Below are 62,287 nucleotides of genomic sequence, written 5' to 3'. Positions count from 1 at the left end.
TGTCGGCAATTAATACCGATTTCTTTCATTTCCCCAAATATAATTTTAGTATTAAGTTGTCCTTCACCTGCACTCAGAAATTGATGACACTTGATAAATATCCCCCAGTACTTAGCGGGTCACATGCAGATGTAACCGATGTTAATCGTGCTCTCCTTGAGGAGTTTATTAGTTCAAAGAAATCACCCCAGCCAGTGGCCCCAGTTGAGCGCTATTTATTATCTGTGATTAAATAGGAAACAGCACGTTAGTTGTGCAGGGCTTAATGATGTTGATGGCTGTCGATGGTCAAATCTGTGGCATGATAACAACCGTGTTAGCAGTGAGTTTATGTGACTATTACATCGGTGCATGCTAGCTAACACTTATTTATATACAGCAATCATATACCACATCCCAGAAAGCCCCTCAGTCCCTAACAGGTACATATACCCACATGTATAAATCAGGAATGTACAGGAAACGTGTACACATTGTACAATTATTCAAATAGAATACCGTTTTCAGAACGTGACTTACCCCTTGCACTTTTTTTTCCAGAAACTGAAAATATTTATTAGTATTCATCAATAAGTCGATACTGTTGCGCAAACATAGCACATTAATAATTTGTATACATTAATTTTCTTTTAAAACAGATTCTCAGGTACTTTTATAGCCAGTAGTTATGAAAGTAGCGCTCATGAGCCAAAAGTGGTACCCGAAAATGGTGTACTGCATCATACATGTGTACCATGTCATTGCCCCGCCTCTCGCTCTGCTGTGTGTGCAACCTTACTAGCTGTCACTCAAATGGAGAGGGCCCGAAGCTCAGAACTCTAATTTCTTGGGGGCTGGCCCATGTAGGGGGAAAAGGGTTAGAAAAACAGTCTTTCAAATGAGGGATTTCGTGGCTAATTGAGGTAAAAATAGTAATTCTGCTCATAGATTATCTCATGTTTTATAAACTGGATGGTCAGAGGCCTTGAATGCTGATTGGCTGACATCCATGGTATATCAGACCATATACCACAGGTATGAGAGAACATACATTTTTACTTCTCTAATTACATTGGTAACCAGTTTATAATAGCAATAAGGCATCTCAGGGAGGTTTGTGGTATATGACCAATATACCACGGCTAAGGGCTGTGTTCAGGCACTCCGCGTTGCGACGTGCCATATACCACACTCGTACCCCTTGCATTACATTTTCATACTGGTGAGACCTGACGTTCGCGATCTCCCCATGTCTGCAAGCGGGGCCAATTACAACCCCTTATGGTCATTGGAATTGAACAAACCAAAAAGAGTGCTTGAATATTAAAAACTGTTAGCAGAATTAAGTTCTCAGGGTTCATGAACTGAACTTCAATTAAAATACTCCGTCTGTACCCAGAGTTTGTAAGGTTCTGGGGGAAATGAAACCGACCAGTCAAAAATAGTCAGTGACGTTTATTCTCGAGAGCTCTCCTTATCATTTCCGGTACATTGGTCTATATACCTCACATTTCATCAGAAATGTCCCTCAGATACAATGGCAACATAGTTCACAAGTCTTCTCACACTGTCTGCCACCTGTTAAACAATCTACTACAAGCCCAAGGTCTCTCCCTCCCTGAGTGGGGATAGAATGTCCTGTAAGGAACACAGTATTCCAGCCAGTCTGATATGTCCATTTGTTTCTAACAAGGAACAGAAAATCCTTGTTCTAATTCTTGACTAAAACTACACACATATTTAGTCAAAGGTGTTTTGAGGTTCTTAAAGTACTTGAATTTGGCACTCTGAAATTCAAGTACTGGAATACCTTGAAAATCTGACATTTTCTGAAGTTGGTACTTGAAATTTGTTTTTCATCCCTGTTAGTGAGCATTTCTCCTTTGCCAAGATAATCCATCCACCTGACAGGTGTGGCATATCAAGAAACTGATTAAACAGCATGATCATTTATTTAAAAAATCTTTTCTCCTTTGCACCCCAGTATCTACTTGCACATTCATCTTCTGCACATCTATCACTCCAGTGTTTAATTGCTAAATTGTAATTAACTTGTGCTGGGGACAGTAAAAGTCCACACAATGCCACAGATGTCTCAAGCTTTGAAGGTTAGTGCAATTGTCATGCTGACTGCAGGAATGTCCACTAGAGCTGTTTCCAGAGGATTTAATCATAATTACGCTACCATAAACCTTCCCTAACCCGGACGACGCTAGGCTAATTGTGTGTCGCCCCATGGAATTCCCGGTCGCGGCCAGCTGCTACAGAGCCTGGGTTGAAACCCAGAGTCTCTGGTAGCACAGCTTGCACTGCAATGTAGTGCCTTAGAACACTGCGCCACCCGGGAGGCATAAAGCCATTTTGTGGGGAATAACCAATTCTGATTGGCTGGGCTCCCAAATGGGTGGGCCTATGCCCTCCCAGGCACTACCAAGTCATGTGAAATCCATAGATTTGGGCCTAATACATTTATTTCACTTGACTGATTTCCTTATGAACCATAACTCTGTCAAACCGTTAATTGTTCTGGTTGCGTTTATATTTTTGTAAAATATAGATTTAAGTCTGCCTGGCAGAATATTATTTGTACTTTTTTATTTATTTTATTTCATCTTTATTTAACCAGGTATGCTAGTTGAGAACAAGTTCTCATTTACAACTGCGACCTCGCCAAGATAAAGCAAAGCAGTGTGACACAACACAGTTACACATGGAATAATCAAACACACTCAATAACGCAATAGAAAAAAAGTCTATATACAGTGCGTGCAAATTATGTAAGATGAGGGAGGTAAGGCAATAAATAGGCCATAGTGGCTAAATAATTACAATTTAGCAATTAAACACTGGAGTGATAGATGTGCAGAAGATGAATGTGCAAGTAGAGATACTGGGGTGCAAAGGAGCAAACATTATTGAAATAAATAACAGTTTGGGGATGGGCTATTTACCGATGGGCTATGTGCAGTGAGCTGCTCTGACAGCTGGTGCTTAAAGTTAGTGAGGGATATAGGAGTCTCCAGCTTCTGTGATTTTTGCACTTCGTTCAGCAGATAACTGAAAGGAAAGGTGTTCAAAGAGGAATTGGCTTTGGGGGTGACCAGTGAAATTATACCTGCTGGAGCATGTGCTATGGGTGGGTGCTGCTATGGTGACCAGTGAGCTGAGATAAGACGGGGCTTTACCTAGCAACGACTTATAGATGACCAGGAGCCAGTGGGTTTGGTGACGAATATTAAGCGAGGGCCAGCCAACGAGGGCATACAGGTGACAGTGGTGGGTAGTATATGGGGCTTTGGTGACAACGTATGGCACTGTGATCCAATTTGCTGAGTAGAGTGTTGGAGGCTATTTTGTAAATGACAAAGTCAAGGATTGGTAGGATGGTCAGTTTTACAAGGGTGTGTTTGGCAGCATGTGTGAATGATGCTTTGTTGCGAAATAGGAAGCCGATTCTAGATTAAATTTTGGATTGGTGATGTTTAATATGAGTCTGGAAGGAGAGTTTAGTCTAACCAGACACCTAGGTATTTGTAGTTGTCCACATATTCTAAGTCAGAACCGTCCAGAGTAGTGATGCGGACAGGTGCGGGCAGCGATTGGTTGAAAAGCATGCATTTAGTTTTACTTGCATTTAAGAGCAGTAGGAGGCCACGGAAGGAGAGTTGTAATGGCATTGAAGCTCGTCTGGAGGTTAGTTATTAACAGTGTCCAAAGAAAGGCCAGAAGTAAACAGAATTGTGTCGTCTGCGTAGATGTGGATCAGAGAATCACTAGCAGCTAGAGCGAAATTGTTGTGTACAGAGAAAATAGTCTGTCTGAGAACTGAACTCTGTGGCACCCCATAGAGACTGCCAGAGGTCCAGACAACAGACCCTCCGATTTGACATACTGAACTCTGTCTGAGAAGTAGTCGGTGAACCAGGCGAGTCAGTCATTTGAGAAACAATGGCTGTTGAGTCTGCTGATAAGAATGTGGCTATTGACCGTCTCGAAAGCCTTGGCCAGGTCAATGAATACAGCTGCACAGTATTGTCTCTTATCGATGGCGGTTATATCGTTTAGGACTTTGAGCGTGGCTGAGGTGCACCCATGACCATGGTATTTGCCCGACTCAGCCAGTGATGTAGTAGAGGGTAAACGCCGTTTACACACCTTTTTTTTATTTGGTTAATTATCATTTACCCACTTATTGCGTTCCCAGCTTTGATCAACGCTCAGAAGCCTTCTTGATCTGACAAACACTGTATAGCTAGCTCTGCAAACGAGTGGAGCCATCTATGTTCGTTATGTAGGCCGTCATTGTAAATAAGAATGTGTTTTTAACTGACTTGCCTAAATAAAGGTTCACTTTTTTTTTTAAAGTAAGCCTGCTCCCCCGGATTTTCCTTGTTAGCGTCGCATTCATTCACTACTCTGCCCAACGGGAAATTCCGCCCACGACATAAACGGATGTTAAAAATAACTACCTTATTCCAGACCAGTGTGGGAAAGTAGCAGTGAGACGCCGCTGACAGTGGGAATGTTTTTAACCTCCCTCGACTCTTGCCGTGTCAACATACTTCCCCCAAATAAAAGCATTGACTCTCGGAAAATGAGTGTACAACACTCTAGTCCGTCTACCTAGTTAGGTAGCTCAAGGACTCTGGCTGTTACCTCGCTAGCTATGACTAGCTGGTTAGAAGGATGCAGTTGGAAGCTAACGTTGAACGGTGCCTGGCCTCAGCAGGAGCAGTTGACTGAAATTAAGTATGGAGGAAAATGAGACACAGAGGAAGCATTGAAGCAAGCAGGGAGAGAGGTTAGTTGTACTGTGGTTTTATTTAACTTGGCAAGTCAGTTAAGAACACATTTGTATTTACAATGACGGCCTACCAAAAGGCCTCTTGCGGGGACAGGGGCTGAGATTAAAAATACAGGACAAAACACACATCACGACAAGAGACAACACTACACGGAGACCTAAGACATTATTTGGCAGCGACAACAGCAAAGGGCAAGAAGGTAGAGACAATACATAACGCGAAGCCGCCACAATTGTCAGTGCCCATGGTTGAGTCGGAATGAAGAGATTGAGATCAAACTGTCCCGTTTTGAGTGTTTGTTCCAGTCGCTAGCTGCAGCGAACTGAAGACGAGTGACCCAGGAAAGTGTGCGCTTTGGGGACTTTTAACAGAATGGGTCCCATTTGGGGTCTCCTAAAATTTAAATAGAGTTCCCTGAGAGAATATTTTATTTTATCAAACACATGAACTTGTTTCTCTTCAAATGGGTATAGAATGCATCATTTTAGAGTCAATTAAGGGCCTTTTACGCTGTCGGGAAGTCACTTTCATGACATGTGTTGGGACAGCCTGTGGTACCTAAAATGTGTGAAATAAAGACAATTTCATTTGTACACTGAAAAAAATATAAACGCAACATGCAACCATTTCAAAGATTTTACTGTTACAGTTCATATAAGGAAATCAGTCAACATCATCAATACTGACTTACCATCATGTATGTAGTAAACAATTAGTGAAACACGCATTGTTGAGTAGAACTTGTAAGGTTGTGATGAATAGTAAAAATAAAATAAAAAAGAATCATGAGGTTGTGGCGATATAATGCCATCTGGTGGCGACTAGAAACTATTGCATGAGAGGAGCTATTACAACTTGATGATCCTTGAAAATAAATATTAGTACTTGAAAGTCCTTGAATTTGACTTGCAACTGTCTGTTCGAACCCAGGAATATTTACCCAAATACATTGCAAGATAATTTGGTCAAGAAAAATGTTATAATCAGAAATGGCATGCCCAAAAGCAACCGCATTTGCCACCTCGGTCAAGAAAAATGGATTTCATTTTTTGCCTAAAAGCTGCCGCTTTTGTAGAATTGCCCATATGTGCTTGCTATGTATTTTTCAATGATTCTTGGCTCTTGGATGGATTTTTGTGTTTTGTTTCTTTAGAGCCAACTGCTCTGAATATTTCCCGATCTTCATCATCATCCTATGGGTGTCTGGACTCTTCTTCAGCCAAGGTAGGCACCCAAAATAAATTCTCTGCTGCTTCAGTGCACCCACAGAGCCCCATGCCTTTTCTGACAATTTCACTGAATGTTTTTATAGTGACTTCCTCTTTGAGTCAAGTTGACTCCCATTGAGGAAATGAAAAGAAGATTTTATGTTTGACGACAGGCAGAGAGGCAAAAGATACACTGCTCAAAAATAAATAAAGGGAACACTAAAATAACACATCCTAGATCTGAATGAATGAAATATTCTTATTAAATACTTTTTTCTTTACATAGTTGAATGTGCTGACAACAAAATAACACATTATCAATGGAAATCAAATTATCAACCCATGGAGGTCTGGATTTGGAGTCACACTCAAAATTAAAGTGGAAAACCACACTACAGGCTGATCCAACTTTGATGTAATGTCCTTAAAACAAGTCAAAACTAGGCTCAGTAGTGTGTGTGGCCTCCACGTGCCTGTATGACCTCCCTACAACGCCTGGGCATGCTCCTGATGAGGCGCCGGATGGTCTCCTGAGGGATCTCCTCCCATACCTGGACTAAAGCATCCGCCAACTCCTGGACAGTCTGTGGTGCAACGTGGCGTTGGTGGATGGAGCGAGACATGATGTCCTAGATGTGCTCAATTGGATTCAGGTCTGGGGAACGGGCGGGTCAGTCCATAGCATCAATGCCTTCCTCTTGCAGGAATTGCTGACACACTCCAGTCACATGAGGTCTAGCATTGTCTTGCATTAGGAGGAACCCAGGGCCAACCGCACCAGCATATGGTCTCACAAGGGGTCTGAGGATGTCATCTCGGTACCTAATGGCAGTCAGGCTACCTCTGGCGAGCACGTGGAGGGCTGTGCGGCCCCCCAAAGAAATGCCACCCCACACCATGACTGACCCACCGCCAAACCGGTCATGCTGGAGGATGTTGCAGGCAGCAGAACGTTCTCCACGGCGTCTCGACTGTCACGTGCTCAGTGTGAACCTGCTTTCATCATGCTACCACTAGAGTGAAAGCACCGCCAGCATTCAAAAGTGACCAAAACATCAGCCAGGAAGCATAGGAACTGAGAAGTGGTCTGTGGTCTCCACCTGCAGAACCACTCCTTTATTGGGGGTGTCTTGCTAATTGCCTATAATTTCCACCTGTTGTCTATTCCATTTGCACAACAGCATGTGCAATTTATTGTCAATCAGTGTTGCTTCCTAAGTGGACAGTTTGATTTCACAAGTGTGATTGACTTGGAGTTTCATTGTGTTTACGTGTTCCCTTAATTATTTTGAGCAGTGTATATACATATATGTTTTTACAAGATACTCTAATACTCTAATGATACCAATGTATCAAAAATAAAAAGCTAAATAATTTTGTATTGGATCTAGATGAAATACAGGTATTTTGTATATTTGAGCATTTTCTAACATCCCTTCACTGCACAACATTCTCAGTAATGGGGGGGGGGAATGACTTGCTATAAATAACTGATGTGGTTGTTTATCAACCTTAGCTGACTAAGTCGCTCTGGATAAGAGTGTCTGCTAAATGAACAAACTGTACATGTAAAAATGAACAATTGCAAAGCACACTGGGTATTTATTATTGGCCTTTGTTTTGGGGGAGGAGCTAATGAGAGTAATACTGAACATGCTTTGCAGGTGTTCATTTTAACATTTACGTTTTGGTCATTTAGCAGACACCCTTATCACACCACAGTGCAATTAGACTTCTGATACCGATGCCAGGACGCCACAATTGTGAGCTGCTGTAAAAAATGGTTATAGAAAACCGCTTTGTTGTTTAATTCCCAGATTTCCCTTTTAATTGCTAAATTATGATCTTTTTCTCTTCATCACCTAGGTCTGTCAGCACTATGTGGACTCCTATACCTGTACGGGCGCTACCAGTACTTCAGGGGCTATGCTAAATCGGCACATGGACGGTAATGACCTATCGGTCTGTCCCTATAATTATGCCTCATTTCTTGGCATTGCAGATCATCGTTATGTTCCTTGCCATTACATGTCTGACGTATTAGATCATTGATTCTCAAGAGAGTAAGGAGTGATTTCATTTTAAAGTATAGGGTCAGAATCATTGTCCCATCATAATTAATAGCAGCAGGTGCCTTCTACATGTGGATACCAGAGCCATCTTTTTGCAGAGTTGTCAAAATGGGGTGGTCTTTTCTATTATCTGAACATTTTCTCAACTGTCACTTTCCCTGTATCTGTCCCATAGGATTTTTTTTATTTGTTAGAAAAGTTGAATCTTGTATTCTGTACAAATTAATTTGGTTGTGTTTAGTCAATATACTCCAAGCCAACGATATCAATAGTCATTGTTTCTTTATTATTATGCAATGCATTGCGGAGAATTTTATTTTCTCTTTCTTGCTCTTCCCAGACTAGCCCCTCTGTATTTCAGTGCCAAGGTTCTGTGGGTTTTGATCGGGTTATCCGCCCTGGGGATTCTGGGTTCTATGTGTCGGTTCTACCTGGATCTGGACCTGAAGCAGCTCGCCAGCTCTGTCCTCGACCTGACTGAGGAAGAGGGTGGGGGACTATAAGGGATGAGCAGGAGGAGAAGCGCTTAAATGAGAGATGATGGGATACACTAACAACTAGACAAGCTACCTTCATTGCCAAATCAAGACAACTAAATGGAATGGTTGATTGAAGTAGGGAAAGATGTGTTCCAACCTTGAGCTGCAGGTTTTGAAAAAAATTGAAGTGTCCGGTCTAGGCCTATGGTAGGCTATTTTACAAACTGCTTGTGTGCCATTTAGATTGAGGTTACAGTCCCCCTAAACCAAGGCATGTTTCAGACTGAAATATGGAACAAAAACATTGTTTTGATGAAAACAAACAGGGTAGGCCTATCCATTAATTAGTAAAGTTAGTTTCATCTTTTCCAAAAACCTGCATTCCAAGTGATAGCTCATATCAAACACAGCCACATTTGGCAGGTGTTCTCTTTTGGCTATCTAATGGTTAAGAAGGGAAACATCTAAGCTTTCTAATGCTGTTAACTGTATGTCTCATCTCATACTATTAAGCGAACAGTGATATTGATTTGAAAGAAGCACCTGTTTGGGTAGCGTGAGTCGCAGCTCAAATTGCGCTTGTAGTCCTTCATTTAGCAAACCACCTTGCATCTCCAGTAGGCCCAAGTGTTTTTCAATTTAGACAGAATATAGGCCTGAGCATTTTATTTAGTTGTCCAGTGTGCTGTCTGACTAGTGTGCTAGCTAGCCGGTGTGTCATTCATTTGCCATAAGAAAAATGCTTGTGGAAAAAGCAACTCCCTTGCAATCATTATTGCCAAATACACTTGTCTACTATTAGGCTACTGTAGAAGGTTAAAAGTATATAAATTATCCACATGTCCTTGTAAAATTAGCATGCAATTTTTTTAACTGAAAAAAACTGGTTAGACTGTTGTATGTGTGCTGATGCATCCAAACAATGTTAAAGCCCCATGCTTATTTTATTTTGAAATCATTGTATGTCCAAATCTGTTTATCTATTGAAAATAACTCAATATATTTATAATTTATTTCCCAGGGCCTCCTTTTGCCATTGAAATGTTCAGTCTGATATTGTGGGTGTGTTGATAAAAATGTAAAGATATTTACATACTCAGCCCTGATTGGTGGCTAGAATCATCTAGACCAGGGATGGGCCCTCCCTTTGTTGGCCCGCGGACCAATTTCCAAAGACCAAAAAAAAGATTGTTGCGATCTAAACTTGCAGTAATCATGGTTGAATTACCAAACATTTCTCTCCATTCAATTACAAAATGTGTAGAATTGCAGTAAGTTAGCTGTAAAACTGCACATTTTTCTCTGCCCCATGGATGAGTAGAATTGCATGAAATTATTTATATAATGGCTAAATCCTCTCTCCACTCCATTGCAAAATATGCAGATTTTCAGCAAACTTGCTTTAAAACTGCAAATTTTGCTTAGGGCCTCAAAGGCTAGGGTCTGCTCTGACTGCATGTCTGGGTATGCAGACCCACGAGCCACTACGGACTCCCATGATGAGTTCAGATTTTTTGTGGCCCTCACCCCCATCGAAGTTGCCCATCCCTGGTCTAGACTTTCTCTATCCTACGTACCCATTCAAAATAGGAGGATACACATGCAAATAAAAGATGACTGGATAATTCAATTCTGATGTCATTATCTGGACCTAAAATGCCATCTCACCTAAAGAAATATACTATACATTTTAACGATTAAATGGGCCAAATTCTGTGCATGTTAACTGACCATTTTATTTTGGGTAAGGTAAACATGACCTGTTTTTGGCCAATGGGCAAGTGCCTTTGAGAGCTGGAAGGCCCACTGCAGCTGTTTCTATATCAATATCAAAAAATAGTACCTTACAGTAATAGTTTTTCATTAAAATTGACCAAAATAGCTTTTTAGCTAAACTGTATTTTTCTAGCAAGAATTTTGCTACGAGTAACTTGGAGTGGTCTTAGTGGGGAGGAGAATTTAATGTAGCTGTTATTAGCAGTGAGGTTAGGAACGCTGTTTTTGGTCTACTAACCAACTATTTGCCTGGTGATGTCAAGCCCAAGCTAAAGCTTGATTAGATGATTAGAAGGATGATTAGAAGGTCCTGTGTAGATAGTTGTTTGTTGAAAATACAATCAGGAAATAACACTTCATTTTTTCACAAGTTTAATCAGCTTTTGAACAATATGATATAAAACACAGGAAAAACAGATTTTTGTTTGCACTGGGCCTTTAATGACAACACATGTATATTGTGTGAAATGTTTTTTGGAATCGCCTGTTTTCCATTGGTGATTTAGTTTATGTTGTATGGCCCAGTGATCTGTGCTGGATCTTAGTGTTAAACCTCAAGAAAAAAAAACCATTTGGATTACTGTTGATAATTGATATCTGCGCATCTGTCAATTTTTATTTGAATGTAATCTTTGGTGAGATGTTCATTTGCACTCATTTACCTTGTATTGAAATTGTGTCTTCATAAATAAAGCAGCTAACTTTGTGAATGTTAAACATTAGTTATTCTATTTGTATTGAAGTTGGGTAGAAATTTGAAATAATTTGAGACCTATGCACAAATGGAACACTAATGTGTTTGGGCTCCTCAAATCCTTCAGCTTTACCAGTTTGTCATTTGGGGAAAATCTGATTTAGTTTTAGGGAAAGACGATAACCACAGAGAGAACCGCATATGGTACCTTTTAAAGACTTAATTGGGGGGGGGGGGGGGGGGGGGGGATACAATTTAAGATGAGGGGATACAACACAGCTTCTGCTACGTCTGGATAGTCTTCACAGTGGAGTAATACTACTTTATTTATCCTGTAAATAGGTACATTTTCAATTATTTGTAAGGGTTTGTTAAATTTGACTTGTTTTTGGATTTAAAAAAATATTGCTTATTTCTGGTGGTTTTGACCCACGTATTTGCAGTTGGACTGGCAGGTCACCTGTTCCTGGCTTGGCTAGCTGGCTAATTGTTTGTTTATTCAAATGATGCATCGACACTGGACCAGCTTTTTCATCTGCTGGTTCCTGATCTTTTGAAATCATAGATTTGAAGAGTCCCCTGAAGCTTGAGAGGAATGGAAGATGCAGTGCTGAGGCAGAGGGCTCGTAGTTAGGACGACTGGCTACGACACTGTACTGTGTGGGTGAGATTTCTGGTGCCCAGAGCTGCTGTATGGCACCAAGAGGGTGCCATACATTGTGAAGGAGAAGTCCAGTAGCTGAACCATCATCCTTCCTCTGATCAAACCATGAACTGTCACTCCATCTTTGGAAGATGCATGCACTCAAAGATTTGGCCTCTATTGTTTGACCTAGCTATAGCTAGGCTACTCATGATGTATTCCTTGTTGGGTTTTTTTTTGTGCCTTTTGAAGCACTTTAAGATTGCTATGAAAATAATTATACAAAATGTAATTTAGGATTATTACTATCCCGGAGTCTTGCTGTACACTGGAATGATTCTAAATGTCATTGTCCTCCAACATTTCCATGCCGTTGCTATGGTGATGTGCAAAGATTCCGTACCATAACAGAATAATAAGTCATATTTATAAAGTTCTTTTCTCAAACCCAAGGTGCTAAACACCTTGAGAAGCATGAAAAGCATCAGAGAGGAGTGGCAGGAGGAGTGGGTAAGTTTATGATTTAAGTCTTAATCTCCATCTGTGGTGGTCTTTTTTTAAATAAAAACATTTTTTTACCTTTCCCCAACTTTGATCTTGTCTCACCGCTACAACTCCCCAACGGGCTCGGGAGGCGATGGTTGTGTCAAGCTTCCTCCGAATTATGACTCGCCAAACCGCGCTACTTAACACCCACCCGCTTAAACCGAAAGCCAGCCGCACCGATGTGTTGGAGGAAACACTGTTCAACTGACAATGAGGTCAGTCTACAGGCTCCCTGCTTGCCACAAGGAGTCGCTAGAGCGCCATGAGCCAAGTGAAAGCCCCCCCAGGCCAAAGCATCCACTAATCCTGACGGCGCTGGGCCAATTGTGCGCCGCCCCTATGGGATTCCTGATCATGGCCGGTTGTGATGCAGCCCGGGATCGAACCCTGGTCTGTAGTGACGCCTCTAGCTCGAATCAGATCAGGGCTGACCAACTCTCTTTGAGATACTTGGTGTGCAGGTTTTCTTTGTTGCAAATAAATGTAACTAAACTATGTGGATGTTTAGAAGAGGTCCTGGTCCTATCGTCATGGGGCCTTAATAGGATGGTAGGAAAGGCTTGGTTGTTGATTGCACTCTGAATTGAAAAGGAGGGTCAAATGAGGTGCTTCTCTTGCCAAGACTTGAACTTCTACATTCACTTGAATGTATCCCAGAGGGGGAACTCTTAACTGGACACCACAAGTTTATGTATTGGGGGGCTGTTTGACTGTTAATACAAACTTTTTGGAGGAATGATTTAAAAAAAAAAAAACTTTTGTGAATTCATGCAACATTCTGTACATAATGTGTGGTCAGGTGTTTTTAAAGCAGGGTTGGAGCAAAAGCATGCACACCCTCGAAAGGAATGTTGGCTATGTTTATGGACTATGGAAACACTGTTTTCAGTTATCTTGTGCACAAAATGAATGTTGTGCAATGCATCATGCCTGCATTAGTGTAAAACATTCCCAGACAAATGTATTAAATGATTCACCAGGGCAGGAGCAAACACGGCGCAGGAACCCGAGATGAGCCAGAGCGCCGCTCCAAGATGTCCATATTCAGAGAGATGTGGGATAAACTGGGGACCCCGTCGACGACCCTCCGCTCCCCAGGCAACTGGAACCCCAAAATCCCACCTGCCAGGCTCGACGCCTCCCTTTCTTCACTCTACTACCTTGACTTCAACTCCCGTGAAACCGAGCTGGGGCCCGATTACGCCCCCCTGGCCCTCACCCTGGGGGGCCACAGCCTCATCTTCCAGGAGGGCCAGTGGCTGTTGCAGCAGACGCCCCAAGGGGCCAAGGGCCGGAGTCCAAAGGCAGGGCACCGAACCCGCATCTGCCGCCTGAAGAATAAGAACCGGGAGTTACAGGAGGAGAATAATGCCCTGAAGATCCGGGTGGAACTGCTGATGGACATGCTGGCAGAGACCACAGCCCGGCTACAGGGCTCTGATACTGGGGAGGGGGGCAGCCAGGACAGCCTAGCAGTACCACAAACACCCCAGATGAAAAGGACAAGCTTCCAGATACGTTCTACTAAAAGAAAGTCCTAAAAAAGTATGATAACAGTGGGACTGTTGTGAAGTGGATGAAATGGTTCCTGCTGGACGAATAAACGGAGGTTGACTGTCATCTGTTTCATTGGACTTTGTGTTTTTTTTTTTTTTGAATGATAAGTATTTGACTGGCAATTCTATCCTATGCTAGAGCAAGTGTGTTGGCGGTAGGGCAGCTTTATACCACCACTGCTGATGCATAGTTGTCTGCTGAGTGCTTTCGGGTGTGTGGTGGACTGATGGGAAATTAGGTGTTAGACACCATGTTTTTCGCTTTCAATTGGCTGACACAGATCATTAGCCAGGATGTGCTATGTAAAAAATAAAAAACATTTGTGATCCCTCTAACTTTTCAGTTGGACAGTGCAACGAAAATGTAGTGCTTTTGCTTTGCCCCAAAGCATGGCTGTCATTGAACACCATTGGTTTGACTGAGTTTTGGATGCATCATTTCAGTCAGTTTGGAAGCACCTTTTAGTCTATTGTTTGTCCAGGAACAGTATGGTGCACAGATGCTGTGGTGGTTACACCATAACTGATGTCACATTAGCTCTTATTTTCCCTTAGAACTGTGGGTAAAAAGACATCTCTGCCAATGGACTTCCTGTCTGAAATGAAGCTTTTCCAAACGGTGTTCCACAGCTGACACACACATTCTAAACATCATGATCTAATTTACAAGTATTGTATTGATGTTTAGAAGCATAATTCATTTCTCATTGATACTGTATGTGCATCACACTAACCCTATTGATAACCTGTTTGGAATTTTGCAAAACCATAATGGGCAGCTTTCAAGGTTCAATCGGGTCTCAGGTCTATGTAACTACAGCTTATAGACCCAGGTGGACCCGACCATGGCTCTGCATAGCCTTATAGCATATTTATGTTATGCTAATAAGGTGAATTTATTGAATTATAGGCCTAGCCAACATGTATATAAAGACATATTAGTTAACCAGAAGAGCAACTTCGCTGATTAACAATCTTTGGTCACTCGGGTCCAATCGGGTCTGTGTCCCCCATGAGGGGGGGGGGGGGGGGATATATATATTTTTTAACAATCCGGTTCCGGACTCATTGTCATCAGCTCCGTCCGGGCCCAACTTTCTGGACCGGGGGAGTCCTACATTGCATCCCCAAAAGACCGGTAATCCCATTCCCCCTCAAACAACTGGGATGCATCTGCAGAAAGATATTAAATCAGAGAGAAGAAAAAGAGAGGAAACGTTTGTAGCTTGTGCCAGCATGGAGAAAATCTGTGGCGCTTCCTCCTCTGAAGTCCTGTGAACATTCAGCTCATCCAGAGTTTACTGCGATCGGGTCCTGATATGCCCTCAACTGCTCTTAGTGAAGGAATTGCTTATAAAATCCAGATAAAACTTGAGGTTGACTGACAAAGAAATAATCAGTTTTGGTAGAGACTTGGACATTTATCTTTTAAGTCATTACATTTATACAAATATATATTTCAATTATACATTTTTCATGAAATGCTTGACGCCATCATTTACACTGCAGCTTTATGCTCATTTTGTCAGTTATAAACGTTTGCTTTCAGTTGGAAGATAACAGAACCCATTCTCTCATCCTAAGTGGAATGTAAGTACTCCATTGAGAGACAATTTGCAGGCATGTGAAGAATGCATCTGTTTGAACGGTCTTATATTTAGCTAATATTATCGAATCAACCGCGATGCTAAAAGAAATAGGTTGTCTGTGGAATGCTCAAACTTGAATTGAAACCAAGGATTCACTTTTTGAACAATGGAGAGGACATGCAAGAGGAAGCCATTTTGAAATAATGGGATGTGCCAGTGCCGCACTCTTTCTCGAGGTGTCAGTGCACCATGCATTAAGAGAAACCGTTCAATTGAACAGATTGTAACTTGGATAAGCAAGGACGTTTTAGTTTGTGTGTAGAAGTAGCAGTGATCCGGGGGGGGGGGGGGGGGTGTAATTGTAGCTTCCTGTCATTGTGAATCCTCATGTAGCCTCCTCTGGCCTAGTGACCTTATGTCCCCTCACTAGACACTCCCATCAAGGTAAAACCACTAACTTTCTCTCCTGTCACTTGACCCCTATGGCACTCTACATCCCATGAAAGAATTGCAACAACGATACTTGTTGCAGAAATTACCTTATGTATGCTGCACAGATGCAGTAGGACACAGAGTTGTGACGTGCTCCGAATTGTCTTCCCGTGCTCGTGGCCTTCCCCTTGATTCATTGCTTCCTTTTCAAAACCTATTGGTAGAGAAAATCTGAAGGTTTCTCGTTTCCCTACCTTTCTCACTTGTGTGTTAGTCAGACCAAAATGAGTCTGTGTTTTGGATTGTTCAGTCTCCATCTCCATACTGCATGATGGCGTATCCTGCTCAGGGGAAGTCAGCCATTCTCTGTCAGGGTAAACATTCCTGTCGTTGTGTCGGGGCTAGAAGCCAACCGGATCAGAGTCTAATGTTAACTGACTATCTCCCAAGTCCCCCATTGACATCAATGAATGGCTTACCCAAGTTTCCCTTGACATCACTGTATGACTCATTGAAAGCAATAGGCCGACATGATTTTCACCACACGTAAGCCTGTGTGTCTCAATATAGAGTTAGGCCCTATGACGGAGTTCCACAGTAGCAGACGATGGAGGGGGGGGGGGGGGTAGTAATCTATGTTAAGATCCTAATCACTTCCTCCTTATCAGAAAGGAACGCGGACGACAATGGGACCCTTATGTGGCAGTGTGTGGTGTAGCTTTTTCTTGTTAGCTTATGATAGACTCATGCTTTCGTGTTTCTGTACTTCTTGATAACTTCCATTTAGATTGGGTCAACGACCATATTGTGAAGGTTTTCCACTGATCTTTGATGACAAGTCGTTATGAGTGGGAATGTGTTCACAATCGAGTTACCAGGGGAAACTAAGGTAAAAGAAAAGTCGAGCACAACCTTTTCCTTCCTCTTCCTATAACCCCTTCAGTTGTGTTATGACATGTTCTGTTATATCAGATTCCATCCTCTGTTGAACACTCCCGTTTAAGTCAAACGCCGCAGTCGGCAAGGAAAACAATTGAACCATAACAAAGGTGAATGACGCTAGACAGGTTTTGCTGATGTTCCCAAGGGCTGCGATGGGTGATTGTTCAGGCTGGTGTTACAATATCACAGACGGTGTGGGGAACTGTCGTTTGGCACAGCCTTGTTCAGTGTGTTGTCACCACTCCGTTTCATGCTGCTGGAAGGCCTGGGTAGAGCAGTTACTAGTGCTAAAAGCGAAGGGGGTAACAGCTGTGTCCGTTTTGAGCGTTTTGTTAGGATTTGACATGCTGGGCCTAGGGCAGGTTGGACAAGAGTTGGTGTTGGCTCCAAAGAGTGCCCATGATACATACAGTACATACAGACATTTAGTGCCTTTATTCTCTAAGTTCTGTAGTGTCGTGAACCCCATGGGTTTGGACAGAGCGGAGACAGCGACGCAAGAGGGTCCACTCCCGTCAATCTGTTCATGCTAGAATGCAGCGACAAGCAGACCAAGTGGGGGAGTTTTTGTATGGAGGTCTATGAGAGCGTGTCAGATTTGGTCAACAAAACATTTGATCGTTAGGTGAGGCTTATTTGATTGAATAGAAATTTTGTAACGTTTAGGTTGCGAATGTACTGATATAAGTGGACGCACGTGGCATTTCGTCAACGTTGAAAAACTATTTTATATCCGAGTTGTCAGTTATTCACACGCGTATCTGCCCTCTCATTGACTAGAATGTTCCCACCCAATCTCGCCGCCTACCTTCCACCTTTGAGGATATGCATTTCCATTGTTAGAGTGGTCACTCGACTATTTTGTCAATGTAAGATTGGAAATTCTCTGCTTCACTAAGTAATAAAAGCCAGCAAGAACAGTAGTAATGGTCTGATTTAAAATATATATATATATATATATATTTTTTTTTTTTCTTCTAATTTTCAAATGATTATGACGCACACACAACCACACACTCTTGCTGTATAAAATGACAGGTTAGTTGCCCATCTACAGAAAACCATTGGACGCCCCTGCCATCTTTATTAGTGCACTGGCACAACATTCTCTCCCCTCACCACCTCTCTCTCTCCCCCACCGTCTACACTTGACATTGGTGTTCCAAGACCACCATCCCGGCTGCAGGAAGTCATGTTTCTGGCACTGACCACCAGATGGGATTTAGCTACTTCCTCTGGCAGGAAGCTGGTTCAAGGATGCTAGGAGGCAGTGAGGAGAGAGGGGGTTGAACGGGGGAGGACGAAGGGGTAGAGTGGGTCTCAAGGGGGAAGAGCTATGTCAACAAAAAGTGCCAAGTTCTAACTATGTCAGTGGGACAATAGTCAGAGGGTTAGGGAGTTCAGACCGCTGAGTGTTTGGGTGTAAACGGGCCTGTGTCATCACCTGTTGTTGTTGTGTATAGGCTAGCTCTCCAATAGCTTAAATCTCAGGGTGGAAGTGTCCCTAAGTAGGATGTTTAGGTAGCGGAGCATAGCTTGGGGATTGGTCAAGCGAGGGTGGGGTGGGCGAGGTATTGATGTCTTTTTCAAGGAAGAATGTTTTCGGGATAGTGGTTAAACAGGCTGTTGTGTCATGTGGGGGTGGCAGGTAGCCGAGTGGTTAGATCGTTGGGCCAGTAACCGAAAGGTTGCTGGATTGAATCCCCGAGCTGACAACGTAAAAATCTGCCGTTCTGCCCCTGAACAAGGCAGTTAACCCACTAGGCTGTCATTGTAAATAAGAATTTATTCTTAACTGACTTGCCTGGTTAAATAAAAACATTTGAAGTGGAAAAAGTGTACTGCCATTACCTTATATGAATGCAGAACAAACTGAATGTGTGCCAGATTGAGTGTGGTGTGCGTTTTATTGTCCTTATATCTGAGTTTGCCATCAGAAATGTTTTGTCAACGATCTACACTAAATACTCCAATGTCAGTGGAAGAAAAATTCTAACATTTTGTTTTTAAAAATAATGGAGAAGAAAATACTAATATCTTCGTTAGATAAGGATTCAACCCCCTGAGTCGATACATGTTAGAATCACCTTTGACGGCGATTTAAAGCTGCGAGTCTTTCTGGGTCTCTCTCTAAGAGCTTTGCACTCCTGGTTTGTGCAACGTTTCTCCATTATTATTTTATAAATTCTACAAGCTCTGTCAAATTGGTTGTTGATTGTTGCTTGACAACCATTTTCAGGCCTTGCCATAGATTTTCAAACATGCACTATGTTCTTGGTAAGATTTGGCCTTGTTTGAGGTTATTGTTCTGCTGAAAGGTGAATTCATCACCCAGAGTTTGATAGAAAGCATATTGAACCAGGTTTTATTTGAGGATTTTGCCTGTGTTTAGTATATTTTTTATCCTGAAAAACTGCCTAGTCCCTTATCTATTACAAGCATACCCATAACAGGGAGTGGTACTCAGTAATGTATTGTATTTGCACCAAACACAACACTTTGTATTCAGGACACAAAGTGAATTGCTTTGCAAAGTTTTAGTATTATTACTTTAGTGTCTTGTTGCAAACAGGATGTATGTTTTGAATATGTTTTAATCTGTACAGGTTTACTTTTTTTCACACTATCATTTAGGTTAGTAATTGCGGAGTAACTACAATGTTGTTGATCCATCCTCAGTTTTCTCCTATCACAGCCATTGAACTCTGTAAATGTTTTAGTCACCATTGGCCTCGTGGTGAAATCCCTGAGCGTTTTCCTTCCACTTCGGCAACTGAGTTCGGAAGGACGCCTGTATCTTTGTAGTGCATGTATTGATACACCTTTCAAAGTGTAATTAATAACTTCATCATGCTCAAAGGGATACTCAGTGTATATATATTTTTTTACCCATCTACCAATAGGTTATCTTATTTGCGAGGCATTGGCAAAACCTCCCTGGTCTTTGTGGTTGAGTCTGTGTTTGAAATGCACTGCTTGAAGGACCTTACAGATAATTGTATGCGTGGGGGTACAGAGATGAGGTTCTGTAGTCATTCAAAAATCATGTTAAACACTATTGCACACAGAGTGAATCCATGCAACTTATTGAGTGACTTGTGAAGCAAATGTTTGCTCCTGAACTTATGTAGGCTTGCCATAACAAAGGGGTTGAATACTTATTGACTCATGATTAATTCTTCCAAAAGTACAATTTTAACATTATTGTGTATTGTTTGTAGGCCAGTGGAAAAAAAACTATATTTAATCCATTCAGACTGTAACACAACACAATGTGGAAAAAGGTGAAGGTTGTGAGTACTTTCTGATGGCGCTGAATAGCAAATGAGTGGCGCTTCCTTTTCCACATGCGCATAACTAATCTACGTGGATGTTTAGAAGAGGTCCTGGTCCTATCGTCATGGGGCCTTAACAGGACGGTAGGAAAGGCTTGGTTGCTGACTGCACTCTGAATGGACGAGTGTGAATTCATGCAATATAGTCGAATCAAATTGTATTTGTCACATGCGCCGAATACAACAGTAGACCTTCCAGTGAAATGCTTCCTTACAAGCCCTTTACCAACAATGTAGTATTTATTGTCAACATGATTGACAAAGCGGTAACCCGAGGAATTTCTCTTTATTTATAGTGTGTGTATCAAAATGTTTTCCTCCCACTTCGTTTCTACTGAACACCACTGCTGGTTTGGAGTGCAGGCTAGATTCGACCAATGACTGGAAGTCAGAGATTTTGCTCTGTCTTCGTTCACACACCGCGTGACGACCCACTAGTTTCCCAGCTTTCTGTGGGATGTGGTGATTTTGTGACCTCATTGCTGTATCAGAGTAACCTCTAATTTTCCAGTGGTACTGCGTCTCCATCTACAAATACATAACTCTGGTGGTAAATGTTGTCCGTGTACAAAACGTGTTGAATTGGAAATGTGAACTTAGTCTTTCTCAAGACCGGGTGTTGGCATGCAAGTGTATGCACGTGCGTGTACAGTATGTTTGCAGTCCAGTTTGTGTGTGTACGCCGTGGTCGTCACCCTGTGTGACTCACCCAGTGAAAGGCAGGAACCACTCCACCTTTGGAGGTCAGAGAGGTGTAACACATGGTCTGGCAAGTGTTCTCCCAATCAACTGGGGTAGTGTGGGTGTGTTCACACACAGCTGCAGGAAATATGATATCCCTATTTACCTAAATTGCTGGCTTTCATTTCCCTTCAATCTGCTATCTTTTGAAGCTCTTCACAGTTCGCTTTGCTGGCGTGGAATCGCCCTATGAATGTGCGCACACGTGTGGGTGTGTGTAATCACTATGGTCTGGTATAGACTCCAGCAGCTACTAGACTAGACAGAGGCAGTGAAATTGCACTTGGCCTTGCTCTCTTGTTTACTCGCTTCCAACAACAAGTCAAATAGCTGGTTTCTCCCTGGAACCACAATGTCTCTCTGCGGCTTCGTCGACTTACTTTCCTGTTTTTCCAAGTATCACTGCCTATTGTTTTCGCTTCACAAGGATGTTTAGATACCTAAACCCCGGTCGTCACCTGTGTCTGTTTTGTATGTGTTGTTCTCTGTCGAGGGTCTCCAAAGTGAGAGGTGGGGGATAGAGAGGGAAGTATATGTTTGAGTGAGGGAAAGGTGGAAGAAATGCTCCACAGTCTCGCACACAAGAAATGTGGCAACCAGACGACTACTACCAGCACAAAGGAAGTCTCCCCCACAAGTATTGTCAGATGCCAGCCTACAAACACAGAACAACTTCGGAGGGGAAGGAGTGGGGCGGACAGGGAGATAAGTGAGCAATGGCCCATCAGATCCTCTCTGATCTGTCGTCTCTATTGCATGCTCTGCTTATCAGCTATATGGACCAGGAGAGCACAACAAAAGCCACAGCCAAATCTCCCTATGGCCTTACTATGTTACACTCCCTGAGGCTGTGTTTTTGTCTGTAAAAGTTTTCTTCCTTTTCCTTAGCTCCTATGTATTTGTATGTAGTAACTATCGCAGGAGTCTCCGACATTTGTACTTTTATATATTATGGAACATGTCACGAGCTACTCCTTAATTTGTTCCTAGCTTTCAAATGGGTACGGTCTTGGTATTTTGCTGAATCCCATTCATGTTGAGTTTTTCACTAACTTCATCCTGTCGTTAATTACAAGTATTCATACAGAAATAATGGAATTGAATGTTCTGGGTCCATGTCAATGCTACAGCACAGTGCTTCCATGTGTCTTTTAAATTTGAACTATTAATCACTTACAATATGAGTGAAATAGTTTTTCTTAACAAAAATTGTAATTAAGTTTGTTAAAAAGCAGCTTACCTGTGTTGGAATGGTGTCGGCGTACTCCAACCACAGAATGATGTTGACGTGTCGTAAAATGATGCGTCATAAAAAATATTCATGCAACTAGGCCGCTGATTGGCCAGCTCATCCTCCTCAGGGAGATGACATGATCTCAGTGCAGTCTAAGGCACTGCACCTCAGTGCAAGAGCTGTCGCTACAGTCCCTGGTTCGAATGCAGCCTGAATAACATCCGGCCGTGATTGGGAGTCCCATAGGGCAGCACACAATTGGCCCAGCGTTGGCCGGGGTAGGCCGTCATTGTAAATGAGATTTGTTTTTGTTCTGTGCACCACACATACTGTACAGGGGCAATATTGCTGGAAATTAATTGGCAGATATTGTTACATATGGCTTTTTAAGCCAATTGTGGCTAACCGGGGGTGGGATAATGTCAATGTGGATGTGATTGGATAGTAGGTGTCTGATACTTCTGCGATTTGTTTGAGGTGGAACGCGTAAAAAATACATGCCCTTTTCAGAATTGTTTTGCGAGCTACTCAGGGGTGTGCTGCGAGGTTCTGGTAGCCCGCGATCGACCTGTTGGAGAACCCTGGACTAGAGACAGAGGAATTATCTGTGTGCCAAAAAGGTGATTTTGAGCGTTATTCTAAAGAAGTGTATTAGTAGCTTCACTGGAATGTGTATGTGTGTTTGTAATGCAAAGTGAAGCTTTGGATCAGACTACATAACCTAAGGGCAGTGTTAACAAAATGGTCACCGATGGTCACTTCTCGGCTGTTTGTGTAAGAAGCTTTCCTTTGCTTCTCTTGTTCCACTGCAGTGATGAGGATGACAAGTGGAATGCACACAAACACAAAGTAGGTAAGGTTGACACACACACACACACACACCACTACCTTGATACTTTTCTCTCTCCTTGATCTCCACTCTCTGAATACTTAATTGATCTTAAGAGTCCAGCTTGAAGTTCACTTCCAGGTGCTCTTGACTGCTTGACTTCACATGAAGCCTGTAAAACTTCTAAAGACTTATGTTTTGACCATTTCTTATGGTTTGCTTTGTAGAACAACAAAAAAAATAGCACTGAAGATTTGCTAATCATTACCATACGCCCTCCCACAGATGTGAAGGTTGAGACTGTTGGGAGTTAACATTTGTGAAGGTGGGTGTTATGGTAGTGTGGTTGTGAGTGTGCATGTGTGTGTATGCTCTGATAGAGAGCGAGAACTGTTAAGGAACCCCCCTCCCCCCCAGCTCTCCAAATGGGGATAATTGGTTGACGGAGAGCAGCTTTATGTGTGAAACGGATCCCCTGTTTGTTTAGGGGAGAGAGCCTAATCGTATTGGCCGACCTTTGCTCTCTCTGGCCACACAGAGACGGGGAGTCAGCCGCCCATTTTTGGCCTTTTACGAGGTATGGTGACCGAAGCCCTTAACGGTGTCTCTGAGAAGTTACAGTGGACTACGGGGACTGATATCTTTAGCATCTTTCCCAGAGGTATCACTCTGTGAAAAGCTTTTATTGGCCCGTGCAGTAATGGGTTTGTTGATGTCTGAGCTGAAGGGGAAGTGTTATGCTTGAAACTTTGCATGCTATTCTTTCTGGTGTAGCTTATAGGCCTACGGCTCCTTTATTTTAGGTCCTCAAATAGTAGATGGAAAAATAAGAATTATATTAATGCAAACAGAAGAATTATGGACATGTAAACATTGATTGATCAGGTTGATTAGTCAGGTTTTGTGTGTTGTTTGAACCGTACAGAGTATAACAAACGTTGTCTTTATAGGCTCAGGCTATTGGATAATTTCCCGTCACACATTAAACTTTTATATTTATACATGCAGAGCTAGGATTATGCCATTTCACTCTTAAAAAAAATATATATATATATTTTTAAATGTTCCTATCGTGGAGATCCTGTACATATAATTGTCAAGATGTATAATGGTCTGATGTTGTTTATCAGGGTTGTTTGCCCTGTTTATGTTATCCGGAACTGCAGTTTTATGTCATTATTGTGAGCCCTTCGGTATGGATAGATTCTACTTTTTACAGCAGCACAAATTTGATTTTCTTCACTGTGCTATGTGTGAAAACAACATTTGCAGCTTACTGCTGAGAGACCCAACAAAAAACACATATTATGACAAAAAAATGAAAAGTAGTCCAGAAAGGGACCATTTTACCAGCCAAAAGACATTTACGGCTGACAAGTTTGAGGTTGCAACACATTTATCAGCAAGAGCTATCTAGCGTTTAGGATTTCTGTCGCGAGCCCAGACCTTACGTCATGGAGCTCTGAGTCGAGAGCAGGCCTGGTTACAGTTCAAAGTCCCATAGGGGCCACGCTTCAAGCCCACTCTGATTTCTACTGAGTTAAAGATCCACAATGCAAGGTTGTGATGGATTTTTGAAGATTGCAGGAAAAAAGCAACAAGGCAAAAGGAGTGAAGGACTGGAGGCAGAGGCGGAGGGAGGATCACATTTCTTTAAAAGCACTCCAATGTTTCAACTCCTGCTTGATTTCCTGAGGGCCCACTGCTCTGTTTTGGGGTGGGGAGTTTGATTTGCATATGCTCCACCCCCCCTGTTCTGATTGGCTGGGTCCTATCCTGCATGTTTCATCACAGATCCAAACTTCCTCAGTGCTCTCCTTGCTTTACTTTGTAGCTACAGGCTGATGAAGCGGGACACTGGGAGCCAGCAGCTGTCTGTGATTCATGCAGTAAGCTGTGAGTGTGTGTAAGAGAGGGAGGCAATAGCTCTAGTTATAGGGTTCTGTAATTTCGTTATCTGACTAAACTTAAGGGCTCTAAGGTTGTTGGTATAAAAGGGATTTAGGGTTGTCTTTCTTTCATTTAGTCTTTAATTCAAATCTGTTTTGTTAGGAAAAATATTAGATTGTTTCATTGCTAGATTGAGCTGTAATTGTTGGTATATTTTGTGCTGATATGCAGAGCTTGGTAAAAGTGTAAGAATATGGGTAGATGAGCTGTTTGATTCATGGCTTATATTGATAAATGTATTTTATGTTTTGTCGATTTATAACTAAAATATTTGACTTTTTTACTGTATCGGGCTATTTTAAAAGGATATATTTTCTATCAATAGTTTAGTTTTTTCACCAGTCATTATTTAAATTGAAGAAGGGGAAATAAGTAGTTTTTTGTGGGTGTTAGCCATGCCCTTTTAAATGCTGGACAGGACCGTAACATCTCACACAGTCATGCTGCTGGCTCTACTGCTGGTTCTGTGGCTTATTTCTGGGGCCCAGTCTTCAGACCCGGCCCCATTAACTGTCATGTACCAAGTCTGGGAGGAGCAGCCTGTGGGCACCAGGGTTGGCCGTCTGGTCGATGACCTGCGTCAGAGAGGCGAGACCGGGGTACTGGAGGATTTCCAGGTCGTGGAGCATGGTCAAGCCCTGCCTTTCTCCATTGGAGTAAGAGATGGAACTGTCGCCACCCTAGGCCAGCTGGACCGGGAGGAGCTGTGTCGAGGCTCGGACCTGTGTGAGCTGGCCTTCAGTGTCCTCTACAGGAAAGGTGGTGTTATCCACTTCCTGAGGGTGCGGGTGGAGGTGATGGACCTAAATGACCACAGCCCAACTTTCCCCAGCAGCCAGCAGGAGATGGAAATCTCTGAGATGGCCACATTGAGGATGCGGATCCCCCTGGACCGAGCGGTGGACCCGGACGCCGGCCCCAATGGTCTGCAGACCTACTCGCTGTCCGTCAACCAGCATTTTGCCCTAGATGTAAGGAGCGCTGTGGATGGGCCAAAGCAGGCAGAGCTGGTGGTGATCAAGGAGCTGGACAGGGAGGTGCATTCCTCCTTCGAGCTGACTCTGGTGGCCTGGGACAAGGGGAATCCTCCCAGGTCGGGCAGTACTCTGGTCCAGGTCAACGTCTTGGACTCTAATGACAACAGCCCCATGTTTGAGGATAGCACCCCCACTGTGGAACTAGCCGAGGATACAGCTCGTGGGACTAGCGTCATCAACCTCAAGGCCACGGACCCTGACCAAGGGGCCAACGGGGAGGTTGAGTACTCTCTAAGCAAGCATGCGCCACCTGAGGTGCAGAAGCTTTTCAGTATCCACCCCCAGAGTGGGGTAGTGACTTTAAAAGGCCCACTGGACTATGAAGCCAAACACTTTTATGAGGTGGACATCCAGGCGCGTGATCTTGGGCCCAACGCCATCCCCTCTCATTGTAAACTACACATCAAGCTAAGGGATGTCAATGATAATGCACCAAGGATCCATGTCACTTGGACACCCCCTGATTCCCCAGTGGCAACTGTTTTAGAAGGTGCACCAGAGGACACGTTCCTTGCACTGGTGATGGTCTCTGATGCAGACTCCGGGGACAACGGGAATGTGCACGCCCACATCCAGCATGGATCCGGCCACTTCCGCCTCAAGAAAATCCATGGCGACAATTACATGATCGTAACCAATGGCACCCTGGATCGGGAAAAGGTCATGGAGTATAATCTCACATTACTTGCCCAGGATTACGGTGACCCGCCACTGTCATGTGTTAGACACCTAGTTGTCCATGTGTTGGATGAGAATGACAATGCCCCTGTGTTCTCCAAGTCCCACTACAGGGCTTCCTTCAAGGAGAACAATACCGTGGGGCTCCAGGTCCTCAAGGTAGAGGCCAATGATGTGGATATTGAGCTCAGCGGCAGGGTGTCCTTCTCCATCCGAGAGTCCAATGAGCTGGGACCTCCCATGGCGTCTTTCGCCATCCACCCCACCAGTGGTGTAGTCAGCGCCCAGCAGTCATTGGACTATGAGGAGTCGCCCACATACTCCTTCATTGTGGAGGCCATAGACCATGGGCATCCACCCCTCACCAGCACCGCCACGGTACTCATCGAGATCCAGGATGTCAACGACAACTACCCCGTCATCAAGGAGCCGATGCCAAAGAAAGGCATAGCCTTTGTGAGTGTCCTGGTCAACGAGGAGAAGGGGGAGATAGTGACACAACTAGGGGATGGTGCTGAAGAAGGCTCCCCCGATCCTCATACTGGTCGCTCTGTCCAAAATGGATTTATGGGATTCCTGGCCACTACCATCAAGGCTAATGATCCAGACTCTGGCCTGAATGGAAGACTCAGCTACATGATCACAGATGGAAACCCCACAGGACTATTCAGACTCAATGACACCACCGGACAACTGTATGTTAACACGACCAATGCTACAGAGCTCATTGGGAAAACTTTCAAAGTGGATATTGCTGTATCGGACAAGGGTTCTCCAAGGCTATTGACAAAGGCCACCTTGGAGGTGGCTTTCATCAACTTGCGGGACCATTTGAAAAACTCAGCCCCTGGTAACCATGGTAAGCTGAGTTTCACCATGATGGTGGCCATCTGCCTTGGGGCCAGCTGCATCCTGCTTCTCCTGGCGGTTGCCTTGGTGACCACCTTCTGTCGCCCCACGAAACGAGACAACCATTCCTACAACTGCAGGACGGCCGAGTCCACCTACACGAGCCACCCTCGCCGCCCACAGAAAAACATCAGGAAGACAGACATCCAGCTGGTGCCAGTCCTGAGGGGACGAAGGGAGGACCCTCCAGAAGATGACGAAGCCCAGCCCCTCTCCCCTATGCTCCTTGTGGTTGAAGAGCAAAACACTGAAACGCAGTACAGCGTTGCCAACTCCATGAACCCAACAGTCCACTCCCAGGCCTACCCAGAGGGGGGATCAACGCTACCAGTCTCCCATTCCAGAACACTCAGGAAACCTGGGAGCATCGAGCTGGATGGCACTCTTCCTTGGACCCCTGCCATTCCTTACCGAACCCTGCGTAAGGCAAGAAACCCTTCATCATCCTCCTCACTGTATCAGACCAGTACCCTGAGGCGACATGGGAACTCTGAGATCCAGGTTAGCCCCGACGTTGAAGTGCCAGAAACATCGTCCCAGGTGGCAACACTTAGAAGGCCCAAGAACACAGATACCAGAAGTGGACTTGACGCTGAAGACCACAGACGGATGCTGAGGAATCTGGTCCGTCTCTCCATGGCTGCCTTCGGAGAGAACTCCATTGAGTTGTCTGCTGCCTCTCCCGAAGTGCAGGTAATAAACCATTTTAGTTATAATTACTTTGAACGTGAATGCACATATGGTATATCTTATGCAATGCATCACATTGGTTTTAATCATTCTCATGTCAAATACCCTATATCCATTTCACAAATAACAGAAAGAGAACCTTTTTTTCTTCTCAGACTTTCGTATTATAAATAAGCCTTAATTTTTTCACGTGCTCTAACTGAAACAATTAATTGTAACCTACAGGAATTGAGATGCATTTAAATTGAAGGTCCTGAGAGCAGATCATTTCCCCCCTCTTGTGTATGGCTTACATAGGAAGCCTGAGGGGACAACTAACAGATGATGCTGGAGCCAAAGCATTGCGTTTATTCAGGTGCTCATGTGTCAGCCACTGTAATCCTGTCTACTCCCATGCCCCTCAAGCATTCGCACCAATCCTTTTACTCAATATCGCATAACACACTCATATAGAGAAGGAAAAATGCCAGGAAAAATCAGTAGACCACTCTTATTCTCTAAGGGGGAAGCCCAGCCAAAGTAAGCTCTGTCTGTAGAGTAAGGGAATACTGCTTTGACATTTAAACACTGTGAGTCGCCAGTGACAAATGGTCCAAATTGCTGATCTCACAAAAAAAGGCAGCATCTGTAAATGTCTACTCAAGAAGTGCTGTGCTAGTCAAATCGACACATCGTCATTGAGGGGGAATAGACGCAGAGGGGGAATAGGCGCAGACGGAGATGCCATCTCCCAATAGTCTTAGAACAAAGAGTCTGGCAATGTTTTAAGGCCTCACGTAAATTCCATTATAAGCGCAGGAAGATGACTGAGTTTTGATCCACCCCTCCTTCATCTCCGCCTGCTCGCCCCAGCTGGAGGTTTTCAGACCCCCCCCCCCCCCCCCCTTCCACATGACCATATTTCAGAGGTTCATCCTGGAAGGAAACAGGTCAGAGAATAATAGCCCTTTACGTAAAGCGCTTTCCTGTCCACCATCTGACACACACACACACACACACACACACAAGCCCACTCTCCACACCTCACAAAGGCTGTTTCCTCTCTGAATGTGGAGGCCAGAGTTAGCAGCATATCCACAGGAAAGATATCAGCACAAACTGCTCCAAATGAACTCCCCAATGTTAGGGGTTGCCATAGTGAGCGACAGGTTGAATAGATTCTCACCGAACAAATAATATTTATTCATTTGACGATTGACACCTCCACCCAATACACTCAACAGCCTCAATACAGCACCTTCTCAAAACCCTAGTTTGTTATTCTGACTTCTGTGTTATAAGATCACTGTCTCCTTAACCCTTTCATCATCTCCTGCCTCCTTACAGCAGGTTTCTCAGCTCCTCTCCCTGCTCCACCAGGGTCAGCTGCAGCCAAGACCAAACTTCCGAGGCAACAAGTTCTCCCAGCGTGCTGGCAGGTGAGCACATTTCCTCTTTCTTGTCTTTTTTTCCCTTTTTCTTTTCATTATCCCTCCTTTGATTCAGAGCCAATTGGCTGTGGACCACCACGACCACTACATGCATCATTATCCCTCCTTTGTTTCAGAGCCAGTTGGCTGTTGACCACTATTACCACTACATGCATCATTAGTTTTAGATTGTATTGATGCCTTTTGATTCAACAGGCTACAATCTGACTCACATTATCATCTTTTCATGAAATGTATTTGTTATTTATCCTTTTTTTGTACAAGTGATCACACTGAGATTTTAAATCATTTTTTCAAAGGAGACCTGACCGAAGACACAAAATAAATACAAGCACCCTATAAATATTGTTTCAAATCTTCCTACCCAATGGGCGCAGACGTCAGTTCAACGTCTAGTTTTGATTTACATTTGGTTGAGTTGTCAACTAACATAAGGTCAATGTGGGAAAAATAAAATAAGGGATTTTGGTAGAAATTTGTGTGGAACAAAATACACTTCTCTTACGTTGATGATTTTTACAAAATCCAATCAGTTTTCCACGTTGATTCAACGTCATCACATTGAAATTTGTCGAAATAACATTGATTTAAAATCAAATGTATTTATAGAGTCCTTTTTTACCGATTTCATAAAGTGTTGTACAGAAACTCAGCCTAAAACCCCAAACAGCAAGCAATGCAGGTGTAGAAGCACGGTGGCTAGGAAAAGCTCCCTAGAAAGGCTGGAACTGAGGAAGAAACCTAGAGTGGAACCAGGCTATGAGGGGTGGCCAGTCCTCTTCTGGCTGTGCCGGGTGGAGATTATAACAGAACATGGCCAAGATGTTCAAATGTTCATAGATGACCAGCAGGGTCAAATAATAATAATCACAGTGGTTGTCGAGGGTGCAACAGGTCAGAACCTCAGGAGTAAATGTCAGTTAGCTTTTCATAGCTGATCATTCGGAGTATCTCTACTGCTCCTGCTGTCTCTAGAGAGTTGAAAACAGCAGGTCAAGGTTCCATAGCCGCAGGCAGAACAGTTGAAACTGGAGCAGCAGCACGGCCAGGTGGACTGGGGACAGCAAGGAGCCATCAAGCCAGGTAGTCCTGAGGCATGGTCCTAGGGCTCAGGTCGAGAGATACTTAAATTCACACCGGATAAGACAGGAGAAATACTCCAGATATAACAGACTGACCCTAGCCCTCCGACACATTAAATACTGGAGGCTGAGACTGGAGGATTCAGGAGACACCGTGGCCCCATCCGATGGTACCCCCGGACATTCAACCAGTTTGTGCCCAGTGGGTGGTACTATAGCTAGACAATGCTGCTCAGATATGTGTCTGCCCAATAACAGGAAGAGTGTCTCATACCATAAGTGCTCTGCCAGTCAGTCACTGGCAGGGAGCAGGTCTACGCAGGACTGAGTGCCTACCACACTGCCATGACTCCTTCCCTAAGGCAGGAGCCAGCACATCCACTGACCACAATGTTATATTCTATACACAGTATGATGTGAGGGGTTCATATATGGCTCAGCCTCTTCGCTTTGATGAATAATTAAGAATCTGTCTACGTGGGGTGTATGTTTTGTGTCATGGCCGACTATCTGGGATGTTGTCGGCCCCCCTGGTTTATCTCCCAGTTATACAATGGGTGGGTCTAATCCAGGATGCTGATTGGTTAAAACCGCATTCCAGCCGGTGTCTATTCCACAAGTTACCACAAGCTATGACTGTGTAATGCCTATTTACTCTGTTCCATCTCAGTGGAGATCAAGATTATAAATTGCCTGGCTGGACTGATGAGACGGTGGATTGCGCAATGAGATGGAGTAAATAGGCATTTCAACCTCATAGCTTTAGCCTGTGGTAATTTGTGGAATAGACACTGTCTGGAATGCAGTTTTAACCAATCAGCATCCAGGATTAGACCCAACCATTGTATAATTCTGTTCACGAGAATGAGCGTTAAAATCCCACCTGGAAAACTACCTCCTTTCACCTTTTATTTTGACAAACTCCCTCATTTGTTGTATGATTTGGAAATATTGGAATTCAGACATGACCGTTTCTAAATGAAAGAGCTATGGCAAATTTGATCAAATTTCTGTAAAGGTGTGGGCAGAATGTTTAAACATTTTGCACGGAATCTTTCAAACTAAACACAACCCAACCGTCCGCAAGCTGGCGCTATTATCCCTTTTACATAGTTTGTCATCTTACGTCCGACTTTGATGTATTCAGCAGGCAATACACTGGTGACTCCCATGGACCGGATTGTACATAAAACATCTTCCATTCCCGCTACAAAGTTTCCTCCTTAACTCGATTTAATGGCTCATTGGTGGGGAAAAAATAAGCATATAACACATGGTGGGCGAAATAAGCATATTGTCTTAATAAAACACAATTTTCCACAACCATTTTAAGAGTTTCGGACAACTTCTGGATGTTGTACACCATGTGAGCCTGTTTACCCCTGGCTGAATGCGCACCGCAACATCAAAAAGTAACATTAGCCACCCTAGTATGGTGGTGGAAAGTTGTTTTAAGACGGTACGCTAAATCGAGTAAAGGAGGAAACTGATGCCGTTGCAGCCTGAATTGAGGATGTTTTATACAAAATCCGGTCCATGGTGGACACGAGTGTATTACTGACTGTGTCGATACCTAGAGGTAATACGGCATCAGGAAGAACTACGTCCTCTAGGGGTCTCGGCGCTAGCCACCTACAATGAGTGCCAAACACAGAATGCATTCTGCCAGATGATTATTCATTCAAACAATTTCAAACTAAATGCTAGAGCCCACACTTATATGCAAAAGACGAACGGTTGTTGAATATTTTGTTTATCGATAGATGATAGAAACACAATCTCCTGCCTTGGTATAGGCGCTGAGATGAAATAGGCTACAATGTCGCGCTCCTATTGCACAGCAATTACTGTGTGTTATCCTACCCTACCCATGGCCTTCTGTCAAATATTTTAAGTAGGCTACTGGTCTGTTTACTTTAGAGCATTCTTGGCTTTTGAAATGATGACTGGTCATATGTATCGTATAGTAGCGGGAACTAACCAATCATGTCAGAAAAGGAAATAACAATAATGAAAGAAACATTAAAACGTTCATGCTGTTATGCAATCTCCTTACCAGTGGTAAATGCGTCTGTTTTATCATTTCGTTTTCATGTTTTTATCACATTATTTTGAATTATTTCCCGTGCCTCAAACATCTCAATAGAATAATATTTTTTAACCTTTATTTAACTATTATTTTCAGTGACGGCCTAGGAACAGTGGGTTAACTGCCTGTTCAGGGGCAGAACGACAGCTGGGGGGTTTGAACTTGCAACCTTCCGGTTACTAGTCCAACGCTCTAACCACTAGGCTACCCTGCCGCCCCAAATATGCTTGCAATACAATTAGAAGTTGTGTGTACGCATGGTCTGAGCTGTGTGTGGAGATAAGCACACTTTCCAGTCGGGTTCAAAATGGATAAATACCAATCTTTGCGGGGTTTAGTCTTTTTTGTGCGTATGCACCTTTGATAAAGAGGCCTAAGGTCTGTCTGGTCTCTAACTGGCTCTGATAAAGTCTCTGACAGGGAGCATGTTCTGTCTTCAGTCTATACCTTGAGTCTCTGGTATTTTATCACCAAACTTTAAAACCCCCAGAAGTACATGAAGTAGGAGACAAAGATTAGTGTTGCACAAGACCTCTTAGCATGGCTTAGAGCATCTCAGCACAGTTAAATGCCACTTAGCACACCACCACACCCTTTGTCTGGCTCAATGCACCTCAGCATTGAGCCGGGGTTGGAAGCTATTAAAGTGAGCTCAGGTCAACACATTCCAGAACAGCTTGATTCTTGGGAACAATTGAATATGACATGACAGTCATAGTGAAGGTTCCGCAAGATGGCTGACCGTCGATAATATGACTCCTAAACGTCGGTTCTAAAATGCCCTCTCACTGTCCCTGACGCTCCCCTGTCTGTTTCCTCCGCTTCCCTGTAGGTCTTACGCTCAGGACACTGATTGGCAGAGCACCAAGGACAGCGGTCATGGTGAGAGTGAGGCCGGAGACATGGACTGGGACATGGGCCGAGACTCCCCTGTCGACCCACTACTGGAGGAGGGGCTTAATAACCTGCTCAACAACCCTGGTAAGAACTTTTTCAAATGGAAACTTTATTTAACCAGGTTGACCGTTTTGACAAGAGAAAATATACTATTTTATAGTCAACAAAACAATAGATCGAAGGGAAAATATTTGAATGGTCAACATTAACAAAGGAAACACTTACTTGAATTCTTAGCTCTCTGTTGGGCTTCTACCACGTAATTATGTTCTTAAAATTCTTAGCAAACTTAAGTGACTAGCAATATCATACGCTGAGCGTGGCTGTTTTCACTCAGCCGTAAAGATACATATTGCTGTACTGTATGTGACATTGTTTGAAGTGAAACAATGAGTGCAGCGCTTAATATGATTGACCAGACTAATACACATGTTCAAATTCTATATAGTCCAACCTACATTGAATGTACGAAACATTAGGAACACCTGTTCTTTCCATGAGACTAACCAGGGGAATCCATGTAAAAGCTATGATCCCTTATTGATATAAATCCAATTTAATCTGTGTAGATGAAGGGGAGGAGACTAGTTAAAGAAGGATTTTTCAGCCTTGAGACAATTGAGACATGGGGTCGAATGGGCAAGACATCATATTTAAGTTCCTTTAAACTGTGCATTGTTAGTAGATGCCAGGCGCACCGGTTTGAGTGTGTCTCAAACGGCAACCCTGCAGAGTTTTTCACACTCAACGGTTTACCGTGTGTATCAAGAATGGTCCATCGCCCAAACGCCATCCAGAAAACTGTGGGAAGCATTGGAGTCAACATGGGTCAGCATCCCTGTGGAATGATATTGACACCTTGTAGAGTCCATGCCCTGACAAATTTAGGCTTTTCTGAGGGCAAAAGGTGTTGCAACTTAATATTAGGGAGGTGTTCCTAATGTTTGGTATACTCAGTGTATGTACACAGTAAGCATACGTATTGAATTCCTTCCAATTGTTCAGGTCATCGTCACGTCGGCTCTGTCTTTGTTATTTTCAAAACACGGCACATAGTCTCTCTTAAGACTTCTTTCAGTTGATCTTGAGTGAGAGCCATTTAAAGTCTATGCCGGTACAGTAACCTCACACAGGGGTGTTACAAAGACCTGCGTGTGTGTTTGTGTGTGTGTCATGCTTGAGTCACCCATGCCCAAAGGGGTCCACCATTAGCATTGTAACTCACACTAGATTTGTGAGACTCACGAACGGTGAGAAGCTCATGCTCTTTGAGGACCTATGACGTTGTTCAAACATTCAAACAGCCTGTGTTTCTGATTCCCTGGGCAACACATTTTTTTATTTTCACCTGGAGAGCCCCATCTTTTAAGCTGCATAGAACAACCCCAACACACCCACACCCACACAGTCACCACCACCCACTCTGCCCTGAGGCAGTGTGTCAGTGTGATCTGAACAGATAGCCTTGAATCTGACCTCTAATATCATGTTCCACATCTGTCTTTCGTCCTGATCGACACAATGCAAAGGTGTGTGTGTGTGTGCGTAGATCATTGCGTTTTCAGCACCCCTTCTTCAGAATGCGGCCTCAGTTTATCGCTCCTTGAGCTCTGCTATTTTCTTGAGTCTGCATTCCTTTGTTTGGTAGCCATATCACCTATTAAAGAGACAGTTCACTCGAAAATAAAAGTCTTAGAGCTGATAGACGATGAATCACATATCACCAATTGAATTGTCAGTTTTCAGTCAACTGATGATTTTTTTCAATATTTACCATTAGGACTTATCAAAGTTGAGCTCTGACTTTAGTCAGGTCTGTGGATCTAACGTTTGGCAGTATGCTTTAAATTGCTTCAATATCTTCTGCTGTTTTGTTGTGGTTGTAGTCAATCAACCACAGCAGGGGTGTTCTTCACATCAAACATGTGTATGTGTGGTGTGTCTAAGGGGGTTGCTTTGGTTCCAGTGAGAGGGTAATTGTTTTCTGAGGATTTAGGGTTTCCCTGCTGGTGGGTCCAGTCTAATTAAGTTTGGAATGGGGGGAGCCATGGATCACGAGAGATAAAGAGAAGGGGGATGAGGTGTAGAGTGGGGGATGAAGAGAAAGGGGATGAGGTGTAGAGTGGGGGATGAAGAGAAATGGGGATGAGGTGTAGAGTGAAATGGGGATGAGGTGTAGAGTAAAATGGGGATGGGGTGTGGAGTAAGGGGGGTGGAGTAAGGGGAATGAGGTGTGGAGTAAGGGGAATGAGGTGTGGAGTAAGGGGAATGAGGAAAAGGAGGATGAGGTGAAGAGAAAGGGGGATGAGGTGTAGAGTGGGGGGTGAAGAAAAAGGGGGTGGGGGTGAAGAGAAAGGGGGATGGGGTGGGGGTAAAGAGAGGGGGATGAGGTGCAGAGTGGGAGGTAAAGAGAAAGGGGGATGAGGTGAAGAGAAAGGGGGATGAGGTGTAGAGTGGGGGGTGGAGAGAAAGGGGTGGGGTGAAGAGAAAGGGGGATGAGGTGGGGGGTGAAGAGAGGGGGATGAGGGGCAGAGTGGGGGGTGTAGAGGGAGAGATTTGACTAATAAGGCATGATAACTCCTGACTGAGGGCAATTCTTTGACACGAGACAAAGCTAAGAATTCCCAGGTTCGACAGCCTTATTGCTTTTATGAAACAGTTGACAACATGTTTTCATTAACTTTATTTTAATTAGTAAATTAGCTTTATTTCATCCTTCCACCAGACGATATAGTCCGGGCAAAAGCCGGTTCTGACGTTGCTAACCATCAGGCTGGTTGTTAATTATATTCTCATGTTTTGACCAAGTCGTCGCTATGCTAAACAAGCCATTGGCATGTAGCTTGCTAGGTAGCAGAGGTTCAATTATTACAAGAGAGAGGAGAATTTAAATGTAATACATCATTTATAAATAGGCAACAACCAGCTAATGGTCGAGTCAATAAGATAGCCTAGCCATCCTCCCTAACTAACTTTACTTCTCCTTTGCTAGCTAACTATTAACCCCCTCTGTACCAAACCAAATGCTTGGCTAGTAGCATGGGGAAATATTCTCAAGACACTTTTTTCCAGGGGAGATTAAGGTTATAAATTGACTGGCTGGGCTGTGGGGAAGTGGATGTGCATTGATACATCTAAAGGAACAGTTAATAGGCATTACACATGGAATGCAGAATTGTGGCGCTATAACTCACTGCTATCAATCAGCCTAAAGGATCCAAACAACACGATCCCATCCCGTTTTATAAAATGAGATGCAGAAGGGGGGACGGGACTGAGGCGATTGCAGAGGAAGGGGCCAGAAAAGGAAGCAGCATTTTAGAAAACATGATGTGATTGAACCCAGGCAGTTAGCTTGTGAGTTAACCTCTCTCTGATGTGGCTTGCTGTGAGTTTGATTGATCACTGCACTGTAGTTCAAACCCCACCACATATATGGAGCTCAGTCTTCCATTCAAAAACAAATATATCTCACAGCAGAGCCTTTGAACATTCCAAACAAATACAGCAGAGGATCACTAACTCAGAAGGATTTGTTTCGTTTATGGATTGAGATTTAAGTTGAGGGCTGCCAGTGTCACACAGTGCGTGTGTGTGTGTGCATGAGAGAGGGAATGTGTGTGTGTGTGTGTGTGTGTGTCGGTGTGGTGGGGGTAGGTTCTGGGGTTGTTCAGTGACTGCTCTGTAAGTTTGTGTGTTAGAACAGTGGTTCCCAACTTGGTTTTGGTTACCGTACTCCCAACTGAATTTCGCTCTGCCCGGAGTATCTCTAAAGTATCCCTGTGGACTCATTAGTCTTTTGAAGTACCCCCTGTGGATAGGCCAAGTACCCCCAGGGGTCCCAGTACCCCTAGTTGGGAACCACTGTGTTAGTGTGTGCGTGCCCGGGTCTGGTTGTGATTAGATGAAAAGGACCACAGGGCAAGTGTAACACGCAGGATATGAACCCGGGTCTCCCATGGAAGCAACCAATGTCTTAAGACCAAGAGGGAAAATTCTCTTGGTCTGAAGGGCAGATGTTGTTTTTGGAAGTTCGCAGGCAAGTATCTCTGGGGATTCTTGACAGGAGTGCTAGCTAGCTAGGTTAGCTTACTAGGTACATATAATAGCTTTAGGTTGGTTGTTTTTCCATCAACAACGTTGCCATTTGGACATTTGGATGTGATGATGTAAAACGTCATTCAAGGGCTAAGGGTTTAGGACCGAGGAGCATTTAACACAGCAGAGGATCGGTTCCTCTTCCACTACTGTGAGAAATTTGGCTTTAGGGATTTTTGTCTGTGAGGCTATTAAGACACTATACTAATGTTAACAGCTCTATCTAACTGAAACATGGCACCTGACCTAGATTTGAGATGGGACAACCTTGCCTAAATCCTTTCTATCTCACCTTATCTGTTTTTATTAGTCATCCAACTTATTACAAAGTCTTTAAATAATAGTCCTGTACGAGGTATTTCCATGGCTGGTAAATAAATTATGAGCCAGCTGGCTGACTGACGATACTCCACTTTTTCTGAAAGACAATAGTCAGATTCCCATATCGATCAATGTGATCTAATCCTTTTCCAAAGCATCTGGTCTATGTCTTAACATTTAATAAATGTAAACTCGTGGCTGTCAAAGATTGTGTGACACCCTCATATTATTATATTCCAGTGAAAGAAGAACTTACATATTTAGGCATAACCATTACTAAGTATCAGAAGTGTAGAGGCTTACTACATTTTAACCCTCTTATAAAAAAAAACCCAGAAGAAGCTAAATCAATGGCTACAGAGGGACTTCTCTATCAAAGAAAGAGTTCTAATAACCAAGGCTGAAGGTGTCTCTAGACTGCTCTATCTTTATATCTTGACTGTAAAATAAGCAAAAAGAGAGACCAGATGCTTTTAAACTTTCTGTGGAGAAACCGTACCCATTACATTAGGGAAACTGTTGTCATGAACACTTATGAGTATAATGGGCTGAATTCTGTACTTTACATAGTTTTAAGATCAATTTGAGAAAACAATTCCTAAGAAGACCCACTTCTATGTGGAACGGTATTAATCATGTTGTCTTCTCTACTTTTGGTGGCCATAATTTCATGTTGGTTTGCACTTATAGTATAAACAAAGTTCCAGTAAAAAATGTATTGTCATGGTCCTTAATTTATAACCATAAATGTTCTCCATAGAGATATTGTATAAAAAATACTAAGCGCATTCGGAAACCTTGACTTTTTGTACATTTTGTTACGTTACAGCCTTATTTGAAAATGTATTAAATTGTTTTTCCCCTCAATCTACACACAATACCCCATAATGACAAAGCAAAACCAGGTTTAGACATTTTGGTAAATGTATAAAAAACTGAAATATTACATTTACATAAGTATTCAGACCCTTTACTCAGTATTTTGTTGAAGCACCTTTGGCAGCGATTACAGCCTCGAGTCTTCTTGGGTATGACGCTACAAGCTCGGCACACCTGTATTTGGGGAGTTTATCCCATTCTTCTCTGCTGATCCTCTCAAGCTCTGTCAGGTTGGATGGGGAGCGTTGCTGCACAGCTATTTTCAGGTCTTTCCAGAGATCCTCGATCAGGTTCAAGTCCAAACTCTGCCTGGGTCACTCAAGGACATTCAGAGACTTGTCCAGAAGCCACTCCTACATTGTCTTGGCTGTGTGCTTAGGGTTGTTGTCCTGTTGGAAAGGGAACATTCGCCCCAGTCTGAGGTCCTGAGCGCTCTGGAGCAGGTTCATCATCAAGGATCTCTCTGTATTTTGCTCTGTTCATCTTTCACTCAGCTCTGTCAGTGACCATCGGGTTCTTGGTCACCTCTCTGACCAAGGCCCTTCTCCCCCGAATGCTCAGTTTGGCCGGGCTGCCAGCTCTAAGAAAAGTCTTGGTGGTTACAAACTTATTCCATTTAAAAATGGAGGCCACTGTATTCTTGGGTACCTTCAATGCTGCAGAAATATTTGATTAACCTTCTCTGTATCTGTGCCTCGATACAATCCTGACACAATCCTGTCTCGGAGCACTACACACAATTCCTTCGACCTCTTGGCTTGGTTTTTTGCTCTGATATGCACTGTCAACTGTGGGACCTTATAGACAGGTGTGTGCCTTTCCAAATCATGTCCAATCAATTGAATTTACCACAGGTGGACTCCAATCAAGTTGTAGAAACATCTCAAGGATGATCAATGGAAACAGGATGCACCTGAGCTCAATCGAAGTAGATTGATGATTTTTATTTAATCCATTTTAGAAAAAATCTAACATCTGAATATTTTCAGAATGCACTGTTTTTGTTTGAAATATTGGTTCCCAAAATAATATCCTATTGGTGAGCCAACTTGTAAATGCAGAGGGACTTTTCCTATCTCATCTTATTCTTATATTCTTATCATAAGATCCCTGTAACATCTAAAGAGTTTGCAAATGGTTTTAGATGCCATCCCCTCAGGTGTTGCTTTATTATTCAGGAACGTGTCAAGACCTGACCCTCAGAACACACCTACGATTAACCCTGTTGACTCATCAGTAAGAAATATTTGTTTTTCTTTTGGTCCATTCAACAACATTAGAGCTATAAGAACCTTGTTTCAACAGGATGTTATGTCATGCCTTATTGGAATGGTTTTATTGATAATATAGTTGGGATTTTTATTTATTTTTTTAAACGTAAAAAACATTTATAAATATCATCCTGCCGACCACTATATGATGAAGTAAAAAACAAAACATGGAGTCAAATTGTACCTTTTGTAATGACCACCCAGAAACGGTGTTGAATCTATTTTGGCATTGTATTCATGTGAGGAATCTGTGGCAAGACAACAGTAGATTTATAATTTTACACTATTATGGAGAGATGTATTGCTTGGATTATTTACCTACGATAGGAAAAAATTGAAACAATTTCATTTCATCATGCCATTCATTTCATGAAATTGTAATTTTCAAATATAATCTCTTTTTGGGCTTAGTTGTACAATTTGCATTGTACAAATAATTATAATGATGTTCCGGCCCCCTATCCATCAGCTCCGACAAAAATCGTCCCGCGGCTGAATATAATTGTCTACCCCTGCCATACAGTTATACCACAACTAAAGTTTTCCCTTTATCAACAAAACAAAACACAAGCAATATGTTGGTCATGATAATCAGGTTTGCACATCCCCATACAAAAAAAAGATATACATAGAATGCCTGTAATGCTTAACTGTAGAGAATGGCTTTAAATTGATTTTTACCTGTTGAGTGTGTACGTTTCATTCCAGCCTCGTTTTTACCTGGTGCTAACATGAGTCCTTTGTCCGGATCATGTCTACATTCTGTTGGTGCCCACATTTTCAGAAATATGTTTACACGTGTAATTAAAATGTCTGTTATCCGTCCACTGTGGCTGCATTGTGACCAGATTTCCTGGCCCCTTTATGCAAATTATTTCATAAAAATATTTATTTATTGTAAGACACATATTGATCTAATCAGTCAATGGTGCCACCTGCCAATGATTAAATTTTTTTCTCTGTCCATATCTGTCTACACTTGTAAGATATCAAGACACAATATGTGTCTGACTACCAGAAGTGGGCAGGATGATCCGATCACAATGTGTCTTTTGATTGTCTAAACAGGGTTTGTGCGTAAAACCACTTGACCACTTTAATGCCGATGTATGGTCATGCCGCAATCTGCATTGGCCATACAGCATTTACTACAATGCTGCCTCTGCATAAGTAAGAGAATTGATACTTCTTGCGCTTGTCAAGGAAGTGAATTTGTGTATATACAGGATGTACCGCCCCCACCTAACGTCATCCAATCATGTCAATGCGGAGTTATATAGAGCCCACCGCATTGTTAAAAATTGGGGCGGCGCATGCGGTATGGAGCTTGATATGGCCTTTTGCGTCACACCCTCTGTACGGCGCCTCTGCACCGCATTCCCAGATCAAGCATAAATCAGCTTTTACTTGACTATAACTCCGGATACAGCCAGGAGATGACAGGAAATGCCGGTTAAATATACTCCTGTGATATATATCCTGTTTTCGTTCCACATAGTGTTTTTCTCAAGGAAATTGAAGGAAACGGCAAGATTCGACTTGTACCTCCGTAAGCTTATTTTTATTAACTTAGTTTATATTTGTCTTCTTCGACATACCAGATAATCATTCTCCCATCTTCAGATTTCATTTAACGTTTTCACGTGAAGAAATTCATTTTCAAAGGGATAAACAACAATACTGACCAACAACAATCACTATAACAAAGAACACCCACATGTTCCCTGTGTCACATCCAGCACTGTATCACTGTAGAGTTGTTGCTTTGTCCTATGTTGTTAAAAACGGTATTGACATTTTCTCATCTCTCTCCTCCTCTCATCAGATGACGTCTTTGCTGACATAGAGGACCCTGCGTGGATGTCCCGCCTCTCCCTCCCCCTAACGGCCGACTACCACGAGAATGTTTTTGTTCCCAATGGGCCACCGTCCCCTGAAACCCATTGCTCCCCAGACACCCTTGACTCTGCCTCCTTCTCCACCTTCGGTAAGAAGCCGGAGGATGGCTCACTGGGCGGGGCCTTGATCTCAGAGGTCAACACTTTGTTTAATATGCTCCTGACCCAGAAAGGCGACTCCCAGCCCCGCCCCTCGCCAGACGTGCTCTACAGACTGTCCGCCACCTACCGGCGCTCGCTGGGGCTGGAAGGAGATACCGCCGCAGCAGGGGGCGCCAACACACAAAGGAACTCTGTGAACCCCGAAAAGAGGTCCCCTCTGGCTCAATGCCCTTAGGCCCAACCCCTGGTATGAGAACAGTTGCCTCAACGTTACTTGATCGATTATTGTGTGTTTGGATGCCTAAGACCCCCCCCCAAACTGATGACTTTGTTTTACATGTTGCTGAAATGACTGAACTGCTCATGCTTACAACAGCAACTCCCCTCCTTCTCCTAACATATCCCCATTAAGCTCTGACAGCCTGCTTCCCTGTATGAAACAGGACAAGATCAGAAGAGGGAGAGGAGTTAACCAAAGGCCTTTATTCAGTGCTGGAAAAAGCACAATGTACTATACAGTACTCCCTACATAGAAAAGTGTACATTTACCTTGAGATAAATGTTACACAATGAAACCGTCTTCCTCATGTGGCACATACTCCTCTGTATCATTCTGATGCAACAAAGATTCACTTTCTGTCTCTCGTCAGAAGTGTTTCTCAGTGGGAGCAACAACATGGTGCTATCCGTTGTTAGCGTTGTCCATGGTATGAATGGCTGAGTTTAGCAGCCCCAAGCAAAGAGCCCAAGAAGGAAACCGCTCTCTCTCTTCTCTGAAGACAAAACACTAACAACATTAAGTCCTGTTCCTGAGGAGAAATGTCTGTCACATTGGACCTAGTCTGCCGACACGTCCTTCACCACCATTTTGAGAAATGTTTCCATTATTGATTACTATTTGTATTTACTCAAGTAAATTATTTAGCTACTGAAAAATGTAGTATTTACAGAGGTATAAATGTTTGTCTGTGTAGGAAACACTTACAGTACCTTCGGAAAGTGTTCAGACCCCTTGACTTTTTCCACATTTTCTTATGTTACAGCCTTATTCTAAAATGGATAAAATACAACAACAAAAAATCCTCAGCAATCTACACGATGTACCCCATAATGACAAAGCGAAAACAGGTTTTTAGAAATGTTTGCAAATCAAATTTTTTAAATGTTTAAAAATCAGAAATGCCTTATTTAAATAAGCGGCCAGACTGAAACCGCCACTCAGTAATAGGTACATGACAGCCGACTTGGAGTTACCCGACTTGGTACATGACAGCCGACACCTAAAGACTCCCAGACCATGAGAAACACGATTCACTGGTCTGGTGAAACCAGGTTTGAACTCTTTGGCCTGAATGCCAAGCGTCACGTCTGGTGGAAACCTGGCACCATCCCCACGGTGAAGCATGATGGTGGCAGCATCATGCTGTGGGGATGTTTTTCAGTGGCAGGGACTGGGAGACTAGTCAGGATCTAGACAAAGATGAACAAAGGCAAAGTACAGAAATCCTTAATGAAAACCTGCTCCAGAGAGCTTAGGACCTCAGACTGGGGTGAAGGTTCACCTTCCAACAGGACACACAGCCAAGACAATGCAGGACTGGCTTTGGGACAAGTTTCTGAATGTCCTCTCTGGCCCAGCTCTCTGGCTGATTGATAAAATGCATGCATGTTTGTTGTCCGTAGCTTATGCCTGCCCAAACTATAACCCCACCGCCACCATAGGGCACTCTTGAACCTGATCGAACGTCTCTGGAGAGACTTGAAAATATCTGTGCGGCAATGCTCCCCATCCAACCTGACAGCTTGAGAGGATCTGCAGAGAAGAATGGGAGAAACTCCCCAAATACAGGTGTTCCAATTTTGTAGCGTCATACCCAAGAAGACTCAAGGCTGTAGTCGCTGCCAAAGGTGCTTCAACAAAGTACTGAGTAAAGTGTTTGAATATTTATGTGAATGTGATGTTTCAGTTAAAAACATTTTTTTATAAATAAGCAAAAATTCAAAAAATGTGTTTTTGCATTGTCTTTATGGGGTATTGTGTGTAGATTGATGAGGGGAAAGAAACAATTGAATCAATTTTGGAAAAAGGCTGTAACCGAACAAAATGTGTAAAAAGTCAAGGGGTCTGAATACTTTCCGAAGGCACTGTAAAAGCCTTGTTCTCATTTGCAGCTTGAAGTTACTCAAATCCAATATTTTTGCATAACCGATTCGAATCTGTTCTTTATCCTGCAGTCTGAACAGCTAAAAAAGCACATGGAATCTGATATTTCAAGCCACATTTCAAACCACTTTCGTAGGTGGTTAGAAGTCCGATACAAAACTTATTCCTGGCCATGCGGTCAAATCTGATTTATTTGCCCTCAAGTGGTTTTTAGACTCTTATTTGGCATATCTTGTTGCTTGCTAGCTACTCTGTTGACAGTTTGCCAAGAAAATGTAGTAGCTAACTAGCTTGTTAAATGTTTACAAACAAATGAGTGAATGTGCTAGAAAGCTAAACTGCTACCTAGCTAGCTAGTTGACTGCTGTGGCTCGACAAAAAGGACTCGTTTTGAAAGTTGGATCATCTTATCCTTTGAGGCCTTAAGTGTTCTCACACTATGATGTTGACCATTCAAAACACCTGGGAAACATCCATGGCAGGCATTGTCACCTTAGCTTGCTACATAACTTCTGAGTGATAGGAAGCACTTGCACCAATCGGCCTACACCAGCGCGCGCACACCTGTCTTTACTATGACAACTAGCTTAGTCATGTCAGCAAATTACTGCCATCTGAACACATATAAATCCTATTTGGTCACTTATAACGTGCTATTTGGACAGTCAGTATTCCAAAACTGATTTGAGCATTATAGGCCTGCAGTGTGAACAAGGCATTATACACCCAGGATTTGGCTTCAGATATTTGAATGGCTGTAAAAGTGTTATAAATTATAATTTTTCTGACGAAAGGTGTCATTTGTAATCTTGCTCAGGAGAATAGGGAGTTTTTGTTGCCATAAATCAAACCAGCAGCACTTTGTACATTGTATTTTCCAATACATTTTAATACAATCATTTTAAAACGGCACCATGGTCATTTCTTCCTACAAATTACATTATGTTAAGGATTTGGACTTTTGTTTTGAATGTTGCAAAATGAGCGACTACAGCGCAAGAACACCTCTAGGAGAAATGTGAGAACACGCCCTCTGCCGCCACTTCTATGTAAATGTTTTATATTGACTTGTGATTAGCCAGTAGCTCAGTGGAGTTTTCCTTATTCATTCTTCAGGTACCAAGGGCTTGTTGGAATTCCTTCAAAGTGCATCCTTCCTTCCTATCTTCCTTGGAAACAAATCTTGACTAGACATAATTGGACAAGTGCTCCAGTACCAGATGATTCTTCTTGCTTGTCCAGGGATAAATATTCTGTGATTTCTTAAAGGAAAAGATGCACTGAAATAATTCAACTGAGGCCCAAATAGTGGAGCCCTTGCATTTACCTGTCTAAATAAGTTGAATCAGTCGAACGGGACCCAGCTGTTTTGAGGACAGGGCAAAATGTGATTGGTTGATTTGAAAACTTAGTGGGCAGAGTGTCCATTTGACAGGTGGGAGTCAAATAAAACAAACTATCAGGGTGGTAGGTTGGAGTGTTAAAAATGTGTTGTGACCCACAACATTCCTGGTTCAAATCTCACCACTTTCTTTTCCATCCAAAATATAAACTCAACATGCAACAATTTCAAAGATTTTACTGAGTTACAGTTCATTTAAAGGAAGTCAGTCCATTGAAATAAATTCATTAGGCCCTAATCTATGGATTTCACTACTGTGAATACAGATAATGCATCTGTTGGTCACAGATACTTAAAACCAGTCAGTATCTGGTATGAGCTAGTGCTGTGCATTATCATGCTGAAACATGTGGTGATGGCAGTGGATGAATGGCACGACAATGGGCCTCAGGATATTGTCACGGTTTCTCTGTAAGTTCAAATTGCCATTGATAAAATGCATGCGTGCTTGTTGTCCGTAGCTTATGCCTGCCCAAACTATAACCCCACCGCCACCATGGGGCACTCTGTTGACATTAGTCAACCGCTTGCCCACACGACGCTATACATGCGGTTGTGAGGCCGGTTGGACATGCTGCCAAATTCTATAAAAACAACAGAGGCAGTTTATGGTAGAGAAATTAACATTACATTCTGGCAACAGCTCTGGTGGACATTCCTGCAGTCAGCATGCCAATTGCACGCTCCTTCAAAACTTGAGGCATCTGTGGTGTGACAAAACTGCAGATTTTAGTGGCTTTTTGTCCCCAGCACAAGGTGCACCTGTGTAATGATCATGCTGTTTCATCAGCTTCTTGACATGCCACACCTGTCAGGTGGATTAATTATCTTGGCAAAGGAGAGATGTTCACAAACAGGGATGTAAACACATTTGTGCCCAAAATTGAAGAGAAATAAGCTTTTTGTGCATATGGAACATTTCTGGGATCTTATTTCAGATCATGGGACCAACACTTGTTGCATTTATTTATATATATATTAAGAACTTTAGCAGGTACTAGTAATATACAAAAAAATATATAACTAAAGTTATTAATTACAGTGACCGGTGACAATAAAAATAACACGCATCATCTTACAGATCCACTTGATGGCAGAGTGCTTGACTCTTGGGTTACTGTGCACAAGATCCCTAGTTCACATCTGTGGTTTTATTTTTGTAACATAACCCTCCCTGCAGAAGAAGATCAAATAAGAAAAATGTATCTACTACTTGCCATGTGGAGTTCGTTTTATTGGTCTAAAAACATGCAAATGAAATCATGCTCGATGAGAAGCGGCAAACACTCCTCAAACCAAAGCTGCATTTAACACCATAGTACCCTCCAAACTTGTCATTAAGCTCGAGACCCAGGGTCTTGACCCCGCCCTGTGCAACTGGGTCCTGGACTTTCTGACCGGCTGCCCCCAGGTGGTGAGGGTAGGACACATCTCCACCCCGCTGATCCTCAACACTGGGGCCCCACAAGGGTGCGTTCTCAGCCCTCTCCTGTACTCCCTGTTCACCCATGACTGCGTTGCCATGCATGCCTCCAACTCAATCATCAAGTTTGCAGACGACACTACAGTGGTAGGCTTGATTACCTACAGGGAGGAGGTGAGGGCCCTCGGAGTGTGGTGTCAGGAAAATAACCTCTCACTCAATGTCAACAAAACAAAGGAGATGATCGTGGACTTCAGGAAACAGCAGAGGGAGCACCCCCCCTATCCACATCGACGGGACAATAGTGGAGAAGGTGGAAGGTTTTAAGTTCCTCGGCGAACACATCGGGGACAAACTGAAATGGTCCACCCACACAGACAGCGTGGTGAAGAAGGCTGAAGAAATGTGGCTTGTCACCAAAAACACTCACAAACCTTTACAGATGCCCAATCGAGAGCATCCTGACGGGCTGTATCAACGCCTGGTACGGCAACTGCTCCGCCCACAACCGTAAGGCTCTCTAGAGGGTAGTGAGGTCTGCACAACGCATCACCGGAGGCAAACTACCTGCCCTCCAGGACACCTACACCACCTGATGTCACAGGAAGGCCAAAAAGATCATCAAGGACAACAACCACTGACTGTTCACCCCGCTATCATCCAGAAGGCGAGGTCAGTACATGTGCATCAAAGCTGGGACCGAGAGACTGAAAAACAGCTTCTATCTCAAGGCCATCAGACTGTTAAACAGTCATCACTAACATTGAGTGGCTGCTGCCAACATACTGACTCATCTCTAGCCACTTTAATAATAAAAAATGTGATGTAATAAATGTATCACTAGTCACTTTAAACAATGCCACTTCATATAATGTTTACACACCCTACATTTCTCATCTCATATGTATATACTGTACTCTATACCATCTACTGCATCTTGCCTATGCCGCACGGCCATCGCTCATCCATATATTTATGTACATATTCTTATTCATTCCTTTACACTTGTGTGTATGAGGTAGTTGTTGTGAAATTGTTAGATATTACTGCACGGTCAGAACTAGAAGCACAAGCATTTCGCTACACTCGCATTAACATCTGCTAACCATATATGTTACCAATGAAATTGGATTTGATTTGAGAAGGGGTTGTAAGTGTAACCATCAGTGCCCAGCCCTCTAGTGGAGCAGAACTCTAACTGCACAGAACAGTACACAAAGGGTTCATCTCTATTGTATTTCCTTGATTCCTCAAGCCCTCCCCCCCTCCCTCGTCTCAATCTCAAAGCACAATGGAGCAGAAGATCTTCCCCACCAATGCGTTTTGAGGAGACGGCAAGGAGAGAGGAATCAAAGAAATACAAGTATAATTAAGATTCAGCCAAATTGTTACAACTGACACACTGGATCCACTGGGAGAGAGAGAGAAACAGAACAAATGACATAACATATCTTGTTTTATTATTTACAAGCGTTCATTGATGTATTACACCTTGCACTTAAAGTCTGTTTGAGCGAGTAATCTGTGCATGTCGTCATATATTTTTCTTGGCAATGAGATCTACATTATACATAACTTTTAAATGTATGGGACATTTAAAAGTTATTTTGCTGTTTTTAAAGTCTATTTGTTGAACCAAAACTTGCTTCAATAAATAAGGATACTGATATTCTACTTGTCTTTCCTCTTCAGAACACTGAGGAAGACATCTTTTGGGGACTTGCACGTGCCAACATACCGCATCTTCTTTTTACACTCTGCCTGGTTCTTCAGGCGCGTCATCTTTCTGGTTATCATCTCTGTGCTAAAAGAGGGTAAGAGACTAGGATCAGCTACCATACTAGACATCGTCCACACCCACATTCTAAATGAATTAACAAAAGTTTCCTTACACATTTTGCATGCACATTTTTCTTGTAATCCTGCGAGAGAGAGAGAGTGAGGGTGTCACGCAATCTCAAAAGCTACTAACTTGGTCGTACGAGTCTTATTTCAGGGTCATTATGAAAATGTTAACTTACGTCTCCCTTTGCTGCCGATGGCTGTTTGTACTGTGATCTCAAACATTAGTCCGGTTCTGGTGTCATGCAGGAGCTCGCACATAGCATTGCCTGCACTGTACGCCCAATCTCTCTACGTAGGAAAACACAACAGAAGACACACAAGGGTCACATCATTACGGTACTCAAATAGATTGTAGTATTAATGGTCCTTGAAATATTCAGATATTGAGCCAAATACTAATTTGAGAAGCAGACACTAATTCAAGAGTTGAATCATACCATAATGTAAATGGGAGATATGCTGAGTTAGGATTCAGTCATTGTCTGAGTACTAATTATCAAAGTCTTACTTGTGAACAACGGTTGAGTTCCTCCACAAGTTTCCTGTTCAGCAGAATATCCATCTTGATCACATTGGCTGCCCGGTACCCTGTGACAAATCCAAACCCCTTTTCTTAAATTTCTTGATTACACAGTGATCATTCAAACAAATAATTAGCAACATCTGAAAGCCAGGCTGGCTTACCAAGCAGATACTCATGATTTTACCAGTGTAGTTGTCAGGGGCGAAGATGGTCCCCATCACCATGGGATCCAGGTACTCTGTCACTACAGACCTGTCTGAGAACTGGGTTCACTATGCAGATCTTCTCTTTCCCATGCTCCTACAATAGGAGAGTTATAAACTTTGATCACTGTTACCAAACAAGGGCTACCATATTTTAGGTTGTTGTGTGATTTGGATTAATCCCCTCTACCACACGAAACCACACTAATCTACTGACGGAACGCAAGAGGTGGATAACAACAGACCTCCATCCTATGCTAGCTTGCTACCGATGGCCTGGCTAGCTGTCTAAATCGCCGTGACCCCCAACCAACATCTCCACTCACTGGACCCTTTTGATCACTCGAATAAGCATGCCTCTCCTTAATGTCAATATGTCTTGTCCATTGCTGTTCTGGTTAGTGTTTATTGGCTTATTTCACTGTAGAGCCTCTAGTCCTACTCACTATACCTTATCAACCTATTAGTTCCACCACCCACACATGCAATGACATCTCCTGGTTTCAATTATGTTTCTAGAGACAATATCTCTCTCTTCATCACTCAATACCTAGGTTTACCTCCACTGTATTCACATACTACCATACCTTTGTCTGTACATTATACCTTGATGCTATTTTATCGCCCCCAGAAACCTCCTTTTACTCTATGTTCCAGACATTCTAGATGACCAATTCTCTTAGCTTTTAGCCGTACCCTTATTCTACTCCTCCTATGTTCCTCTGGCGATGTAGAGGTGAATCCAGGCCCTGCAGTGCCTAGCTCCACTCCTATTCCCCAGGCGCTCTCTTTTGACGACTTCTGTAACCGTAATAGCCTTGGTTTCATGCATGTAAACATTAGAAGCCTCCTCCCTAAGTTTGTTCTATTCACTGCTTTAGCACACTCTGCCAACCCGGATGTTCTAGCTGTGTCTGAATCCTGGCTTAGGAAGACCACCAAAAATTCAGAAATTTTAATTCCAAACTACAACATTTTCAGACAAGATAGAACTGCCAAAGTGGGCGGTGTTGCAATCTACTGCAAAGATAGCCTGCAGAGTTCTGTCCTACTATCCAGGTCTGTACCCAAACAATTTGAACTTCTACTTTTAAAAATCCACCTCTCTAAAAACAAGTCTCTCACCGTTGCCGCCTGCTATAGACCACCCTCTGCCCCCAGCTGTGCTCTGGACACCATATGTGAACTGATTGCCCCCCATCTATCTTCAGAGCTCGTGCTGCTAGGCGACCTAAACTGGAACATGCTTAACACCCAAGCCATCCTACAATCTAAACTTGATGCCCTCAATCTCACACAAATTATCAATGAACCTACCAGGTACCCCCCCAAAGCCTTAAACACGGGCACCCTCATAGATATCATCCTAACCAACTTACCCTCTAAATACACCTCTGCTGTCTTCAACCAAGATCTCAGCGATCACTGCCTCATTGCCTGCATCCGTAATGGGTCAGCGGTCAAACGACCTCCACTCATCACTGTAAAACGCTCCCTGAAACACTTCAGCGAGCAGGCCTTTCTAATCGACCTGGCCGGGGTATCCTGGAAGGATATTGATCTCAACCCTTCAGTAGAGGATGCCTGGATATTCTTTAAAAATGCCTTCCTAACCATCTTAAATAAACATGCCCCATTCAAGAAATGTAGAACCAGGAACAGATATAGCCCTTGGTTCTCCCCAGACCTGACTGCCCTTAACCAACACAAAAACATCCTATGGCGTTCTGCATTAGCATCGAACAGCCCCCGTGATATGCAGCTGTTCAGGGAAGCTAGAAAGCCAAGGCTAGCTTTTTCAAGCAGAAAATTGCTTCCTGCAACACTAACTCAAAAAAGTTCTGGGACACTGTAAAGTCCATGGAGAATAAGAACACCTCCTCCCAGCTGCCCACTGCACTGAAGATAGGAAACAGTGTCACCACTGATAAATCCACCATAATTGAGAATTTCAATAAGCATTTTTCTATGGCTGGCCATGCTTTCCACCTGGCTACTCCTACCCCGGTCAACAGCACTGCACCCCCAACAGCAACTCGCCCAAGCCTTCCCCATTTCTCCTTCTCCCAAATCCATTCAGCTGATGTTCTGAAAGAGCTGCAAAATCTGGACCCCTACAAATCAGCCGGGCTAGACAATCTGGACCCTTTCTTTCTAAAATTATCTGCCGAAATTGTTGCCACCCCTATTACTAGCCTGTTCAACCTCTCTTTCGTCTCGTCTGAGATTCCCAAAGATTGGAAAGCAGCTGCGGTCATCCCCCTCTTCAAAGGGGGGGACACTCTTGACCCAAACTGCTACAGACCTATATCTATCCTACCATGCCTTTCTAAGGTCTTCGAAAGCCAAGTCAACAAACAGATTACCGACCATTTCGAATCTCACCATACCTTCTCTGCTATGCAATCTGGTTTCAGAGCTGGTCATGGGTACACCTCAGCCACGCTCAAGGTCCTAAATGATATCTTAACCGCCATCGATAAGAAACATTACTGTGCAGCCGTATTCATTGATCTGGCCAAGGCTTTCGACTCTGTCAATCACCACATCCTCATCGGCAGACTCGACAGCCTTGGTTTCTCAAATGATTGCCTCGCCTGGTTCACCAACTACTTCTCTGATAGAGTTCAGTGTGTCAAATCGGAGGGTCTGCTGTCCGGACCTCTGGCAGTCTCTATGGGGGTGCCACAGGGTTCAATTCTTGGACCGACTCTCTGTATACACCTACTCGCCTGTCCAACATCACTACTCTGCACGGCTCTGACTTAGAATACGTGGACAACTACAAATACTTAGGTGTCTGGTTAGACTGTAAACTCTCCTTCCAGACCCATATCAAACATCTCCAATCCAAAGTTAAATCTAGAATTGGCTTCCTATTTCGCCACAAAGCATCCTTCACTCATGCTGCCAAACATACCCTTGTAAAACTGACCATCCTACCAATCCTCGACTTTGGCGATGTCATTTACAAAATAGCCTCCAATACCCTACTCAACAAATTGGATGCAGTCTATCACAGTGCAATCCGTTTTGTCACCAAAGCCCCATATACTACCCACCATTGCGACATGTACGCTCTCGTTGGCTGGCCCTCGCTTCATACTCGTCACCAAACCCACTGGCTCCATGTCATCTACAAGACCCTGCTAGGTAAAGTCCCCCCTTATCTCAGCTCGCTGGTCACCATAGCATCTCCCACCTGTAGCACACGCTCCAGCAGGTATATCTCTCTAGTCACCCCCAAAACCAATTCTTTCTTTGGCCGCCTCTCCTTCCAGTTCTCTGCTGCCAATGACTGGAACGAACTACAAAAATCTCTGAAACTGGAAACACTTATCTCCCTCACTAGCTTTAAGCACCAACTGTCAGAGCAGCTCACAGATTACTGCACCTGTACATAGCCCACCTATAATTTAGCCCAAACAACTACCTCTTTCCCAACTGTATTTAATTAATTTATTTATTTTGCTCCTTTGAACCCCATTCTTTTTATTTCTACTTTGCACATTCTTCCATTGCAAAACTACCATTCCAGTGTTTTACTTGCTATATTGTATTTACTTTGCCACCATGGCCTTTTTTGCCTTTACCTCCCTTCTCACCTCATTTGCTCACATTGTATATAGACTTGTTTATACTGTATTATTGACTGTATGTTTGTTTTACTCCATGTGTAACTCTGTGTCGTTGTATCTGTCGAACTGCTTTGCTTTACCTTGGCCAGGTCGCAATTGTAAATGAGAACTTGTTCTCAACTTGCCTACCTGGTTAAATAAAGGTGAAATAAAATAAAGTTTAAAAAAAAGGTTCACATGACAGTATTCAGATCTGACTTTCTCCAAATTTTGTTACGTTTTAGCCTTATTCTAAAATGGATTAAATAAAAAATGTGCTTTACAATCTACACACAATACACCATAATGACAAAGGGAAATGTTTTTGAACCTTGTCAAACATTACAGGAAAAGATTCCATGCTGTTATACTTGCCAGAGGTGGCTGCACTAAGTACTAAATGAGGAGTGCCAATAATTACGAAACCTTGATTTTGGTTACATTTATTTTGTATTAAATAATTAAATGATTTTGGTTGGTTCCATTGAAACATTAATAAAGTACAGTGCTTCTCACATGTTGGTATTTTGAGGTTATCTCTATATTTTGAATATTTTTTGAAGTATTGTTTGTGGATTGCCAGTCAGGGGTGCCAGTAATTTTGGAGCCCACTGTATATATGTGCATTTACTTTGCTGGGATATCATCACGTAAACTTTTCCCAGCAATAGATGTAATTTGAAGCCCCCTGTAGAGGGTGGTGCTGTGTATTACCTCAATGAGCTTGGCGCAGGACAAGACAGCCTCGTAGGCATGGTGGAGTCTGTCACTTTGACAGAGGAGTTGTACTCCTTCTCCAAGCACTGGTGCAACAACTCTATGTGGAGCAGGCCCAGGAAGCCTAGCCAGCGGAAGGAAGGAAAGAAGGAAAGAAAGACCAAGGGAAAGAAAGTAAGTGAGGAGAGAGTGAGTACGATTTAGGAGTGCATGATCACGACTGAAATTGGTGTCCCTCAAAAAGGAAAACGAATGAAGAACACAAGTATCCTGTCAAGATCAACCCTTCACCACTTGCATAGCTTTGAGTAGTGGATGAGAGATTAGATGATAATTTAGTTGGTATTGTTATGATACAACCTCCAGCCTGCTCCCGGTGCCAGACTGCTGTCCTTCTGCACATCAAACTGCAGTTTCGCCACAGCACTGCGGAGGGCGCTGTAGTCTGACTGGTCAATAGGACACATCTCTGGAGAGAGAGACCCACAAGCACATTCGCGTCAGAATGCAGACATATTCTACTACTGTACATGTTTGTTTATAAAACACCGTCTATTGACGCTGTGTAAATGTTTTGTTTAAATTATTATGTCGATTTTTCAAGGTTGCTGCAGCACCCCTATTTGCCGCAGCTATGGGGGGTATTCCTGGTGGTTATGGCACCTATCAAAACCAAGCGATGAGGTGAGCCATATCATACAATACAACTAAATGCATGAGTATCTGTGTGATCCATGAGTATGGATATGGTAATGCAAACGGGACCTGTAATTTCCAGAAACCTGTCAGCCCAGGTGCTCTTCCTATGGTCAATGTGAGCAATGATGCTGACATGTATGATCCTCTCCACTGGGAACTTTGACATATCTATGACATAACAAAGTTAGTGTAGTTACAGTAAAGGACAAGACTTTATAAAAGAATGGACACTGCATGCACGCTGTCCGTTTGCAATGTGGTGTTCCTTACTTTGTCAGCCTGTGTACTGAGCATACTGGTGGTGTGTGTGCAGAAAACAGGTGCCTGAACAGGTTGCCTAAACACAACGTTGAATTGCAGAGAATTCTACTTTGGGCAGAAATTAGTGTTTGAATCAGGAACGTTTCCTCTCACCACCTCTAAAAGCCAGAAGGTTGAATAAAATCATATTTGAATGCATTTTACCGGTTGTCAGTGTGGTTGGTCCTTTTGGCGGTAGGAATGTAAGACAATATATATCCACAGGAAAGTATAATTACATCACATTTTCAAAGCAATGTTTGTACATTCCTCTGCGCATAAGTAAACAATTACTTGCAGGAGACATGCATACTTGCCCAGTTCGTGATTACATGGATCTGCGTATGCTTCAGGGGATATAAATCTAAATGCATTAAAAGTGCATTGACAAGTTTATGTAATTATAATTTCCTGTGGATATATTGTCTCACATTTCTAAAGCCAAAAGAACCAACAGCACGGACAACCAGTAAAGTACATCAAAATATAATCGTATTCAACATTCTGGCTTGTACAGTTCGTGAGAGTAAACTTTCCTGATTCAAACTCTAGCTTCTGCCCCTAACGCCGGGTTTCTAGGCAACATACATCGGTGTCGAATGCCAGTGCAAACTGTGTTACAGTTATGGCTCCTTCATCTTGTTTGATTAAAGTCCCAAAATATGCGTTCTACACCCTTCAGGATGTATTAAAGACAGTTAGTTACTGCTAGCTAATACATTCGTTACAAAGCTTCAGTGCATTGACATTTAACTAGCCAATTTAACGCCGCAGACCTGGTTAAATCGTGTCAACCTTAGCTACATTTCTTTACATTTCAATCACAATGTGGGAATTCTAAGCGGTGTGATGAAACATCCGCTTTAAATAACTTTGCCTAAAGGTGATTTTCACCTAACAAAAAAAACATGCACAGTAGACAGTCAGGGCACAACAAAGTTGGGGTTTAAGGTTACTAACAGTGCATCATGGGAAATGTAGTTTGGCACCTGTTGCTCTTAAAGGGGCCCTATGGTGGTTCCAGAAGTGATTTTCAATATTGCAAAAAAAATGATTTGTGCTTTTACTAAGACAAAATTATAAAGAGTAGAAACAGCTTGAGTGGGATAGCACAGGAATAGGAACAATTTAGTTACACTCACTAACACACTAGATAACCTAGATTGTTTTATGTTATACCAACTGAGCCAGGGTCAGAATAAAATGTGCCCCCATTTCAGGAAGATCGCTTCATCCTTGTTGAAGAGCAAGAATGCCTTGTGGCTTTTCCGACTCTTTCAGGTTAGAGTTATGTCTCCACTGACCTGGATAAAGCCCCCAGCCTAAATTTCCACAGGACTATTTCTAACATGGCCATAAAGCCAGATAGGCGACTGGCACGTCTTGTGAAAACTGACAGTGTACCTTTCTTGTGTAGGGCCCAAACATCTGACAGTTCCAATTATCCTCTGGGATGAGTTTGACACCTAATCAAAGCCTTAGAAAAACATCGAAATGCAACCCAGAAAAGGGGAGACGGCTGATTTGTCAACAGAAAAATTGGGTTTTTGTTGTTATTTTTTGTAACCAGTAGTGAACCTTGGTAGGAGCAGTCTATTATTGAGTTGCAGGGTGATGACAGATGTTCAAATATCGTCATATACAGTATTGTGTAGCAGCCTATACTATGAATGGTGCTGTTTCTAGGCCATTCCATTATTTCCCACATGGTGGCCCCCTGCACAGATGACAAGAATAGGAGGGTGGAAAAATCATTGCCATGGCAACATAAGACAGCAACCCACGCATACTGAGTAGGTCCCCAGAATAATGTTCAGATAAGAAATCAAATAAAATATCTTTCCACCGCCTTCATCTCTGACCAACATCCAATGAAACCACTTGAAGGCAGCGAGTGTGTGCATGTGAATATGTGCGTGTGCCTCTTTCTCACGATGACAACTCAATTACGAGTCTCCTTCCTTGTCAAGTGTGGATATATTAAGGCCAGTTGTACTGTTTTTCTTGGTATTCTTCCATTATGAAAATGCTAAGCTTTTTCATAACCAGTTCATATCCAACTCGTTAATTGTAATAATCAATTAGCTCAATGGGTTGCAGATGGATCCAGGTTTTTCAGTGCCAGCACGCTCATTAAGATTTAGATTAATTTGATAAAATAACAAAATTATTATTTAGACTACCTGTCACAAGTGAATTATTCTACATTTATTACTTCCCCATGCTATATGAGTGGACTCGTTTTAATTTGTTGGCCAACTGCCCAATGACTCAGGCAAGACACTGAGGTAACAATCTTATTTTACAAAGTTGGATTCAAACAAAGGTTCTGATCTCTAATGCAGTACCACCGACCAGACAGGACTGGGGGGGAAATGTGGTTGATTTACAGTACCAGTCAAAAGTTTTGACTCACCTTCTCATTCAAGGGTTTTATTTATTTTTACTATGTTCTACATTGTAGAATAACAGTGAAGTCATCAACACTATGAAACAACACATATGGAATCATGCAGTAACCAAAAAAGTGTTAAACAAATCAAAATATATTTGAGATTCTTCAAAGTAGCCACCCTTTGCCTTGATGATGGCTTTGCACACACTTGGCATTCTCTCATCCAACTTCATGAGGAATACTTTTCCAACAGTCTTGAAGGAGTTCCCACATATGCTGAGCACCTGTTCGCTGCTTTTCTTTCACTCTGCGGTTCAACTCATTCCCAACCATCTCAATTGAGTTGAGGTCAGGTGATTGTGGAGGCAAGGTCATCTGATGCAGCACTCCATCACTCTCCTTCTTGGTCAAATAGCCCTTACACAGCCTGGAGGTGTTTTTGGGTCATTGTCCTATTGAAAAGCAAATATTCCAACTAAGCGCAAACCAGATGGGATATCACTGCAGAATGCTGTGATAGCCATGCTGATTAAGGGTGCCTTGAATTCTAAATAAATCACTGACATTGTCACCAGCGAAGCACCATCACACCTTCATGATGGGAACCACACATGCGGAGATCATCCGTTCACCTACTCTGCCTCTCACAAAGACAGAGGTTGGAACCAAAAAGCCCTTTAGTAGTGGTTTGCTTGCAGCAATTCGACCATGAAGGCCAGATTCACGCAGTGTCCTCGGAACGGTTGATGTTGAGATGTGTCTGTTACTTAAACTGTGAAGCATTTATTTGGCCTGCAATCTGAGGTGCAGTTAACTCTGATGAACTTGTCCTCTGCAGCAAAGGTAACTCTGGGTTTTTCTTTCCTGTGGCGGTCCTCATGAGAGCCAGTTTCATCATAGCGATTGATGGTTTTGGCGACTGCACTTGAAGAAACATTCAAAGTTCTTGAAATGTTCCGTATTGACTGACCTTCAGGCCTTAAAGTAATGATGGACTGTTTCTCTGTGCTTATTTGAGCTGTTCTTGCCAAATTATGAACTTGGTCTTTTACCAAATAGGGCTATTTTCTATATTATCTTACATTTTATTGTCAACAAATGACGTGCCCATGTCTTTAGAAAGATGCATTAGCCATAGATGAAAAGACCACATACGACTAAAACTCTCAGTCCCACAACAGCGAGGAGATGGGATTGGTCCTAAGATATTGGCAGGTAGCCTAGTGGTTAGAGTGGTGAGCCAGTAACCAAAAGGTTGCTGGATCAAATTCCCAAGCTGACAAGGTAAAAATGTGTCATTCTGCCCCTTAACCCACTGTTCCCCAGTAGGCTGTCATTGTAAATAAGTATTCGTTCTTAACTGACTTGCCTAGTTAAATAAAGGTTAAATGTAAAAAATAAAAGATAATTCCCACAAGGCTGTGAGCTGTTTCCAAGCAATAAGAAGTTGTTTTTGAGTCTCACAGATTTAACTCCCATAATGTCATTTGAACCAACGTGCAACACTACTGTTGTCAGGAATCTGCTTCTTGACTACTGGTAAAATTCCAATTAAGTCGGTGACTTTAGCACCTGGAAAACAAAGTATGCGTGTATCTTGGATTGACACTTGCTTTACCATTGAGCTCCCGATTAAAACGGTAGCTAGCCATTTACCGTTATTGTTTTCTTTTGGAGCCTTTAGCACAGCTCCATTTTTATTCTTGGTTTTTCCAACTCCACCTCAAATCTGTAAGTGATTTCTGTATTGAAATCAAAGTCATGCTGAAGTTCACAAATGGCCTGCTGCACTGAGGTGGCACAGGAATACAAAACTGTGTCATTTGCGTAGAGATGAATGTTACAAGTATTAACAGTGTTTCCTATGTCATTAATATACAAGGTGAACAATAATGGACCCATAATCGAAACCTGAGGAACACCTTTTTGAATCTCAAGAAATTCAGATTTAACCCCATCTGTCAAGATGGCCTAAGTTCTGTCGAGAAGATAATTCTGAAACTATAAACAGGCTGTATATCCCAGGCCTATTCTTGATAACTTTTGACAGGTCAATAAACATGGCAGCACAGCTCTTTTTAGCATCCAAGGCAATGACAAAATCAATACCTTTGAGCTGTTCTTGCCATAATATGGACTTGGTATTTTACCAAATAGGGCAATCTTCTGTATACCACCCCTACCTGCTCTTGATACTAGCCATCCCGGATCCGGGATCGTGAATACAGCCTCAAGCTCATTACCATAACGCAACGTTAACTATTCATGGAAATCGCAAATGAAATGAAATAAATGCTAGCTCTCAAGCTTAGCCTTTTGTTAACACTGTCATCTCAGATTTTCAAAATATGCTTTTCAACCATAGCAAAACAAGCATTTGTGTAACAGTATTGATAGCTAGCGTAGCATTTAGCGTTAGCATTCAGCGGGCAACATTTTCACAAAAACAAGAAAAGCATTCAAATAAAATCATTTACCTTTGAAGAACTTCGGATGTTTTCAATGAGGAGACTCTCAGTTAGATAGCAAATGTTCAGTTTGTCCAAAAAGATTCTTTGTATAGGAGAAATCGCTCCGTTTTGTACATCACGTTTGTCTACCAAAAAAAACAAATTCAGTCATCAAAACGCCATATCTCTTCGATGATATATCGTTCGTGAAAGTGTGCTTTCTCCTCTGAATCCCATGGGAAAAATGCCTGCAGCTGAAGATTACGCACCAATTTAGACAAAGGACACCGGGCGGACACCTGGTAAATGTAGCCTCTTATGGTCAATCTTCCAATGATATGCCTACAAATACGTCACAATGCTGCAGACACCTTGGGCAAACGGCAGAAAGCTTAGGCTCGTTCAGGGCACATTCACAGCCATATAAGGAGACAATGGAAAACAGAGCCTCAAAAATTCTGCTCATTTCCTGTTTGAAGTTTCATCTTGGTTTCGCCTGTAGCATGAGTTCTGTGGCACTCACAGATAATATCTTTGCAGTTTTGGAAACGTCAGAGTGTTTTCTTTCCAAAGCTGTCAATTCCATGCATAGTCGAGCATCTTTTCGTGACAAAATATTGCGCTTAAAACGGGCACGTTTTTTTATCCAATAATGAAATAGCGCCCCCATAGCTTCAAGAGTTCATTTGTGAAAGAAATTCCACAAATGAACTTTTAACAAGGCACACCTGTTAATTGAAATACATTTCAAGTGACTACCTCATGAAGCTGGTTGAGAGAACGCCAAGAGTGTGGAAGGCAGATATTTTTTTTCATGGCACGAGACACCTGTCTTATTCATGCCTGCCTCAGTGGTGGCTGCTGGGATCACACCAGTATCACCAGTGGTACATTTACCGTTAATTCCCATAATTTGTCATCTACAATGTTTGTTTGGTTACGGTAATTTGTGTTATTGCATTCAATATAGTATTTTTACAGTATTTTACTGTTCTCATTGTTGGAGTGGACACGTTGTTTGCAGACTGCACAATCTAAGCTACACTTGTGAGGAACCAGTTTTGGTTTATTTCATTCCATTTAAGAGTTGTCAATCTATTCATTGATCAATTCATCAAATGTATTTATAAAAGCCTTTTTGCATCAACAGATGTCACAAAGTGCTGTACAGAAACACAGCCTAAAACCATAAACAGCAAGCAATGCAGATGTTGAAGCACGGTGGCTAGGAAAAACTCCCTAGAAAGGCAGGAACCTAGGAAGAAACCTAGAGAGGAACCAGGCTCTGAGGGGTGTCCAGTCCTCTTCTGGTTGTGCCAAGTGGAGATTATAAGAGTACATGGCCATTTAAGGCCAGATTGTTCTTCAAGATGTTTAAACGTTCATAGATGACCAGCAGGGTCAAATAATAATCACATTGGTTGTAGAGGGTGCAACAAGTCAGTACCTCAGGAGTAAATGTCAGTTGGCTTTTCATAGCCGAGCATTCAGAGGTCGCGACAACAAGTCTGATAGAGAGAGAGTCGAAAACAGCAGGTCCGGGACAAGGTAGCACGGCCGGTGAACAGGTTCGGGTTCCCTTGCTGAAAGCAGAACAGTTGAAACTGTCACACCTTCATTTGTTTCACCTGTCCTTGTGCTTGTCTCCACCCCCTCCTGGTGTCACCCATCTTCCCTATCCCCTGGGTATTTAAACCTGTGTTTTCTGTCTGTGCCAGTTCATCTTGTATGTTCCAAGTCAACCAGTGTGGTTTTCCCCGTGCTCCTACCTTTTCTATTCTCTTCTGCTAGTCCTCCCGGTTTTGACCCTTGCCTGTTTTCTGGACTCTGTACCTCGAGCCTGCCTGCCCCACTATACCTCCTGGACTCTGAACTGGTTTTGACCTTTTGCCTGTCCACGACCATTCTCTTGCCTACCCCTTTTGGATTATTAATAAATATCAAAGACACTAACCATCTGCATCTGGGTCTCGCCTTGTGCGCTTATAGTACGAACTGGCCATTACAGACCCAGCAGACTAGGACCAGCTCTAGCATGTTGTCTCCCTGCAGGAAGCCACCATTGGGAGGCATGAGGAGCTTTTGGAAGGGTTCAAGGCTATCATGGAGCGAATCAGTGAGTTAGCTCATAGGCAGCCTGCCACCTCTGAGACCTCCCAAACACCCAGTAACCTGTCTACTATCAGTGGTGGGTTTGTACAGCTTACCCCGGCTCCCGAGATCCCGCATACCTCCTCCAGAGAGATATTATTGGGATCCTGGAACCTGCTGGGATTTTCTTTCTCAATGCTCCCTTATTTTTGAGCTACAGCCATCTTCGTTCCATTCTGACCGGTTGAAGATAGTGTATATTATTAC

General features: G+C 42.9%; 2 protein-coding genes and 2 pseudogenes across 2 annotated transcripts in view; 3 read left to right on the top strand and 1 right to left on the bottom strand.

Moving 5' to 3' along the window:
- The window catches only part of ltc4s (leukotriene C4 synthase), an 11,538-nt gene extending 502 nt beyond the window's left edge, over positions 1-11,036 (top strand). Inside the window, exons 3-5 of the mRNA XM_020502534.2 lie at positions 5,938-6,008; positions 7,859-7,940; positions 8,405-11,036. Of these exons, the coding sequence (XP_020358123.1) occupies positions 5,938-6,008; positions 7,859-7,940; positions 8,405-8,567 (316 nt within the window). The 3' untranslated portion in view covers positions 8,568-11,036. The remainder of the gene's footprint in view (positions 1-5,937; positions 6,009-7,858; positions 7,941-8,404) is intronic.
- Positions 11,037-11,272: 236 nt separating this feature from the next.
- LOC109906049 (protein chibby homolog 1 pseudogene) lies at positions 11,273-14,736 on the top strand (annotated as a pseudogene).
- A 9,288-nt stretch (positions 14,737-24,024) lies between these two features.
- pcdh12 (protocadherin 12) lies at positions 24,025-45,267 on the top strand. The gene is made up of 4 exons (XM_020502533.2): positions 24,025-28,127; positions 29,451-29,542; positions 33,558-33,706; positions 42,017-45,267. Exons 1-4 carry the CDS (start codon positions 25,218-25,220, stop codon positions 42,424-42,426), a joined length of 3,561 nt encoding a protein of 1,186 aa, XP_020358122.1. The 5' UTR covers positions 24,025-25,217; the 3' UTR covers positions 42,427-45,267.
- A 3,584-nt stretch (positions 45,268-48,851) lies between these two features.
- Positions 48,852-54,758, bottom strand: LOC109905980 (translation factor GUF1, mitochondrial-like; annotated as a pseudogene).
- Positions 54,759-62,287: the final 7,529 nt, after the last annotated feature.

This window comes from Oncorhynchus kisutch, linkage group LG15 (assembly GCF_002021735.2).
Source record: "Oncorhynchus kisutch isolate 150728-3 linkage group LG15, Okis_V2, whole genome shotgun sequence".
NCBI lineage: Eukaryota > Metazoa > Chordata > Actinopteri > Salmoniformes > Salmonidae > Oncorhynchus > Oncorhynchus kisutch.
The sequence above is the reverse complement of the archived record's forward strand: the minus strand, read 5'-3'. Positions and strand labels throughout refer to the sequence as shown.

Bases quoted from the DNA above. Each gene is read 5' to 3' on its own strand.
- pcdh12 (XM_020502533.2), top strand. From the start codon at position 25,218: ATGCTGGACAGGACCGTAACATCTCACACAGTCATGCTGCTGGCTCTA. The intron at 28,128-29,450 runs GTAATAAACCAT...GCCTCCTTACAG, and splicing joins CTGCCTCTCCCGAAGTGCAG to CAGGTTTCTCAGCTCCTCTC. The intron at 33,707-42,016 runs GTAAGAACTTTT...TCCTCTCATCAG, and splicing joins TAACCTGCTCAACAACCCTG to ATGACGTCTTTGCTGACATA.